Genomic DNA, 72,089 nt, shown 5'->3' with positions numbered 1-72,089 from the left:
CTTGGTCCTGTGGAGGCTCTTCTCCCCAGGATAGGGAGAAACTAGAGGAGTGAGGTGAAGTAGGAGTGGGTGAGTAGGTGAGGAAGCACCCTCTTAGAAGCAAAGGGGAGAGGGAATGGGATGTGAGGTTTGTGGAGGGGAGAACAAGAAGGGAGACAACATTTGAAATGTAAATAAATAAAATAATCAATTAATAAAATAAAATAATTGAAAAGAAAAGGTTCTTTGGAGCAACTCCAGTCTGTGTTGTCTAGAAATCAGCTGCTCAGTTCATAGGAGTTAGCAGCAGCAGCTTGATCCGTTTGCAAACACTCCACAGAAATATTAGTAGTCCAGTTCAGTTCAGTAGTGTCAGATTAGCAGCAGTGGTGACACAACCTAGCAGAGACAGCCAGGCCTCAGTCAAATCAGAACAAAACAGCAGGAGGAACCAACAGGAAGTCCAGGAGAAGTTCTCTCTCTGTGCTTCTCAGAGAATCAAATTCAGTGAAGACACCAGATCAACAAGCATCATGTATCCTCCACCACGTGTCTTTTCTCAGAATGTGTCGTGTCTTAGAATGTGCATATGTCTTTGCTGACATCACTCTGCCCATCAGCACAAGTTTGAGAAAGCTGCAAGAAACTAAAGCACACCACCACAAGTTTTTTTGGTGAGCTTCTCTCTATGGAATCCTAACAAATGGAGCTCAACTATGCAATCAATGTAAGGAAAACCAATACACGCCATTATTGAAGAAATCCTTCATCATGTGTCCTTTCATATAGCTGCTTTAGCAGAACATAATTTCACTTGTGTTTGTTTCAGTAAAATGTTCATTCATGAATCTGCCTTAGCCTTTCACCTGTGTCCTCTTCAGAAAACACTCCTTTACCTGTTTGCTCTAGCAAAACTCTATCCAACACAACTGACTTTCCAAAGAACCTTTAAGTTTCCACTTCAGTTGAGTAATACTCAATTGTATAAATACACCATATTTCTTTATCCATTCTTTGTGTAAGGGACATGCATGTTGTTTCCAATTTCTGGTTATTATGAATAGATCAGTAAAGAACATGGTTGGGTAAGTGTCATTGTGGAAGAATCGAACATCCTTTGGGTATGTGCCTAAGAGTGGTATAATTGGATCTTGAGGTAGACTGATTCCCATCTTTCTAGTGAACCACCATACTGATTTTCATGACTGTACAAATTTGTACTCCTACCAACAATGGATGAACATTCCCCTTGACCCACATTCTCTCAAGCATGGGCTGTCACTGGATTTATTGATCTTGGCCACTCTGACAATTTGATGCTATGAGTATTCAAAGTACTCAAAGTAGTTTGGATTCAGATTTGCCTAGTGACTAGTGATGGTGAAAATGTCTTTGCTTCTCAATTTACTCCACTAAGAATTTTGTTTATATATGTACTCAATTTTAATAGGATTATTTGTTTTATAGTATCTAGTTTGTAGAGTTCTTTATCTATTTTGGAAATTAGCCTTCCATCATTTGTATAGTCAAGATTTTTTTTTCTCATTTTGTAAGGCAGATTCCGTTGACAAAATGAAGAAGCTTCTCAATTTTATGAGGTTCCACTTATTAACTGTTGATTTAAAGGTGTTCTGTTCAGAAAGTCTTCTCCTAAGCCACCAATGATGTTCAAGACTGTTCTTTACTTTCTCTCCTATCAGGATCAGTGTATGTGGTTTTTTTTTTTCTGTATTCTTTGTTTACATTCCAAATGATTTCTCCCTTTCTCAGATCCTTCCTCCCCATAAGTCATATAACCCTCTTCCCTCCTCCCATTCCCTAATCAACAACCTCCCTCTTCTCTGTCCTGGTAATTTCCTACAAAGCTGCATCAAGCCTTTACAGGACCAGGGCCCTCTCCTTCCTTCTTCTTAGGAATGATTTGATATGTGAGTTGTGTCTTGGGTATTCAGAGCTTCTAGGCTAATATCCACTTATCAGTGACTGCATTTCATGTGTGTTCTTTTGTGAATTAGTTACATCACCTAGGATGATATTTTCGAGTTCCAACCATTTGCCTAGGAATTTCATGAATTCATTGTTTTTTATTGCTGAGTAGTATTCCACTGTGTAAATATACCACATTTTCTATATCCATTTCCTCCCCTGAGGGACATCTGTGTTCTTTCCAGCTTCTGGCTATTATAAATAAGGCTGTCAGCCGGGCATGGTGGTGCACGCCTGTAATCCCAGCACTTTGGAGGCAGAGGCAGGCGGATTTCTGAGTTCGAGGCCAGCCTAGTCTACAGAGTGAGTTCCAGGACAGCCAGGACCACATAGAGAAACCCTATCTCGAAAAAACAAATAAAATAAAATAAATAAGGCTGTAATGAACATAGTGGAGCATGTCGTTATTGCAAGCCAGGGAATCCTCTGGGTATATTCCCAGGAGTGCTATAGCAGGGTCCTCCGGAAGTGTCATGCCCAGTTTTCTGAGGAACCTCCAGACTGATTTCCAGAGTGGGTGTACCAACTTGCATTCCCACCAGCAGGGGAGGAGTGTTCCTCTTTCTCTACTTCCTTGGGAACACATACTGTCTCCTGATATTTTAATCTTAGCCATTCTAACTGGTGTAAGGTGAAATCTCATGGTTGTTTTGATTTGCATTTCTCTAATGACTAATGATGTTAAACATTTCTTAAGGTGCTTCTCAGCTATTCAAAGTTCTTCATGTGATAATTCTTTGTTTAGCTCTGTGCCCCATTTTTAATAGGGTTACTTGGTTCTCTGGAGTCTAAGTTCTTGAGTTCTTTGTATATATTGGATAATAGTCTTCTGTTGGATATAGGGTTGGTGAAGATCTTTTTCCAATTTGTTGGTTGCCCGTTTGTCCTTTTGATGGTGTCCTTTGCCTTACAGAAACTTTGTAATTTTATGAGGTTCCATTTGTCAATTCTTGATCTTAGCGCATAAGCTACTGGTGTTCTATTCAGGAACTTTTCCCCTGTGCGCATGTCCTCAAGTGTTTTCCCCAGTTTCTTTTCTATTAGCTTCAGAGTGTCTGGGTTTATGTGGAGGTCCTTGATCCACTTGGATTTGAGCTTAGTACAAGGAGATAAGAATAGATCAATTCGCATTCTTCTGCATGCTCACTTCCACTTGAACCAGCACCATTTGGTGAAAAGTCTACCTTTTTTTCACTGGATGTTTTCCACTCCTTTGTAAAAGATCATAGGTGTGTGGGTTCATTTCTGAGTCTTCAATTCTATTCCATTGATCTACCTGCCTGTCACTGTACCAACACCATGCAGTTTTTAACACTATTGCTCTGTAGTTCTGCTTGAGGTCCAGGATACTGATTCCCCCAGAAGTTCTTTTACTTTTGAGAATAGTTTTAGGCCTGGTGGTGGTGGCACACGCCTTTAATCCCAGCACTTGGGAGGCAGAGTCAGGTGCAGGAGGATTTCTGAGTTTGAGGCCAGCCTGGTCTACAGAGTGAGTTCCAGGATAGGCCAGGGCTACACAGAAAAACCATATCTCGTAAAAACCAGTGTATGTGTTTTTATGTTGAGGTTTTGATCTACTTGGACTTCAGTTTTGTGCAGGGTGATATAGATATGTATCTATTTGCATTATTCTACATGCAGGCATTTAGTTAGAGTAGCATCATCGAAGATGTTTTATTTGTTTCTGTGTGTTTCTGGCATTTTTATCAAAAATCAGATGTCTATAGGTGTGTAGATTTTTGTGTGGAACTTCACTTCAATTACATTGATAAACCTGTCTATTTTTGTGCTGAAACCATGCTATTTTATTAATATAGCTTTACAGCATTACTTGAAATTGGAGATATGATAACTTCAGCCATTCTTTTACAATTCAGGATTGTGTTACCTAGCCTGTTTTTTTATATGAAGCTGATAAATGCCCTTTCAAAAATCTGTGAATTGTGTTGGAATTTTGGTGGGGTTGCATTAAATCTATAATTGCTTTTGGTAGGATAGCAATTTTCTGTATGTTAATACTACCAATCCATGAGCTTCGAAGAACTTTGCAACTTCTGATAGCTTCTTCAATTTATTTCTTCAATGACTTAGTATTTTATATTATTTGAGGTTATTGTGAAAGGAGTTGTTTCCCTAATTTCCTTCTCAGTGATTTTATCATTTGTAAATAGGAAGGCTCCTTACTTTTGTGAGTTAATTTTGTATCCAGCTATCTTGCTGAAAGTGTTTATCAGTTGTAGGAGTTTCCTGATGGAATTTTTAAAGCCACTTATGTATACTATCAACTATCTACAACTAAAGATACTTTGACTTCATCTTCTCCATATTTTATCCCCTTGATCTCCTTTAGTTGTCTTATTGCTTATTGCATTAGGAAAGACTTTAAACACTATATTGAATAGATATGGCAAGAGTGGACAACTTTGTCTTGTGGAAATGCTTTGAGTTTCTCTCCATTTAATTTGATGTTGTCAAACTGCAAACTGATTTTACTGTGTTGAGGTATGTCCCTTGTATCCCTAATCTCTCCATGACTTTTATCATAAAGGGGTGTTGAGTTTTGTAAAAGGCTTTTTCAGCATCTAATGAGATGGTGATATGGTTTTTGTCTTTCACATTGTTTATAAAATGGATCATATTTACTGATTGATGAATGTTGAACATCTCTAGCATTTCTGAAATGAAGCTTATGTGATCACAGTGGAAGATTTTTGGATGTGTTCTTGGGTTCTGCTTGCAAGCATTTTATGGAGTATTTTTGCATGTATGTTCACAAGGGAAGTTGCTCTGTAATTCTCTTTATATCTTGGGCCTTTATGTGGTTTGGGTATCCATGTAACTATGGCCTTGTAAAATGTATTTGGCAATGTTCTTTCTGTATCTATTTTGCTGAATAATTCAAAAAAAAGTATTGTCATAAATTGTTCTTTGAAATTCTGGTAGAATTCTACACTAAAACTATTTGATGCTAGGCTTTATGATTATTTTTTAATGAAAAAAAACAAGTATGAGATGACTCATACTTGTGAAGTATGAAGTGTGAAGGGTCCTTCACCAAGAAGAACTCTGTACAAATCCTTGAGCTGAATGAAATTTCTATTCACAATTAACTGATGCCTAAAGTGTTAACGCATATAAAATTCACAAATAAATTAAATGTGTGTTATGTTTCTGTACATCCAAATGTTGTGTGTTAATCATGTATACTAATGGAATACAGAACATATGTACATTGGAAAATATCAAAGTAAATCAAATTAATTTTACATTTATTTTTACTTAAATTATAAAGAGTTTTTAAATTGAAATGTAATCTTACATAAAAGGGATCATGAAAGGTGACTAGGTTCCTTCACAAATAAGAGGTGCATTTACACCCTTGAGTTCCATAAGATTACTGTTTATAACAAATTCTTCCTTTTTCTTTTACCTAATTGTGTTTTCTGTTGATCTCCAACAGAACAACTGAACTTTTTCCAATGTCTTACCCCTTCTACCAATAAACTTGTGAAATTGATTCTCCCAACCTTCACCACTGACTCTTATCTTGATTTTCCTTATAAACGTCTTTACCATGAGCAGGTCTTCCTACAGTCTACATGTGCCAAGCTTCTGGATATATATTTTGAGAGCATTCTTCCATGATATTTTCTGTGTTCTGGCATATATACAGGAGCTAAAGTGAAAAACAGGGGTCCATGTGTATGCTTCAGATTCTGAGAAAAAAATAATAGAGCCAAAGGAATAGACCTTACCAGAAGGAAAGAAAGAAAGAAAGAAAGAAAGAAAGAAAGAAAGAAAGAAAGAAAGAAAGAAAGAAAGAAAGAAAGAAAGAAAGAAAGGAGGAAGGAGAGAGAGAAAGAAAGAGAGAAAGAAGAAGAAGAAGAAAAAGAAGAAGAAGAAGGAAGAAGAAGAAGGAGGAGGAGGAGGAGGAGGAGGAGGAGGAGGAGGAGGAGGAGGAGGAGGGAAAGAAAGAATCTCCAAGGAAATACAATGACAGCTGTGTGGTAGAAGCAAGTTGTTGACAAAATGAGGGATTAAGTTTTAAAAAAAGAAAAAAATAATCTCTTGACAAGTGTACACAGTACAACCTCAGAGAACACAGTATTCAGATCAAGTTGGCAGGCAGCAAAAGGAAAAGCGCAGTAGCTAATAACAAATCTTCAGTGTTAAGAATGTAGCCCAAGATAACCAGACAAGGATAGTACAGAGTGGCCATCCCCTCTGATGCTGAACTTACACATAAGAATAATTTTAGAGACAATTTAGAAACACAGTCACATGAGCCTGGTAATAAGTATGAAGGGGGGAACTAGAATCAAATATCCTTTTCATTAAATCCCTGTAGCTTGTGTTGTAGCACCACTCATTCGTCCTGAATTAGAAGAAATATGTGCGATTCAGTTGACAGGAGATGGAAAGGAAAGAATTCAAGTATGAAGTTACACATGAATTGCATACTTGATGCAAAGAAGAGCTTATAACATGTGATCATTGACTGATCTGTCTCTTCAAAAACTGCTCTCCTTGGAAAAGGTCAGAAGTTTTAGATGTAGGACTATTGTTTAACAACTCAAGTGAGGCAAGAATATCACTTCTCTGAGGCACTAAACATTTTCCATTTGATAATGTCTTTGGTTACCAGTCATGGAAACTAATGCCTCCATAGAAAGGCAATAAAAGGGCATGTGTGCACAGGAAGTCAAGCAGGTCACTGGACACATTGCTGGCCAAACTGCTAATGTGTAATAAAATAGTTCAGAGTAACATCACTGAGAAATTGCATTTTTATGTTCCTATCTTTTCCAACTAAAGAGACTATGGGTATACTAAAACCAATATATGCCCTCAAACTAAAAGTAAAGGCAGATGTTAGCTTTCAAAGACACAAAATAATGTTTATACTAACCTCTTCTCAAAGTTCTGTTGCTTCAGTCAAGCAAGAAAAGCTACTCCTGGTATTAGTAGAGCTTTACAGCTTAAGATTAGAAGATAAATGTATGTTTAAAATGCATGAGTCACTAAGGTTTAGGACCAAGGGAAATCATTTTATTTTTTAGAAAATACAATGCTTCCCTTGATCTTTAGGAAAAGGACTAAAATTTATGTAAAATGTTGATTTGGTTTTTTATTACACCTAATCTGAAATCACTGGAATATATGTGTATGTATACATGTGTGTGTGTGTGTGTGTGTGTGTGTGTGTGTGTGTGTGTGTGTGTGTGTGTGTGAAGGAAAGACAAATGGAGACAGAAATAGAGAGACAGCAAAAGAGAGAAAGAAAATGCATACATCATTGACATCCTCCATTTCCCTACAATTGCGGACATTTGGCACAGAAAGACTGAAAGCACAAAGTAGACTTGAAAGGCTGAATGGCAAATGTTTGCTTCATGATTGCTGCAGAAATGTGAAAACTCTTTCTTTTGATCCTAGGGTCAGTGATTTCAAAGATTCATTGCTTATTGGCTCTTTCTTGAAAAGGCTCATTAAGCATATAAAGGCAGCTTCCTTGACTTCAGCAATGTATTTCTTTCTCACTTGCTCTGAAAACACCAGTAAATTGATACTGAAGGCTTCTAGACAGATGACACACAGCAATATAAATTCATTCCCATCCACACTCATGAACACTGTTAGGAAATCCTATTACCTGCTTCAATTTCTATTCCCCTGAGGCATTCCAAACCTTACCTTTTCTCTTCAGAATGCCTAATCAGGGCCAGCTACATTGCAGAGCCCAAGACAAAATCTAAACTCAAGAGCCACTGTTTTTAAGGGGAGAATTTTCTCTTTCAAGTCTCTGACTCATCTTACAACAATTTTCTTCATTTTTATCTGTACTTATTCTAGCTAACAATTAAAATGGTATGTTGTCATGACATACAAGGTTGTATTTTACTGTACCTATACAGTGTAGAATGGCTAAATAAGCCCATTAATACATTCATGACTTTATATATTTATTGAGTGTTGAGAACACTAAAATCTATTCTCATAGCGATCACTGAGAATATATCAATAAGTAGACTCACCATGTGTGGTGTTATAGATCTTCTGAACTCATTCCTCATGTTTAAGTGAAATATGTCTGTTTTGTCTAACTTCTCAACAAATCTCAGTCCGTCTGGTTCCTGGAAAACAGCATTCTATTTTCTACTTCTATTTCAAATTCCACATACAAAGAAGATCAGGCTATATCTCTCTTCTAATGCCTATGTTATTTCACTATGCATAATTTACTTCAGCTCCATCCACACTGTTGCAAATTAAAGAATCCTTTTAAGTCCAAAAAGCAATGCACTGTATAAATAGACATATTTTACTCATCCATTCAAGCAACCATTGATAGACACTGATGGATTTTTTTCCATTTTCATTAAGTTCCTTCTTTTCTTGTTTCTCTGTTTCATTTATTAAATGTTATCAAAATTAACACTTCATTAGGCATTCATTTGCAAATATTTCTCCTACTGACTAGATGTTTTCCTTTGTTAAATAGAAACTTTTAAGTTTGATATAGTTCCCACTGTCAGATGAAAACTTGCAAGCATTATCTTTCTCCTTTGATCATGTTGTTCCTATGCACATAGCACATCAAAAACTAAAATGCAGCTCTCACCTTTAAAAGAATAAGAGTTAGTTTATTTTGGAGCCAAATTTTAATGACCATGTACCAGGCACATAGATTTAGGTTACTGCAAATTCCATGTTCCGTAGTGGAAACTGTTTTGTTTAGTTTTTATAGTTTTACAGAACAAAGAAAGTCATAAATTAATGCAAGTTTAAAATGTATTGTGAGCACATCAGAAAGGCAGGTATAGCCAAAGGGGGAAGCTAATTCTATAGCCTTCAAATGTCAGCTAATAACATTCTTAGTTTGGGGGGTGGTAGGAGCTTGTGGTCTGCTAAGTTCTTACATGTTAGTTCTGATACAGAGGACAAGGAATGGCTATTCAGGAGGATAAAGTTAGCTCAGAAGAGGTAATCAGCCTCAACACTTGCAACATTCCAACATTTCCACATCACTGCAGTTCTAATCCATCAGTCTCTATAAGCAAGTTTCTATTTTTAATTTTATTTTACTTTACTTTACTTTATTTTTATTTTCTATATTCTTTGTTTGCATTTCAAATGATTATCAATTTCCCAGTTCCCCCCTCCCCATAAGTCCCATAAGCCTTCTTCCATCCTCCCATTCCCCAATCAACAACCTCCCACTCCTCTGTCCTGGTAATCCCCTACAATGCTGCATCAAGCCTTTACAGGACCAGGGCCGTCTCCTTCCTTCTTCTTGGGAATGATTTGATACGTGAGTTGTGTCTTGGGTATTCAGAACTTCTGGGCTAATATCCAATTATCAGTGACTGCATTCCATGTGTGTTCTTTTGTGAATGAGTTACCTCACTTAGGATGATATTTTCCAGTTCCAACTATTTGCCTAAGAATTTCATGAAGTCATTGTTTCTAATTGCTTAGTAGTATTCCATTGTGTAAATATACCACATTTTCTGTATCCATTCTGCCATTGAGGAACATCTGGGTTCTTTCCAGCTTCTGGCTATTATAAATAAGGCTGCTTTGAACATAGAGGAGCATGTGTCCTTATTGCATGCTGGGGAATCCTCTGGGTATATGGCCAGGAGTGCTATAGCAGGGTCCTCCAAAAGTGTCATGCCCAGTTTTCTGAGGAAGCTCCAGACTGATTTCCAGAGTGGTTGTACCAGTTTGCAATCCCACCAGCAGTGGAGGAGTGTTCCTCTTTCTCCACATCCCTGCCAACAACTACTGTCTCCTGAGGTTTTAATCTTAGCCATTCTGACTAGTGTGATCAGGGACTAGACAAGGCTGCCTCCTCTCTCAATATCTTTTCAATATAGTACTTGAAGTTTTAGCTAGAGCAATTATACAACATAAGGAGGTCAAAGGGATACAAATTGGAATGGAAGAAGTCAAACTATCACTATTTGCAGATGATATGATAGTATACTTAAGTGACCCAAAAAACTCCACCAGAGAACTCCTACAGCTGATAAACAACTTCAGCAAAGTGGCCAGTTATAAAATCAACTCAAGCAAATCAGTAGCTTTCCTATACTCAAAGGATGAGCAGGCTGAGAAAGAAATTAGGGAAATGACACCCTTCACAATAGCTACAAACAATATAAAGAATCTTGGTGTTACTCTAACCAAACAAGTGAAAGATCTGTATGACAAGAACTTCAGATCTCTAAAGAAGGAAATCGAAGAAGACCCCAGAAGATGGAAAAATCTTCCATGCTCGTGGATTGGCAGAATTAATGTAGTAAAAATGACCATCTTGCCAAAAGCAATATACGGATTCAATGCAATCGCCATTAAAATCCCAACTCAATTCTTTATAGAGTTAGAAAGAGCAATTCTCAAATTTATGTGGAATAACAAAACACCCAGGATAGCTAAAACTATTCTCTACAGTAAAAGAACTTCTGGGGGAATCAGTATCACTGACCTCAAGCAATACTACAGAGCAATAGTGTTTAAAAATGCATGGTATTGGTACAGTGACAGGCAGGTAGCTCAATGGAACAGAATTGAAGACCCAGAAATGAACCCCCACACCTATTTGTCACTTTATCTTTGACAAATGAGCTACAACCATCCAGTAGAAAAGAGATAGCCTTTTCAACAAATGGTGCTGGTTCAACTGGAGGTCAGCATGCAGAAGAATGCAAATCAATCCATTCTTATCTCCTTGTACTAAGCTCAAGTCCACGCTCAACTCCAAGTGGATCAAGGACCTCCACATAACGCTACACACACTGAAACTAATAGAAAAGAAGCTGGGGAAGAGCATTGAGCTCATGGGCACAGGGGGGAACATTCCTGAACAGAACACCAATAGCTTATGCTCTAAGATCAAGAATTGACAAATGGGATCTCATAAAATTACAAAGTTTCTGTAAGGCAAAGAACAAAAGGACAAAACAGCAACCAACAAATTGGGAAGAGATCTTCACCAACCCTACATCACACAGAGGGAAAATATCCAATATATACAAAGAACTCAAGAAGTTAGACTCCAGAGAGCCAGATAACCCTATTGAAAAATGGGGTACAGAGCTAGACAATTTTCACCGGAGAAGCACCATAAGAAATGTTCAACATTATTAGTCATTAGGGAAATGCAAATCAAAGCAAGTTTCTTTCCAGGAATTCTCAATAATAATTGCAATGATCAAACTCAGACCATCAGGTTTGAGGGCAGGTGCCATTCTCTTCAGTCTTTAAGTAACCTTACATAGTATTCAAAAAGTGCAATTCATTATTTTGCATATATGTATATATGCATAGATTTCCCCTGTGTGCTGTGTTGAAGAATGTTCCACTTCCTTGTTACATGTATTTAGGATCCCTGTTGAAATGAAGGTCAGTTGTTATGCGTGCGTTTATTTTGGGGTATTTTTTCTATTACATTTTTTGACATGCCTCTTTTAGGCCACCATTATACTGTTTTGAGTACTATCGCTTTGCAATAGGTTTTGAGATAAGGAAATTTGGGCCCTTTAGCTTGGTCCTTTTTTCTTAGATTCTTTTGGTTATTTAGGGTTATTTGAGGTTACATGTTGTAGTAGTTTGAATGAGAATGGTCCTCATAGTTCCTATGTTGGAATATTTCATCCCCAATTGGTGGAACTGTTAGGGAAGGATTGAGTGGCATGGCTGTATTGTACAAAATATATCACTGAGGGTGGGGTTTGATGTTCCAAGCATTCCTGTCATCCCAGTGCTTTTTCTGTTAAGATGTAATCTCTCAGATATTCTTGCTGCCATGGCTTTCTACCACCATAATGAACTTTAAGCCTCTGAAATGATAAGCCCAATTAAATGCTTTCTTTTATAAATTGCCTTGGTCATGTAATTTTCATAACAATTGAAATATAACCAAGATATTTAATTTTCTAATAATATTTCCTATATCTGAAAAATCACCAATGAGACTTTACAGAGAGGTTATTGAATTTGATGATTATGTTGAGGGAAATGAATGTTAATTTTAACAACATTAAGACAGCCAACCTATGACAAGATATGTTTTAATTTTTGTGTATTCATATTCTTCCTTATTAAATTCCTTCAGTAATATATTATAGTTGCTAGTGTGCTAATGTTCTTTTTTTCTTTTTTATTCGATATATTTTTTATTTACATTTCAAATGATTTCACCTTTTCCGTCCCCCCACTCCCCAAAAGTCCCATAATCCCTCTTCCCTCCCCCTGTTCCCCCATCCACCCATTACTACTTCCCTGTTCTGGTATTTCCCTATACTGCTACACTTTCCATAACCAGGGGCCACTCCTCGATTCTTTTTGGACATCATTTAATATGTGAATTATGTCTTGGGTATTCCAATTTTCTAGGCTAATATCCACTTATTAGTGAGTGCATACTATGATTGATCTTTTGAGACTAGGTTACCTCACTTAGTATGATGTTCTCCAGCTCCATCCATTTGTCTAAGAATTTCATGAATACATTGTTTCTAATGGCTGAATAGTACTCCATTGTATATATATACTACATTTTTTGTATCCATTCCTCTGTTGAGGGATACCTGGGTTCTTTCCAGCTTCTGGCTATTATAAATAGGGCTCCTATGAACATAGTGGAACACGTATCCTTATTACCTGCTGGGGGATCCTCTGGGTATATGCCCAGGAGTGGTATAGCAGGATCTTTCGGAAGTGACGTGCTCAGTTTTCTGAGGAACCACCAGACTGATTTCCATAGAGGTTGTACCAATTTCCAAACCCACCAGCAGTGGAGGAGTGTTCCTCTTTCTCCACATCCTCGCCAACACCTGCTGTCTCCTGAATTTTTAATCTTAGCTATTCTGACTGGTGTAAGGTGAAATCTCAGGGTTGTTTTGATTTGTATTTCCCTAATGACTAATGATGTTGAGCATTTTTAAGATGCTTCTCAGCCATCCAAAGTTCTTCAGGTGAAAATTCTTTGTTTAGCTCTGTATCCCATTTTTTAATAGGGTTATTTGCTTTTCTGGGGTCTAACTTCTTGAGTTCTTTGTATATATTGGATATTAGCCCTCTGTCAGATGTAGGGTTGGTGAAGATCTTTTCCCAATTTGTTGGTTGCCAATTTGTTCTTTTGATGGTGTCAGTTCTTTTTGCTTATTTGGTTCATTTTATTCCTAAGGTTTTTTTTTTCTTTGTAATGATCTTAGTAAAACAAGTTGTTTTCTGCATTTCCTATTTAGATTGTTCCTTATTAGCTTCAAGTAACAATACTAATTTTAAATGGTTTAAAATCCTCTAAGCTTGAGAATCTGTTTATTAGTAATAATATTTTTATGAAGTCTTTAGAGTTTTCAATATATAAAACAACGTTATATTCAAAACCTGATAATTTTATTCCTTACTTTCCCATTTGAACATCTTTTATTTTTGATATCTTTTTGTTGTGGAATTATGTTGATTATTAGCATTATTCCAGCACTATGTCGAATGCACACAGCAAACATTTTATCTGTGTCTTGTACCTGATCTTCGAAGAAAATTTTTCAATTTTTCAGCTATAAACTTTTTATAAACAAGTTTTTATGTTTATGTGTTTCTCATGGTGAAATATTGTTGAGTTTTGTCGATTTTGTTCTGCTGCTCTCAAAATGTTCATATGTTTTCCCTGATCGTTACTCTGCTACATTGATTTATATCCATGGGATACAAACCATTGCAATGCTGGGTAAAATGTGATTACATGCTACATTCCTTTTAATGTGCTAGTTACTGGCAGCTAGTAAATTAAGATTGCTTGTCTTAGGCTAAGGACTCCCCAGGAATCAGCACTCCCCAGGAATATTGGTGTATGGATTACTTCTATTAATATCTTTGTCTGGCCTTGCTATCCGTGTAACATATGCTTTGTATAATGAGATTTCAAATAATCTCTCCATTTCCATTGTGGTGGTTTTATGAGAATGCCTGTCATTTGAATGTTTGATTCCCGAATGTTTGGGAAGGATTGGGGGAAGTGTGTCACTGGGAGTGAGGTTTGGGTTTTGAAAGCTTATGCCAGGCCAGCTCTCTTTTCCTGCTCCCTGAAGAACAAGATGCAAAGCTCTCAGCCTCATGTCTGCCTGCATGCCACCATGGTTCTTGCCATGATGATGGTGATGAACTAAGCCTCTGAAACTGTAGGCAAGGCCCCAATCAAATATTTCTTTTATAAGCATGATCTTGGTCATGTTGTCTCTTCACAACAATAGAACAGTAACTATGACACCACAGTTTATAAAACTTTTGAAGAGGGGCTGGAGAAATGGCTCAGGAATTAAGATCATTTACTCTTTTGCAGAGGATATGAGTTCTGGTCCCAGCTTCACAACCACATGTAAATACAACCCCAGAAGGACTCTAGACCTTCTTCTGGACTCCTTCATAAACATGCCATTAGGCCATCCTAATCTAGAGCATTCCTTACTGAAAGTCCATTCTGAGTTATTCTACAACATATCAAGCTGAAAAATCAAAACTAATCATCAGAATTTGTTAACCAATAATTCTTTGTTTAGCTCTGTACCCCTGTACAAATGGACACATCTTGTGTGATCAACTTGTAGTGTGGCACACAGAGTCTACAGTTAAGACTATGCTTTCTCAGTCATCTGTATAGTACTTTCAAGTACTACAAGTTCTAGGCAATAGGAAGAAAGCATCTAACCCAATTCTTGCAACCAGAGCAGCTGATATCTTCATCAGTAGACTTAGCATCTAATTTTGGTAGGCATCTATAAACATAGGCAATAGATATATCCAAGAAATATCTAGAACTAAAACCTTTGTTGTCTGTCCTATTGCATTGTTCTTCTCTCTTTTAGTTGTGAAATACTGAAAGAATTTACATCTTAACCTAACTTCTTTTTAATATTTGGTTATTGTTCCTTTATTTTTATTGGGTCAAGGCTTCCTATTACACAGACAGGCCCTGAACTGCCAATATTCCAATATTACATCCAACCTCCCCTGCGCTGTATTGCAGGGATGCACTATACTCAGCTCTATCCTAATTTATAGGTGTCTTTTATGGGGTAATGCAATGAGCTTTATTGATGGTATTCAAGAGAGTAGGGAGGGCTTCCTAGGCCTCTCTTGTTATTATGGGGGTCTGGGATGGAAATTATGAGGGAGATGCTCACTGTTGGGTGCTGAGTTGGGACAGGAACTCCTCAGTAACTGAGGGCATCTCTCTTACTCTCAGTGTCCTTTCTGCTGTGGATGGTCCAGAGTTTCTTACTCCCTGGAAGCCATGTAAGCCATGAGGTCGACCATCCTGTTGCTGTAGCTGTATTCATTATCATACCAGGAAATTAACTTTACAAAGTTGTCAATGAGAGCAATGCCAGCCCCAGTATCAAAGGTGGAAGAATTGGAGTTGCTGTTGAAGTCACAGGAAACAACCTGGTCCTCAGTGTAGCCCAGGATGTCCTTTGGTGGGCCCTGGGATGCCTGCATCACCACCTTCTTGGTATCACTATTCTTGGTAGGTTTCGCCATGCAACATGTCAGATCCACATTAGGGGTAGAAACACGAAAGGCCATGCCATTAAGCTTCCTGTTCAGCTTTTGGATGACCTTGCCCACAGTCTTGGCAGCACCAGTGGATGCAGGTATAATGTTCTAAGCAGCCCCATGGCCATCACACCACAGCTTTCCACAGGGACCATGGATGTTGTTCATGAGCCCTTCCATGATGCCAAAGTTGTCATGAAGACCTTGGCCAGGGGAGCTAAGCAGTTGGTATAGGATGCATTGCTGACAATCTTGAGTCATATTTCTTGTGGTTCACACACATCACAAACATGGGGGCATTGGAAGAAGGGGCAGACATGATGACCCTTTGTTTCCACTCTTCAAGAGGTGGTGAAGACACCAATAGAGTCTATGTCATACTCAGCACCAGCATTACCTCATTTGATGGTAGTGTGATCTCACTCCTGAAAGATGATGGGCTTCCCATTAATAACAAGTTTCCAATTCTCAGCCTTGACTATACCATTAAATTTGCCATGTATAGATTCATACTGGAACATGTAGGCCATGTAATTGAGGTCAAGTGCAGGGCAGAAGGCAGCCCTGGTAACCAGGCACCCACATCAACTTTCACCACCTTGTCGAGCTGCACAAGATGCAGCTGTCCCTGGAACAGGGAGAAGCAGATGGCCTTTGAGTATCTTGTATCATATATTTGCAAATGCAATTTTCAGAACAGTACATTTATAAAATAGATTTTGTGCATGGCAACCAATATTTCAGCTGAATAGAATTGAATTATAAAAATTACATTGTATCCCATGTAACAAGAATGTTTTTCTTAAAACTTGTTTTTCATAAGTATTTGAGTATGGTTTGTCCATCTGACTATCTCTGTATATGCCTTATGAAAATGTCCTATGCTGAATCACTACCATCGTGGGTTTTTAAACATTGGATTAATCAGTAAAGTTTGAAAATGGAGTTTATTGTCCATGGTAGGAATCAGCAGCAGCAACTGGTTGAACAATATCTGTTAAAAAGCATTGTCTAGGGATGACAGGATGACTTAGTATATAAAGATGCTTACCATCAACCCTGATGGCCTATATTACAGTTTCATCTATAAGACCCAATGGTGGAAGTAAGTAACCAACAAGTTCTTCTTTAACCTCCCGCACATGCTATCGCACATTTGTACACACACACACACACACACACAAATACACAAAACATTTTAGAATACTTTCTGATCTTTTTACTAGAAAAACACGAATTTGGAAAATAGAGTAAGTCGAAGCCTGGATTATAGATATTTTCTAAATGTTTTCAATTTGTAAATTTTTAGCAACATGCTCCTGAACTTTTTTATCTGAGTGGACATTCGTATATTCTTTCCAGAAAACATTATAGCAACTCAAGAAATCCCTTTGGCTAGGACATTTTACATTATAACAAAAAGTGAAGGACAATTAATTTCATTCCACATTCTTGCCAGTACCTAATGTTACATTGTTTTGGATTTTGCTATTCTAGTCTGTGTGAAGTGGTCTTTCACTTCAATTTACACTTATCTAATGGCATAATATTGAACATTTTTATGTGCTCTCTGAACATCTTTTCTGGTAAAGTATCCCCAACATTAGCCCATTTTTATAGCTTTCTAATTAGAAGTGGCCTTAAGTGTTTGAGAAGTATTTGTTTACATTGTTTGTTTAATTACTAATGGGATTACTTGGATTTTTCATTGTTAGGTGATCTTTCAGTTGTGAGTGAGTGTGTGTGTGTGTGTGTGTGTGTATGTGTGTGTGTGTATGTGTGTGTGTGTGCATGTGTATATGTAATGAATAATGCATGTCTCACAGACCATGTATGGAAGTCAGAGGACGACTTTCCAGAGGCAGTTCTTTCCTTCCACCTTTACTTAAGTTTTGGAGATCAAATTCAGATCAGTAGGTTTATGCTACAAGCACCTTTACCTGGTGAGCCATCTTATTCACATATATTTTTATATAGTCATCATCTATGTTTTCTCTTACCTTGTTCATTTTCTTGGCTACTCCCATTGCTGTAAAGAAGCATTTTAGTTTGAAGTAATCCTATTTTATCCAATTATTGTGGTATTTTTTTAATCAATGACACTTTTATTTCTTACAGAAGTACAAGGCCAAGCTTCCAGAAGATTCACTGTTTAGTGGTAGGTAGATAAATACCTCCTTGTTTTTGCAATCATCTAAAAGTAGAATTATTTATATTATCCCGCCTTGCTTCAACCCCTTCCATGTCATCCCTATCTCCCTCTCAAATTTGTGGCCCTTTTGTCATTCTTATTGTGTGTGAGATTTCTCTCTGCTACATTACCATGTTTATTAGTATGACATTGTTCAGGTCTTATTTATATAGCAATATTGTTGAGGCAATTTTTTTTATTTTTAAAAACAGATTTTTGGAGCACTTCTCAGAAATGTCTTGACTATGCCACACATTGAAATATTTCCTATATGCTTCCTTTAGTGCTTTCAGAGTTGTGGGTGTTACATTAAGGCCTTTGAGTCATCTTCAGTTTATTTTATACAGTGAAAGATCAGGCTAACTTTCATTCTTCTATATGTACCTATCATGTTTTACCAACATCATTTAAGTCTATCCTTGCTCTGTTATATGATGTGACACCTATTGGCTGCAAAGGTGTGTGTTTATTACTGCTTTAATCCCAGTTCCCTACTATCAAGCAGAACTCAATCAATGGAATTTTCATGTTCTTAGTGTTGACTCTTAGACTTTCTTTTATACTCTATAGCAGTCCTTTATCCAAAATATCTTTTGCCAGTATTTTCTTTATGTCTGTAGTTTTTCTTATTGCCTTGCTAGTGTACACTATACGATATTTGTTTTTAAAGCAAAATCATGACATGTCTATAAGATAAAATATAATATAAGAGAATGTGAACACTAACTCGGGTAGTGATGGGGCATGCCTTTAATCCCAGCACTCAGGTGACAGAGGCAGGTGAGCCTTTGTGAGTTCTACGCCATCCTGATATACTAAGTGAGTTCCTGGACAGCCATAGCCACAGAGAGAAAACTTGTATTGAAAAACACAAAAGGCAAACAAATGCCCTAGAGGGGTTGCTGGTGTGACTGCTGTATCACATGTGTGTCAGTAGGTGGCAGAGGAGAAGCTGTGTCTATGCTCAGTGCTCTGACCTGTGGACATCTGAATGATTGATGAGTAGCCTAACATTCACTGAAAAAAAAAAAAAGGAGCCTGAGAAAACCACTGGTCTGGTGCCCAGGGGCCTGGACAGGAAGCTAAGCTGAGATGACCACCAGTCCAATTCCACACAGACTTGTGGGGACAAACCATTCTGAAGATGATCCCTTCCCAGTGTCCCAATGCATGAGTAGGTCTTAGTATTCCTTAGACCACTCCTGAGGTGACCCCAAACACTCAGGGACCCTTGGCAACACAAAGAGGAACAAGTAAGTGGTGAAGAAATTGAAGAGAAACTGAAGGATCTGGGCACAGAGAGAGACAGAACAGGGGACAGTAGGGTAGTGAGGAACAGACTCATGTGCATAGCTAGCAATGCCACTTGGGACTATGATGGGGTCCTAGCCTGTGTTGTCTCTGGGTGCCAAGTCTGGGTCCATGGTCCTACAACAACAAAGGTATGTTTTTACCAGAGGCCAAGAGGACAGTCCCTCATCTGGCTGCTGCCCAGGAACATGTTGATATCTGAAGACTGTCCGAACTACCTGTACTCCCTCACCTGAACATCATGGGAGAGCTGGTGAGTAGGTCTTAGTATTGCCACCTATAGCAGGCAAGATCTGGCTACCAGGTCCTCAGTGCAGGAGAGCTGGCTCCGCCCCTCTCTTACTATAGCACTCAGAAAAGCAGTGCTATAGGGGCATGAGAGCAGGAGAGCTGACCCTGCCTCTAGCCAGCTGAAAGACTCAGGAGAGTGGCCCAACACATTGAGGGAGTTGTGGGTGAGCCTGCCTTGAGAGTATAAACATGGGCAAGCTGGCCCTTCTACTCATGCCCTGTGCAGTGGGATGAATGAGGGATAAATAGACTCTTTGCCCCTCTTTGCCCCTCACCCCTCGCCACTTGCCACTTGCCATTCACCCTTCACTACCTACCTGTGTCAGGAGGAAGACTTGGCCCTAGGGTTATGAGAGCAGGAAAATTGATCCTGCTGCTCACCAGTTGTAATACCCAAGAGAGCGGGCCCTGTACCATGCCTGGGCAGCACAGTTGAGCTGACCCTGGTGGTGGGGACACAGACAGCCAGCTCTAAGGGTATGAGTGTGGGAGAGTTTATCTCTAGTGCCTTGACTTCAGCAAGGAAGTGATGTCCCCCTCCGTTTGCCACCTATAGCAGGCAGGATCTGGCCACCAGTTCCTCAGAGCAGGAGAGCTGGCTCTGCCCCTCTCTTATTATAGCACTCAGAAAAGCAGCCTCTGCACTTCTCTTGGCCAGCATATTATAGCTGGCCCTGCATGTGGCTGCTTCAGGTGAACTGAACGTGAGCATGAAAGAGCTAGCTCTGCCTCTTGTCTGTTGTCTGGTAGTATTGGTGAGGAGAAGTCTCCTCCCTTCCTTTTTGCCCTTGCCAATGACATTCTGAGAGCAGATCTGTCCCTACCCCTCACCTGCTGCAGCACTCAGGTGAGCAGGCCCTGCACTAGGCCTCATTAGGGTGTGGGTGAGTCAGAATCAAGGATATGAGCATGGGAGAGCTGGATCCACAACTTGTCTGCGTGCAGACAAACAGAGAAACACCCTCTCCTACCCTTGATCCTCACCACTTGCAACAGACAGAAAAGTGGGTCCTGGGATCACAAGAGCAGGAGAGTTGGCATCAGCTATGACACTCAGAAGAGAGGGCCTTGAACATCATCTGGGCAGCACAGTAGAGCTAGCCCTGGTCATGGGGATGGGTAATGGCATGAGTGCAGGAGCGCTGGCCCTGCCGCTTGTCTGCTCTTCGGAGTAGCAGAAGCCTGAGGCTTCATACCAGACCAACCAGTCATGGCAATGAACATTTATAAGCAAAGAAGTATGGAGAAATGTGTATACTGTGGGACTCTCTATAACACACTACAACTTTCACAACAAGATTTTTTTCTCTGTTTTGTGCTGGGGGTACGGGGGAGTTGCAAGGATGGAGGGCACGTATGAGGGGAGGAGTACATGCTGGATTGGGATGCTTGATATGAAAGTCAAAAAGAACCAATAAAAAGGTGAAAAAAGCAAGCAAGCAAGCAAGCAAGCAAGCAAGCAAGAAAGAAAGAAAGAAAGAAAGAAAGAAAGAAAGAAAGAAAGAAAGAAAGAAAGAAAGAAAGCATAATGTATAGTGTATATTTGTTGTATTTATTGGGTTAATGCATAGATAAGGCTATAGTTACACACAGCACTTATATAGATGGATAATGTGTTTTTCAGGGCTTTCCAGAGAAATAAATTTGTAAAATGATTAATATATCCCTGAGAGACAGTGAAAGTGTATTGCTGGATGTGTTAGCTGAAAGCAAACTGCTTCTGGTGAGGCTTACTTACAGTGATAGAGGAAAACATTTGCAAAATCATTAGCTTCATACCACACAACAGAGGACGTGCTTAATTTTCTCAAACAATAAAACCACATCTTTTATAGTACCACAATTAGAGTCATCCTGTGGTTAATTTACAATAACTGACTCATATTGTCCAAGATCCATTTGTCTTTGGCACATATACTGAAATAAAAGTTACATTAGAATGTGGCAGGAATCAGCTCCCTTGCACATTTCATATTCTTCATGGTGGCACTAATCTCTGCAATCACCGTAGGAATGCAGTGGCTCCCATACATAGTCTTTACATTGTGGCCACCTTTATTCCATGGATCAGAGAGCCAATGTGAAAACTCTACCAGCAGCTGAGTATATCTTCTCCAATGATGCATTCTGAATTCATAACCACAGCATGAGTTCAGGGACTCATGAGTCCACTGTGAGAACTTGACCTCCATAAACTTTAATTTGGATGGTAGATTACACTGAGACTTAAGGGCTTATGAAATTAGTTTCAGTTCAGAGCCAGCATTCAATAGTTTCCAAAAGGTCTGGTTATTTCCCTTTCCTCGATGCAGTTACCCTGGTAAAAGGCCATAGGTCACTTTAGAGAAGGCTAGGGAAAGAAGGCACAAAGTTTTGTCATTCTATTTTATCATTCCTGTAAGGGATTCATCCTTTCCTTCATTAAAATATTAGATCTAAATTGGTTCCCTTCTAAACTGCTTGTGGTTTGAAGCTGTTTTTAATGCATCCAATAAAATGAGAATTTGGGAAGACCATCTTGATCATTGCCACAGATTACCTGAGCCCAATTACTTTTATTTTTGCTTTGACTACACTCTTCACCATAGGTAATCATGCATGCTCACCTCAATTTTGGCACTTACAAGCTACCATTTGGTCAAAGTGTTTCTAGGATGTAACTATTTCCATTGAATTTGGATTTCCTGAGTCAGTGACTTCTGTCTCTATTCAAAGGTCTAGACTGTTCAGAACAGTGACTACAAACTTCTAGAAGCATCTCACGGCCTTTTTCCCATTATGAAACTCTAGCATTCTTTCTGAGCCCTCTTTCACAATGTTCCTTGAGTCTTGGAAGGGGTGATAGATTTGTCCTATTGAGGGATTAACTCTCAACAGTTGATTATTATTAAGCCATTGGTCATCAGTGAGCCTTTACATTGAACACTACTCACTGCAATCACAAGCTTCTGAGACAGAGGCTGAAAAGAGCATCAATAGGTAGACATAGATGCGGCAATTTAGAACTCAGTTTGAATAGATATCCATTTAGAAAGACAATAGTAGTAGGTTTCCCCCTCAAATTTACGATACCTATAGCCTCAAAATCTTGTCTAGGTTTACATAACCAGCCATGAGTTCCCTCCTGTAAATCAAATCTTTAATTAGAAAGTGATTGGTTATGCCTGTAATAGTCATGTAACTAAAGGCAAGTCTTGCCTGACCAGTCATTATTGTAGCTTGAAGGATTCCCAGTTGTGTCAGACTTCTAATGACTTGTCTCTCCCATCAGCCTGCATAGCACCTTTTGGCAATATGAAAACTAAGCAATGAGGAGGAAGCACCTAGTTCAGTTCAAGCTTGATTTCTCCATGTCCTGTGATCAAAGTATATGGAGTCCTTAGCAATAAAGTGTTATAATCAAGTTACAATAGACAAGCAAGAGCAACATCAGTGGCCTGTACTGTCTGAGGAAGCCTCTGGGATCTTTTTATTAACAATTCACGTTATGTAATTACTGATAGGAGGATATTGGCCCAGAAGCTCTAAATATCCAAGCTACAATTCACAGACCACATGAAGCTCAAGAAGAAGGAAGACCAAAGTGTCAGTACTTCAGTCCTTCTTAGAAAGGGTAACAAAATACTCACAAGAGCAAATATGGAGACAATGTGTAGAGCAGAGAATGAAGAAAAGACCATCCAGAGACTGCCCCACTTGGGGATCCATTCCGTATACAGTCACCAAACTCCAGCACTATTGTGGATGTCAAGAACTGCTTGTTGAAAGGAGCCTGATATACTTGTCTCCTTAGAGATTCTGCCAGTGCCTTACAAATACAGGGGTGGATGCTCTCAACCAACCATTGTACTGAGTGCAGGGTCCACAATGGAGGTCTTAGAAAAAGGACTGAAGGAGCTGAAGGGGTTTACAACTCCATAGGAAGAACAACAATATCAACCACCCAGACCCTTCAGAGCTCCCAGGGACTAAGCCACCACCCAAGGAGTACACATGAAGGGTCCCATAGCCGCAGTCCCATATGTTGTAGAGGATGGCCTATTTGGGCATCAATGGGAGGAGAGGCCCTTGGTCTTGTGAAGGCCTGATGGATGCCCCAGTATAGGGGAATTAGAGGGTGGGGAGATGGAAGTGCATGGGTGAGTGGGTGGGAGCACCCTCATGGAAGCAGGGCGAGGGTGTATGGGATAGGGAATTTTGAGGGAGGACTGGGAAAGGAAATAACATTTGAAATGGCAATGAAGAAAATATCCAATAAAAAATAATTCCTAGGGAGACTTTGCCCGCACTTAATACTGGGATTTTCAAATAATAACCTTTAACTTCTGGGATTCACATTTCCCACCTATGCAGGGCACCTCTGTTCATACACTTTTACTATTTTTTTATTCTTTTTTTTATTTGATTTATTCTTTATTTACATTACAAATGATTTCCCCTTTCCTGGCTCTCCACTCCCCAAAAGTCCCATAAGCCCTCTTCCTGCTCCCTGTTCCCACATCCACCCCTTCCCACTTCCCTGTTCTGGTATTGCCTTACACTGCTGCACTCAGCCTTCCCAGAACCAGGGGCCTCTCCTTCTTTCTTCTTGGACATCATTTGATATGTGGATTATGTTTTGGGTATTCCAAGTTTCTAGGTTAATATCCACTTATCAGTGAATGCATACCATGAGTGATCTTTTGAGACTGGGTTACCTCACTTAGGATGATGTTCTCCAGCTCCATCCATTTGTCTAAGAATTTCCTGAATTCATTGTTTCTAATGGCTGAATAGTACTCCATTGTGTGTGTGTGTGTGTGTATATATATATATATATATATATATATATATATCAATTTTTTTATCCATTCCTCTGTTGAGGGATATCTGGGTTCTTTCCAGCTTCTGGTTATCATAAGTAGGGCTGCTATGAACATAGTGGAGCATGTGTCCTTATTACATGCTCAGGAATACTCTGGGTATATGCCCAGGAGTAGTGTAGCAGGGTGCTCTGGAAGTGCCATCCCCATTTTTCTGAGGAACCTCCAAACTGCTTTTCAGAGTGGTTGTACCAGCTTGCAACCCCACCAGCAGTGGAGGAGTGTTCCTCTTTCTCCACATCTGTGCCAACACCTGCTGTCTCCTGAGTTTTTAATCTTAGCCATTCTGACTGGTGTGAGGTGAAATCTCTGGGTTGTTTTGTTTTGAATTTCCCTAATGACTAATGATGTTGAACATTTTTTAAGCTGCTTCTCAGCCATCCAAAGTTCTTCAGGTGGAAAATCTTTGTTTAGCTCTGTACTCCATTTTTAATAGGGTTATTTGGTTTTTTGGGCTCTAACTTCTTGATTTCTTTGTATATATAGGATATTAGCCCTCTGTCTGATGTAGGGTTGGTGAAGATCTTTTCCCAATTTGTTGGTGGCCTATTTGTCCTTTTGATGGTGTCCTTTGCTTTACAGAAATTTTGTAATTTTATGAGGTCTTATTTGTCAATTCTTGATGTTAGAGAATAAGCTATTGGTGTTCTGTTCAGGAACTTTCCCCCATACCAATGTCCTCAAGGGTCTTCCCCAGTTTCTTTTCTATTAGTTTCAGTGTGTGTAGCTTTATGTGGAGGTCCTTGATCCACTTGGAGTTGAGCTTAGTACAAGGAGATAATAATGGATCAATTCGCATTCTTCTACATGCTGACCTCCAATTGAATCAGCAACATTTGTTGAAAAGACTATCTTTTTTCCACTGGATGTTTTCAACTCCTTTGTCAAAGATCAAGTGGCCATAGGTTTTTGGATTCATTTCTGGATCTTCAGTCCTATTCCATTGATCCACCTGCCTGTCCCACTAAAATCAGGGACTAGACAAGGCTGCCCCCTCTTTCAATATCTTTTCAATATTGTACTTGATGTACTAGCTAGAGCAATTAGACCACATATGGAGGTCAAAGGGATACAAACTGGAAAGGAAGAAGTAAAATTATCACTATTTGCAGATGATATGATAGTATACTTAAGTGACAAAAAAAAAAAACTGCACCAGAGAACTCCTACAGCTGATAAACAACTTCAGCAAAGTGGCAGGTTATAAAATCAACTCAAGCAAATCAGTAGCCTTCCTATACTCAAAGGATAAGCAGGCTGAGAAAGAAATTGGGGAAATGACACCCTTCACAATAGCCACAAATAATATAAAGTATCTTGGTGTTACTCTAACCAAACAAGTGAAAGATCTGTATGACAAAAACTTCAAGTCTCTGAAGAAGGAAATGGAAGAAGACCTCAGAAAATGGAAAAAATCTTCCATGCTCGTGGATTGGCAGGATTAATATAGTTAAAATGGCCATCTTGCCAAAAGCAATCTACAGATTCAATGCAATCCCCATCAAAATCCCAACTCAGTTCTTTATAGAGTTAGAAAGAGCAATTCTCAAATTCATCTGGAATAACAAAAAACCCAGGATAACTAAAACTATTCTCAACAGTAAAAGAACTTCTGGGGGAATCAGTATCCTGGACCTCAAGCAATACTACAGAACAATAGTCTTTACTAATATAATTTCTTTATAAAATAGTAAGTTTCTACATGGCTTCTTCACATCTTTAGTTTTGATTATGCCCTACTCTTTACTTCCTCCTCTTCCCAATCCCTGATGTGCATTCCATCTTCCTCACCATGGGCTACTTTTCATCACACCAACAAGACAAACTACTACATTGTGCTCCAAGATAGATTATACAGGGTCTGAAAAACAAAAAATTAAAATTATTCAATTAAAAATAAACTCCCCAAGCTGCAGCAAATAATAAAGTTTCCGGTTACTGAGCCACATCAGTAAATTTTGCCTAATAGAATTTATATTCCTTCTACTATTATCTTAAACCCATAATGTCTATTTCTATATGCTTCTATATTACTGCTTGTAGAGACTGTAAAACCCAAGTTATATAGTTGTTTTAAGGGGTGGTGCAACTTCACAAGAGTTGTACTTTATACCTAACCTTAAGAGGGCTGGTGAGACATGTTTGGTTATACATAGTTCTAGAAACAACCTGGGTAAGGGGGTTCCTGAAAAGCCTAAGTATTATTTTACATGGCATCTGGATGGCAAAGGGTTTTTGTAGTGTCCCTAAAACATGCAAGTTGTATTTTCTGAGATGAGCAGAAGGGGTGTATACCACTAGAGATGAGGAATTTCCTATGGCTTGGGAATAAGGAGACCACCTTCTCTAATGCTGAAGAGGCCCTTCCACCGGCAATAAATAAATAAATAAATAAATAAATAAATAAATAAATAAATATCATTAACATTTCAGGGCTTGACACCACACTTTCTTTATGGTCTTCCCAAACATCTCCATCACAACTAACAAGATTCCATCATTTCCCAAGCAGTGTCCTTCCTCTAGTAGCTGTTACATTGTATGGATAGTAGCTCAGCTTGAATGGTTGTCTGTAATGGCATGCCAAGAGATAATGCATGAGAATCTTTGGTAATCTTAGCCCTCAAGCTATAAGAAACTATAAACTCTTAGAGGGCATATGTATATATTTGTAGACATTTTTTGGCCTTGGAATCTAAATAACTAAACATCCCTTTTACCACTTTTGTCTACATACAGTAGAAGACATAAGCCCTACTTGTTATATTCATTAGTTTACCAGCAATGTTCAAAACATACATAGTCACAGAGCTCCTTGCTTACTTTTGTTTGATCAGGATTATCCATAGCAGCATATCATGGACTGTTAGACCTCTCCTTGCTCCTAGAAATTATCATTAGCATCTTAAAATGGAATTTGCTCAGAATGCCAGATTTCTAACCATTAAACCAATCAGAAAACACAACTTTGAAATTCTTTTCCTCCAGTAACATCTTTAGTACTAATGTCATTAGTTTGCCTTAATGAAATTAATAAAATATCATAGATAAAGCAACTTAAACAACTGAAAATTATTTTCTAACACTTTTGGAGGCCGGAATCACAAGATCTTTGTGATCACCATATTGTGAACAATCACCATATTGTTCTGATGAAGATTTTCTTTCTAGCCTGCAGAACAGATGCCAACATTCTCACTATTTCCTTACATGACCATCTCTTGGTGCAAGTGGAGATAAATGGTAGTGGTGGGTAGGAGGTACCTTTTCTCTTTTAATGCTACCAAACAGACTATTGGGACCCCAAATTTATTTTATCCTTAGTTACTTCCAGATATCTAAATAAAGTTGCATTGCATGAGCACTAATGAATCAACATGAATTTGGGTTAGGGACCTAGATAATAGCATACCACCATGGGTGACAATTTTTTTCTTTTTCAGAGAAAGAGGAGGGGATTATAATTTCAAAGTTGTTATTTACAAACATTTCAAGCTGTTACAACATCAAAAATGTATCATAGTAAAGGTTTTTATTGTGGGAATTATCACTCCAGTGGAGTCCTTTGATAAACAGGGATTCAGTGTTTTTAAGGGAAGGCTTATGACTGACTCTTAGCTTCACGGGAGGTTTAAAATGGTTTCAATTTTCAGAAAAATGGCAGTACACACATAATTTCCTCTACACATTAAAATGTTGATTTTGGGTTCAGGGGAGTGTGAGATTCCCAAAAGGAAGGGAATCAACAACTAGGCCTTCCCCTAAGAAAATCCAAGTTCTTATTATGTAGCTTTTGTGTTAATATGGCCCCTACTTCTGTCATCAAGAAGATACAACAGGGGCTATAGAGAGGACTCAGCAGCAAAGAACACTGGCTATTCTCCCAGGGAACTGGGTTTCAATCTCTAGCACCTACATGGTGGTTCATAACTGTCTGTAACTCCAGTCAGTCCAACAACATCTTCTGTCTTCTCTGGGGACCAGTCATACAAGTGGTGTACAGATATCATTAAGGCAAGACATCAGTGCACATTTTTATAGGGCAACAGTATCCAAGTTACCCTTAATTTGGCATACTTCTGTATTTTTAGGATAAATTTAAAATTTACTCGGGTTGCTTAGAAGCAGTTTCTTAAAGAAAGTAGTAAACTATAGAGCCATATAATTTTCTGTGGACTGATTGCTAAAGAATGTAGCAGCAACAACTATATAGACCTAACCAATTAAATAATTGTATTTCAAAAAACTTTCCATCATTGAGCAATGGTAATCTGGTGTTATATCATAGATTTATTAAAGCCCTGATGATTTAGGACCTTATAGAAGAGAAGAACTGAATGGGGGAAGAAAATTGTCCAGTAAAACAGATAGAAGTACAGGGTCAAATTATTTAAAATATTAAATCACTATTACACAGGTTGAAGAATGTCATACTTGATATATAATAGATTAAAAGAAAAATGTCCATATATGTAATATCTTATCTACAATAATTTTCATCATGTTGTTAGTGGAGATTAGATATGTGGCTCATTTTGAATAGTTAAAATTTTCAACAATTACTGACTGTATAATAAGGAAAATATGTCAATTTGTTCTCATCTTAGAAAGAATTCTCTCGACTTATGGGACTTTCGGGGAGTGGGGGGCTAGAAAAGGGGAAATCATTTGAAATGTAAATAAAAAATTATATCGAATAAAAAAAGAGAAAGAATTCTCTCATCCTGGAGTGTAGAAATTTCAAAAAGAAAAATATCTCTTCCCAAAGATGCTCTAATAGGTATGGTTTTGCAAGCAAGCTTGTCAATTCAGCTCCAAGGTACTGATGAGGTTTCAATGATGACTAATGAATGCATTTCTCTTATGTTGCCTAAATTATCAGTGCTAATAAAGTTTATCTGGAAATCATCAAAATAACTAAATATATTTTAGTTTTCCTTCCAATCTTTTCTTCCTCCATTCCCTCTGTGTGCTCTCTCATCTTGTCAAGCTTGTGGCTTCCTTTTGTTGAGAAATGAGGTCACCAGATAGTTAAGTACCCATGTTCCCATCCCCTTGACAGAGTCAGATTAGAATAGGCTTATCTTCACACTTCACATTGTCTTCTTTAAAAGCAGGACTCAGACAGATCATGATGCTGTTTAATTAATTTGATTTAGGCCAACATGATGTGGAATTAATATTTCTTTCTCATAAAAAAATGTATTTTCAGAAAACTGCAAGAAAGAAACATCTCTGATAACCCCAAGTAATCTATTGTCAGAGAAAAACTTCAGATCAACCTATTTGTTCCTCAAAAGAAATGTTTGAGACTTCTGTCTTGCTTTATTTATGGCACACCGGTTATTCCATGTGACTTTGTGAAGCCTAGGACAAAAGATGGAAGCACTGGAGAACTAGAGAGGGGGCCTTATCAAACGACCTCCTCAATTTCCTTCTAAGCACAAGCACAACACCTGCCTAGAAACTTTTGACTCAGTTAAGTTTGCAGTGAAGGTTTAAAGACTGCATGAGTATCTTTCAAATACTTGTTTGGTAACTTAGAACTGATATTTAAGATACTAAATATTTCTCTGGGCTTTCTTATTGATCTGTTTTAGAGACTAGTTAGGACAGTACTAAACCTCTCCTTTTTTAAAATTACTTTTAGTTTTTACAGTCTAGCCATTGCCCTCCTCCTGGTCCCCCCCCTCCACAGTTCCTCAGCCTATTCCTCTCCCTCCCCCTCCTGTCTGCAAGAGGATGTCGCCTTCCACATGCCTCCCCGCTTCTCGGGGGCTCAAGTCTTTCAAGGGTTGGGTGCATCTTCTCTCACTGAGGCCAGACCAGGCAATCCTCTGCTGTGTATATGTCAGGGGGACCTTGAACCAGGTCATGTATGCTGCCTGGTTGATGTGAACCTCACTATTTTATTTGTGTCATGATGGAAAATACCTGAGTTTTGGGGAGAATAAAATGGGATAATTCACCTGTCACAGCACCTGTTACACAATGGTCATTTTTTAGAGGAAATCTTGATAAATAGCCAAATGCAAAGAATAAAATTTTTCATATCATCTCAAAAGGTCACCTGACATTTACATTTTCAAGGAGGAAAGGGCATTTGTACCCTGAATTCACATAGTTCAGTTCACTATTCTCAGAATAACTAGGAAAACAATGGCCCTCAGGGTTCACCACTGACCTCCTATGGACGCAGAAGCCAGTCTTTATTATTATTATTATTATTATTACCATCATTATCATTATTATTACTATTATTATTGTTGTTGTTACTCTATTTCATTTGTGTAAGTGAAGTATTCATCCTGCATGTATATCTGTGCACCACATGCACAACTGGTGCCTATGGAAGCTGGAAGAGGGTGTTAGTCCCCTGGAACTGGAGTTACAGACTCCAGTGAGCTGCCATATGTGTGCTGGTCATTGAACCTGGATCCTCTGGAAGAGCAGTGCTCTTAACTATGGAGCAATGCATCTCTCCAGCCCCTAAAAGCAGTCTTTAAAAATCCCAAACAGAATTAAGAGAGGCCCCACGGGGTGGGAAGGATTTACAAGTTGTGATTGTGGTAGAGAAAATAATATGAACTGAATGTTGACAAGAAATATTCTACATGTGAAAGCCCACATTCCACTGCTGTGCCTGACAGCTTGGTTGATTGACACTGAGTTTTGTCATTTGAACCCCCAGGAGGTATCAGAATTCATTTCCGACATATGCTTTTCATAGGCCTGTTTTGTACTGACCCGAATGAGTAATCATGTAGCCTGAAACTGAGAAGTATGAATGGGGATTTGCGGGAGGAGACTGACTAAGACAAAGCAGCAGTCTAAACCTGGAGACATTTAAAAAAATAAGAAACACACATAGTCTCCCAGTAATGATTTTATTTTTACGAGATGTGTAAAATTGCTTAAAACACAAAGTCATAACTGATTACATATTTAGCTATTTGTTTTTACTAAAAGATAACATCAATACATGAAATCAGGGTTTTCCAAGGAAAGGATATGAGAGGATTCTTCAACCTAAAAAGCCTGGGATCTGACAGTAATGTTAAGTCCCTAGAACTTTGAATCTACCTCATAAGTCAGCATCGGTCCAGGAAGGTATTATGTGACCTGGTATAACATGGGACAGGTAGACAATGGCATTTTGAACTTCTTAGTTAATATTTATTGTGAAGTTTGAGTAAACTTTAGGTAACTCAGCTTCAAGTACTATATTCCTCTAATGTAAGAGATATACTCAAGCTGAGAATAAGCTCTGCAGAAGTGGGCTTCATTTAAATCACCTTCACAGACTCTTATACACTCTGGAACTGTGCCCAGAAGTGCAGATATTCCCCAGGGAGTCTTTGTTCTGACAAGTTCTTTGTTGGACATCAAACTTGCCATTTTTTGGGTCTGTTTGCCCCCAAGAAGGCATCACACTTCCATTCTGACATAACCTTTTCCTATGCCAGTTTGCAGTTTATTATAAAGTTAAAGAATTAAAGAATCCTCTCTTTTTCAGGGTCAAAGAGATATTTTGGGACGCAGCCCAGAACAAAAGCATGAATAATTAAACTCAAGTCACCATTGAATATATCAAAGCACCATGTTCAAAAGGTTAAAATGTAAAAAGGTGACCTTTACGTGGTGTAATAATACAGTGTTTTGTTGCTGTATTCAAAAATCATCAGAAGAAAAGAGAATAAGCAATAGTCAAAATGGATGAAAAGTTTTCAAAGTGTATGTTCAGTTTTGTGGATAAGATACTTTTCATTGCAGTTCTGTTTTACTGAACAGTGTACTTTCTATAACTGCAAGAATAAGCTGATACAGATGTGTGATTTAATCTACATTCTAGATCTACTCAGCGTGTAGCTGTATAGTAAGTAAAAAAGCTACACTCAAGTGAAATGGAAAAGGAACACAACTTACAATTTCTTTAAAAGGAGAAACTATATACCTAGACACTGAATAAGCCACTACCAACCTATGGCATATATAGAAGAGTATAACATGCTAAACTTGATCCCCTCTGATGCTATATCATATGATTGGATAGTGTAAGAACTTAAAATTGGCCCTTATTCAAGAGAAAAAAATCTGATGAAAATGGACATAAAACTCCACTAAGAAATGCCAGCATTTTCCAGGGAGAAATCTGAGATGTCAAATCACCACTCATAATTTGTTGCTTATTCTAAGTTGAGATAATTCCCCCCAAATATTTCTAGATTATAGATGTAGCTCACATATGACAATCTCATGCCAAAGGACCAGCAAAAGAAGGCACTATCACTGAAAGCTGGTGGAGTATAAAGATCTATAGTTCTACTTGATTTCCTGTTCTGGGGGAGTAAATAAAGATTAGATAAAGCCAAGAATTGTATTATACTGATGCCACTTAAACATCACTTGTGTGGGCCTCCAAACCAATGGTTAGGCTGATTACATGCATCCCACTAACAGATTTAAGACACAAAGGTGTCCATTTCTCTAAGAGAACTGCCTTTTCGGCAAGACATAGTCTCTCTCTTGCCTTGGAGCCAAGTAATGGGAACTCTAAGCACACTGCGGAGCTTCTGTTGGAAGCGGTTTCCAACAAAACAATACAGGAAGGGATTAACACAGCTGTTGGTGAATCCCAGGAGGATGGCAAAAGGAAGTGCCAGGTCAATGACTGCTATAACTTCACAGCTATTAATGATACCCATCCAGGACAGAGCATCCAAGAAGGTCAGAACATGGAAGGGAAGCCAGCAAATGATGAATGCCAACACAACAGCAGCTGCCATCTTCAGGACTTGGTCACGGGTAATTCTGTTCTTCCCATAGCTATTGGTCTTCAGCAGATGTTTTCTGATCCCAAAGTAACATGTTGCTATGAATATTAAAGGAATAATAAAGCCAAGAATATTTTTCATTAAGGCAATTCCAGCAGACCACTGAGCATATTTCTCAGGTGGGAAAGCCATAATACAAGCATTTACACCTAAGTATTCAATGGTTCTGACATCTCGGAAATAAAATGTTGGCAATGAGGACAGACAAGCCATACACCAAACAAGGGGAACTACATAAGATGCTTGCCAGGGATTCCTTCTTTGAGACAGAAAAGGGTAGATAACTGATTGGTACCTATCAACACTCATGCAGGTAATGAAAAAAATGCTTGCAAACATGTTCAGGGTCAGGAAAGAACCAAAGACTTTGCACATCACAGGTCCAAAGAGCCAGTCATATCTGTAAGAGTAATAGGTTGCCCAGAGTGGGAGGGTAGCCAAAAGCAGTAAGTCAGCCAAGGCCAGATTGAAGATGTAAATGCTGGACACCTTTTTAGGGCCCTTTTGACAACAAAACAGTGAGACCACAACAATATTAACAGCAAAACCAATCACAAAAATCATGTAGTAGAGAACAGGAATTGCTTCCAAATGCTTATCTGATGGTTTGTGTGAGCAGTTAAAGGCAGACTCATTGGTGCCAGTTGCGTTGGGATTGTCAAAAGGAAGACTGCTGGTGATGTTTCTGCTGGTGGCAGCAAAACTGAAGTTGTCCTTCATATTGAACTATCAGCAACTCCCAATTCTTACACCTTTTCTGGGGGAGAAAAAGAAAAGGCTTAATGCACACCCAAAGCCTAAGGGATATTTGAGTCATAAGCATTTTGAAAATTTGTCAAAGGCCAAAATAATGTAAGTGGTTGTAGAAAACAAAACATCACCATGGCTGGCTGGCATTACTGGCTAGAATTAACTAATACATCTTGAGAGGAAAAAAACCAACATTTCCTCAGTAGCATTAGACTGAAAATTCTGAACAAACTATTTTGTGTATTTTTTTCTCTCATGTCTTTGAAAAGTCAAGAGAAAAGTTAATAGTTTAAAAGCTAATGAGGGTAGGAGTCATGAGAAAAATAAAGAGCCCAAAGACAACGTGATAGTTCAAAAAACAAGGCTAGTTTTCCATCTGTGTGCTTTCTAGAAATCTTACTGCTGCATGCTTCTTAATAGAGAAATGCTTTCTTGAAGTAAATTATTATATATAAATTGCTACAGCTATGGAAAATATAAGTAACATATGCCATAGGGAAAAGTAGGTAAGTATACTGAGAGCCGAAAAAAATATGTGGAAAGCACATATTAGGATAGAGAGTCGGGGTTGGGTTTTGCTAATTAAAAATAGCCTATTTATTTTCCCTTTGCTTTAACAATAATAAGGAGAAATTACAGATATGGATGAATTTCTAAAAGCCTTTACCTAAAAATTTTAATAGTCAGTGCCAATTTTCAATATGGATATTTAAATCTAATCTGTTTCATTAAGAAACAAATCCATTTTCAGTTTAAATAGAAGATAAAAAAATAAAACACCAAACCCGAGTCAGGGGCAGGCAGACAAGGTTTTAGAGGCTCAATTAAATCAGAATTAGACATTAGTGACTAATTATGATAAAGTCTTACTGCTTTTTCTTTGCTATCTTTTCAGTTTAACAGAACCAAATAGTCATTACTTTCCAGCATTAACAACAGCATTAAGGTGGGAAGGCTGTTGTTTTCTTTAAACTAGCAACATTACTTTGAAACAAAGGAAAGCTAAAGATAAACACACAGAGAGCAAAACTATTACATCAGATCATTTCAAAGTACATGCAAGCACATATTCAATTTAAAATGTAACCTCCAGAGAACTTCCTCAGAAACGGCAAACTACCATTTCTGTCAAAGGCCCATTCTTTTCTATGACCTTCCAAATTAACATGCAAAAATCAAAAATAAATCCCACTAAAAACTTACTACTTGCCAGTGTTTAAAGCAGTTATCATAAATCAGCTTACTCAGCTCCCGCACGCACTCCTGCAAGAGAAATAGCAGTTAAAAGAATTAAGGCATTCTGCAAAATGCAGTGTTAAAATACAGGGAAAAGAAAACATTCGTACACGAACACACACAAACATTTTTATTGCTGTATGTTTCCCTTCCTGAGTCAAGCATATATAAATTGTTCTGACTTACCTTAAAATGCAGGCTGAAGAAAGCTTTCAGTTCTGAGCTCCCTCCATCGCCAGACTCTGGGATGTAACTGCACCAGATCTCTGGTTTCCTTCTTATATATTCGCTCTGTCCACTGGGGAGCCTTCAACCTACATAATTCTGGAGCTGACTTATGAACACTTGCCAGCTTTCCAGAGGGCTTTTTTTCTGGCTGCAAAACATTAATCTGAAATTCTCATGTCTCCAATCATAACAGTTCATTCAAATAAATCTCAAACAAAAAAAAAATAAAGTTTCCACAAATGTGTTAGAGAATTTTAAACTCAGTGGCTTTCTTTAAGAGAAGAATAAAATTTTTAGCAGAATTTCCTCTTTCTATTTTTCTGATCCTGACACTCTAAAATAAGTTAAGGACTAGGAAGTCTAGAGAATTGATTCTAGTAGCAGTCTTTGTTCGCAAGCATCTTTTACAGCCTTCAGTACATTTTGAATTTTTACCCCTGTTTATTAAAGAATGGTTACAATTCTACTTGATGTCTACACCTTTTAAGTTTTTACCTTGTTTTTGGTTGCTTGCCCTGCTGCTGGAAGGTTTTGTTGTGACAAAAAGAAGTTTCAACATCTAGTGCCTTTTTTTCATGTGACTCTGTCACAACTGTAGCTCAGATATATAGCAAACAAGGTAGCGAATGATTAGGGTGCTATTGTAGATTGTTGTTGTTGCTGCTGCTGCTGCTGCTATTGTTATTTTCTGTGGAAGAATGATCACCTTCATACCAGCAGCAAGAAAAAAATGGATATAGTTCATAAGAGATGATGGTATTATACAGGACCAACTGATTGCAAATGCTTCGTGCCTAACACTGTGCTACATTACTATGTGCTCCATAGATCAACAGAGAGCGCCATAGCGCAAGGTAAGCAATGGTCTCCGATGGGCTTCACAAGCTAAGTTCTGCCACATCTCAGTTCTATGAGTGGAGTCACATGACTTTCCTTCTTCTTGTCTCTGCTATCTCATCTGAGAAATGGGGATATTAATTACTCATATCATGAAGTTACTAAAAGTAAATTAATCATTATATTTAGAGTACTTAAAATGATGCCTAACACACAGCACATGCCCTTCAAAAGTATTAATATTATTGCCGACTTACAAATCCGGAAACAAAGGATGACAGAATTTAAATAAATTTCCTAAGGCCCCACGGCTATGATTAGGACACGTGAATTTCAACAAAAGTAAACTCTTGCCAGGGCTCATATTTTTTAATCTCTACCCTGCTAACTGATCCTTTTGTTTCACCTTTCTCTCAGCAAAGGGGATACATACAGCCTTTACAGACAATACTCATTGCTGACAGTAAATAAGCTATTGCAAAATTGTCAAAAAAGAAAGTTTGAAGGATCGCTAGGGAAGGAAATGTGTTCTTCTTAAATGCGTTAGCAAAATGGAGATCAGAGAAGAGAAATAAGGAATTGTGAAATTTTCTGCAGTTAATTCCAATACCCAGGTAACTCACAACACCAAGAAGAGATGTGAAATTATAATGATTCCCATGTATCCTATTCTTCAAGGAAGCAGGGCAAGGTGCGTTGGTAGTGAGCATTAATGCCTCCCAAGCTGCAAGCAGAGGAATTATATGTCTTTTTCCTTAGTATCTAGGTATATAAGTATGAAGTTCAGTAGAATAAGGAAAGAGAAGTGATATGTAACAGATGACAAAGTTACAAATGTCTCAAGAAGCAGCAGACAGCTTGTAATATCTGTCCCTCCACTGATACTAATGCAAATCCTACAACACATGAGCATATAGAACCAGAAAATGTTGCTTCACATTGCTTGAAAATTGCAGTAAGCTCCAAAGACTTGAGGACACCCTTATAGTGCTTCTTTTGATTAAATGAACTTGAACACTGGCAAAATGGACCTAATATACATATACACGTTTGTAAAATCTCAAACTATTTCTGCCTCATGCTCTAGACAGAGCCAGGTAGAAGCTCTGTTTAAATAATGGAAACCTGATGTCTGGGAAACAAAAGACTGGGCACATATGTTTATCGGCAGGAGATTTGAAAGGAGAATGACTTTCATTCTTTAGCTAAGCCTGGTTTCTGACTTCATTTCACATGTTTGTTTTTGCCACATACAGGGAATTTTCCAGGCCAGAGCTCATGAGTGGTCACAATGGGTCAGGTTCCTTTCCTGGTCTAGTTCAAGCTCCTCTTTGTGCCCACTTGCAAAGAAATGATCATGCAGTGAGCTATAAACTTTAGACTGGGAAAAAAAGGCCTGCAGGCTGCCCTCCAGGAGAACCAGCTTGAACACTCCTTGGAAGCAGGGGACCTTGTCTAGAGTTTTCATTCTTGACTACAGTAAGTTCTGACGTAAATAAACTTTAAAGAGCCACACACTTCCTGTAAGATTAAAAAGACCTTTACTTTGTTTCTTCATAATTTTAAAATAAAAATATTCACAGGCCAAAGAGAAAATTTTAACTGAAAGGAATTAGGGGGATAGAAGAAAAAGGAAATAGCAATAATATTGACACCGCTCAAAGCAAAAAAGAAAAACTACAGCACATTATTGATTCTGCAATGAACTCCCAGTTACGCCAACAATGTAAATACACTTGAGAGTCAAATAAATGTCAGTCATGGGAAGCAATACAACACAAGAGAAAAACCACTCTCCTGGGGGATTGGATAAAGTATTTTTTTATTTTTAACTTGAAGATTGACTTTAAAAGCTTTGGGTCATTTGAATAAATTATGTAGCTCTTAAGAACAAATTAATCTAAGCTAGCAAATTTAATACTAAATCACATTAATTTTTCTGAGAACCTATTCTTTCCTGTAAGATTACTTAACAGTAAATTCGAAGAGACCAAAGGTTTTTGTTTTTAAATTTATTTATTTTTACTTTATATGTTCGAGTGTGTTGCCTTCCTAGATACAAGTGCACAAGTGCAATGCCTGCAAAGGTCAGAAGAGGGCATCAGATCCCCTAGAGCCAGAGTTAACAAATATTTATGAGCCTCCATGTGTATGCTGAGAACCAAATCTGGGTCCTCTGCAAGAGCAGCAAGTGCTCCTAACCACTAAACCATATCTCTAGTCCAAACACCAGGGTTTAAAAATTTCTTGGGAGTTTTTCCTCCAATGAAGAAAGATACAAAATTCATGAGAAAAATTAATTCCCCTTCTCTACCTTCCTCCCTATACAGAGTAAGTTTCTAAGAAGTAAAAAAAAAAAAAAAAAAAAAAAATGAATGTATAAAATGTGCTCAGTATAGAGGTAAGGATATTTTCCACTATCCCAGGCATCTCTGAGTTCCCATACAGACTAATATTCCTTCTACTTCTGCCAGACTTAACATACTCTCTCACTCTTACACATATCCTAAGAAACATATTTCATACTAGTCTTCCTTCAGTTCATTTGTTCATACTCTAACTGCCACTTTCCAGATCTGAATGGGCCTGAAAGCAATGGAGTTAACATAGTGCTTATAATCAGCACGTTCTTCCTCACATATTATTTTTGTGCCTCTCTTTGGTTTCAAACACAATGGGAACAGGGATGTTACAATGAAATCAAGGGAAAACAGAAGATCCTCTATTCAAAACTAGATAATGGGAACAAAGATTGGTGTCTCATGACCGTAATCCCAATATTCAGAAGTCTGAGGCAGGAGGACTGCTGTGAGCCTGATGTGGAGTTGAGTCGCACTATGAGTTTTGGATCAGACAAAACAGCTTTAAAAAGCTATCACATATGTTATTTGTATCTGGTTTGCATTTATTTTGGATGCCTTATCCATCAAAACTGACTATCTCCTCTTGTTCTTCATGTTTATATTATTCTCTTGTAAGTATATACCAGAGTTTAGTAATTCCCTTCCTTACAGAGGTTCATTTTATTGTGCTTACACACATATTTTTGAGGAGCTTGTTTCTCTGTGTGAAAATGATAGATCACATAGGGGATTTAGAATGTTAGCAGTTGTTACAGGTGGCCTTCTGTAGAGAGAGGTATGGCCTCACTCATCACATCTGCTAACCCACCAACCATCAACTTTCCTCCCCAGATCTTTTTCTAGTTTGCATTTATTTCCGTATGAAGGCTAGGTATCATTTCATACACATTTACTTGTTAATTGTTTTGCCATAGGGCTATATGCATTAGAGCTTTTATTCTATTGTTCTTCTCAACGTGTTGAAAGTATTTTCCCTTCAGCTGTTACAGTTTCATGTTTTTATACGCAATGTGCAATTTTTTATCTTTATGTAGGCTAACCTGGTTTTTAAATATATCCACATGTCAATAATTATAAACTATACACTCTTTAAGAACTCATAGTTAAATTCACCATTTTGTAAAAATGCAGACTAAAGGTGAATTGACAAACATGAGATATTACTTGTTCTGAATCTGCCTAGGCCTCACAAAAAGATTGAGTGAGGGGCTATTAAAGCAGTTATCAAGGTAGAGACTACGTGATGAGGCGAATGGATGTCTGGCTTAATGTATCCCTGAGACCAGATGCTTCCAGCTGAATTTAGTGTCAAAATCAGAGGGAAAAGCTCAATTTATCTTCTCCTGAAAAGCACCTGCAGGCCTAAGTGTTAGATTCCAATCAAGATTGCACAGAAGGCACCCTATTTCCATCAAATGACATCTCAGATGCTATATAATTATACTGGTGGTAAAGTAAACTAATTAATTAAAACTGTCTATCTTCCTTGCTTACATCAGCTGAGTTGACATTTTCCATAATCCATTTAGGATAGGGCTAAATTGATTAGCTTAACTATAGTACCCAAATGGTCAATTGATTGAGTTAGCCAAACCAACCAGTTGTTTTGACAATATTTTAACAGAACTGTCAAGTTGTAGGGATGATTAAATTTTGTCAGACAGGATCCCTCAAAGTGTAGTAGAACAACAAATCATTACATTTAGTTTGGTCCTTGGGTTTAAGGCCCAGAAAACTAACTTTCTCAGTATACTGAGACACTTGGTTTGTCAAATTCTGTTAAAGTTCTCACAGAACTGGTATCTTACAGCTAATTTATTATTTTACAATTGAGATATCCCACTCTCTCAGTAACCCTAAGGTCATCCTGCCAGCCACAAATGGACAAATGAATAATGTCCTGTTTCCAAATGTGCCTCATTTTTAGAACCGGCATGTGCGGTATTAAATCCTGGAGTTTAAAATAATAGTTTCCATATTCAGTGTTTAGTGTTCAGACTATGTGGTTTGAGAAAACTAGCTACAAATACAGGCATTCATTGATGAATGAAGTCATACTTTACACAGACACACACACATACACACACACACACACACACACCTAACTGAAACAGCTAGGAATGGTAAGCCCAAAATTCTAACATGTAGTAGGCTGAAGCAAGAGGATCTCAAATTCAAAGCCTGTCTTACCTACAGAACATTACATTGAAGCACCTTTTCTATATTTTTCTCATTTTCAAGAAATAAGGGAAATCTAATATCTCAGTTTACTTTCTGTTGCTGTCATAAATGCCACCACAAAAAACCCAAAGTGTAGATAAAAAGGGATTGTTTCATTGTACACTTCACAGTTCTTCACCAATAGAAGTCAAGGTAGGAACCTGGAAAGAGGAACCAAAGCAGAGACCATCGAGGAACTGGAGGAACGCTACATACTGGCTTGCAGGCCGTGGTTTACTCAGTTACTTTTCTTATACAGTCCAACTGCCCAGAGATGACACCACCCACAGTAGACTAGGCCATTTGCAATTAAACAGTGTTCCACTGTATGTCCACAGACAATCTGATAAAGCAATTCTTCAGTTCAAGACTCACTCTTGCAGATGAGTCCAGGTTTCAGTCAAGTTGAAGCTAACTTTAGAATCTGCTTTGGTGACTACAAAAATCACACCAGACAATATGGTAACCAGCTTCATATCTCACCTGAGCTCTGGGAAATTTTGCATCAAATATCTTCCCATGAATAACAACAATGAGCACCCCAAGGCATTATATCAACCAGTTTTGCCTCCTCCAGCTCTGTTTGGCAGCCATCTCATTGTGTTTAACCATTATTTTAAGTAGTATTGTTAATGATAAAGTTTACTGATATAGTCAAGATCCTGCTCTATGATAGCTACCAGTCATTTGATCTCTATCTGATTGGACTTTTTTCAACTAGGCAAATTCACAAATTTAGAGAGAGGAGAGAGCAAGCTCTCACCAAAAAGAGAGAAAAGGCAGCAAAATAATGTTCTCTCCAAGATAGACCATCAAACCATATAAAATACTGTCAAAGAGAAGATGATTAACATCTTTAAGGAGTTTGTTGAAGGCTTTAAGGAGTTTGTTTGCCCCACCTCTCCTTTAGACCATTTAGAGATAGAGCTGCACATCACTGAAAGTGTTTGGTTTAAGGAAACACAAAACAATTTAGGATTAGATGGGAAACAACAATGAGAACCATTTGTGGGTCCTAAGATTTTTACTCCAAAGAAATGCAAATAGGAGGCTTATCAAGAGGAATTTTGTTTATGTAAGAGAAATGTGGATTCAATAAAATCTGTAAAATCTATGAGCAAAAGCAAAATTTATAATGCATATAATATGCAACCTAACCATGAATAAAATAGCACATATTTATATATTTACAAATTGATGGTATTATTTACAATGATCTTGTAACATATTGCTATATATTAACACCCCTGTTTTATACTGGTTTATTGTATACTGACTACATAATTTAAATTGTTCTCTTCAGTTGTTATTTAGTTTTAACTTGGCACTTAATTCACATTACATGTTCACCTATTAAAAATGTATGGTTCAAAGTGGCTAGCAATCTGATTCAATGGTTAAAGGCACTGGATTCCAAGCCTGATAACCTGGGTTTTATCCTCAGAATATATGCAAGTAGATCTATTCTCTAACCTCCACACGTGGTTTTTACTTACCCCCTGCAGCACAGCACAACGCACACACACACACACACACACAAATGTAATAAAATTTCAATTTAAAATCTACAATTTTGAGTTCCACCTCTGTGTAGGATCTCTATTCTCATGCTACCCACAGGTGCAGAACTAACCTCAGGGTGCAGCATACAGAATTGCCAGCTTAAGAAAGTCTTGAGACACCATGAGGAATTGCTGAACCTAGAGAAACATCCAATTCTTTGATAAGCTTCTGCTGGAAAGGCAGTAGCTGATGCTCCTGCAGACTATTAGCAATGATCATGTCATGTAGGTTATTTGTGAGGATCATGAGGAGAATGCTTTGGCTGTGTTGTCATGAGGTGTAAATGTTGTCCTCTCAAGGGAAAGGGTTACTTTCAAATTAGCTGCTTCCAATCTTGTCTCACCAATGTGAGTGACTCTGGGCAGGAGAGCCCCCAGACTGGATCTAGATTTTAGGATTCTGCTACTGCAAACAAACTAACAACAACAAAAATGGACCAAACAGCGAGTCAATAGTAGACTGAAGCACCTGACCCAATATTCTGCCTTTCCAGAAAGTGTACAGAGTCTTAAGTTAAATGAAGACTACCAAAGTAGTTCCTAGTAAATCATTTGAGAGACTTTGGAAGCTCCAAGAAGTCTTACATCCCTCCTTTAATAAGGTGAGACCCAGTTTCAAGGCATCTAAGATACACTCACAATCACAGCAGTGGTCACTTGAATGAGCAAGAGCTAGATATGGCTTCTTGGGTATTAGACACTGTGGCCGGAGGAAAGAAGAATTTGAGACCAACTCAACAAACAGAATCAAGATAGAGATACCTGGGTGAGTCTTGCAGAGTTTTACTTCAGCCTATTCATTCATGAGCAAATTTGTTTTTTAATAAGTCAGACTTTGGTCTTATTACTAGGCCCCACAGGAAAATAGGTGCTATATGACCACCACACCAGTTCCCTGTACTTAGGTCTGTGCCTCTTTAAATCTACTGAAGACATTAGAAGCTTCGCCTTATTAAAGCAGATTACTGTTGCATGGACCTAGGAGTATATATACAATGCAGGGACCTTTTCAGCAGACCTGGACTCTTACAAAAAAATCTGACAAAGAATATCTTCTGGAAACAGAAGAAACTGGTGTACATACAAATTCATAGAGGCTGTGACAAAATGCACAATTTTATTCAAACAAAATCCCAGCATTGAGAAGGGAAAGTAGGCAGAAAGTCCTACCCCTTAACCAAGAAGCTATTCACAATTGATAACCACTTGGAAAGGGAATATCATTGAACTCCAGTGAAGTGTCACTGTATATATAAACCACACTCAACTCCCCTAATCAGTAGAAAGTAGTCTAAGGCTAACATCGCTCCGTTCCTTACCACTGACTTTATTCAGGGATCTCTTTCCTTCCCTTTCTATTCTTTTTTCTCTCTTGTCTACTGTTAGGATGTTGAAAGAATGTAAAAAAAAAATGGTAGAGAAGGGTGGAAGAAAGAAGAAGCCACAAAGTAGCCCAAAGACAAGCTACAGGCATCTAAAGGATAATGATGATGATGATGATGATGATGATGGTGATGGTGATGGTGATGATGATGATGATGATGATAATGATAATAATAATAATAATAATAATAATAATAATAATAATGTCATAAGCCATAAGATAAAAGCAAGAAAATTGGAATAGGAAAAAAAAGAAAGAAAAAAGTCCAAAAAAAAAAAGGCTCAAGAAACAGACATAGATTCAGAGACACACTCATTCACACATTCAGGAATCTCATAAAATACAAAACTGGAATCCATAAAATATGCATATGTATATATATATATATATATATATATATATACCTGTGTGATAAAAATACATAACATCATATGTATAGAATATATATTTATATACAGTAAAAATAAGCCCTGAGAGGGCATTGTAAGACAGGAAACCTGCAAAAATACCATTGAGTTCCTTTTCTGTTTCTTAAAAATAGTTTGTGAGACTCCCTTGGAGAAAACTAAATTTTCATTTCTAAATGATTATGAATAAGATGGTTTCTGGAATACGGAGAGAGGCAAGTGCTGACTTTTCCTTTCAGCTCTAGGATTCCATCTGGCGATGACCCATGCAGGCCCTGTGTTTGCTGGATCAGTCTCTGTGCCTTCCTATGAGCTTTGCACATGTTGATTTAGAGAGCTTTCTTTCCTTGGTGTCCTCCATCCCTTCTGGCTCTTACACTCTTCCTGCCTCCTCTTCCACAGGATTCCCTGAGCCTTGAGGGGAATGATTTAATGAAGACATCTGTTTAGGTCTGAGTGTTCATAAAAGATATCTCTTACTCTTTGTATAAGTCTGGCTATGGGTCTCTATATTTGTGTGGGGAGGATCTGGGAGAATTTGCAAGATAGGAAAAAACATGATAAAAAATATATTGTATGAAAAATATACTGCCAGAAACTGAACTAGAGGCAGGGACTAGAGAAATTTACACTGCAGACTGCAATCCTATCTCTTTGCTCCAGGTACTTGACTTCTTTACCACAAGTTGTTTCATGACCAAGTGGAAGTTATTAATCCCTTCCCCAAGATGGTTAATTTGAGTTACTGAGGCTCTTGGAAAAGTTGAGATCTTAGACTAAGACTAAGGGACTTGAAAAATTTCAAGGTGAATTAAAATGTACAGTTCAGTGAGCTTTTGTATTTACAGACTTGTACAACAATCAGTAAAGAATAATTCTAGAACAGTTTAATCACTTCTAAAAGAAAGTTGATATCCATTAGCAGTAACTCTTACCCAACCTTCTCTGAGTTCTATTCTTTTGTTTTAAGCTTTAAGTAGTGAGCTATAACCTGTAAATTTCAAAGGAGATTGCCTAATAGGAAAGGAAAGAAATCAATACAAATGAACGATTTCCAAGACACAATGTGGTGTTACTGTATACAACACAGCTTTCTCAACCTTCAGTTCCAGGAATCTGTGGCCCCACACATTGCAATAAACTAAGCTACTCATTCAGTTAACATTTCCTACTGCTGGCATGAAAATTACTCCCCCTAATGGTATACATTTCTGTTATTTACTAAACACTCAGTCAGGTTTCTTTGTCATGAATGCAAAAAGTAAACCTCATGTAAACTATCTTTAGAGTTGGTTGTATCTTAACATTCTCCCAGCGTTTTTGTAAAGAAGGGTCACTTTTCATTTCCATAAACATGAAATCCACAGGGTAATGTTTGGGTTTGCTGATGCTGAAGAATGTGAACAAAACGTAGAAGACATTAAACTCCAAGTTGGGAGCTTGGATATACTTTACAGATACTTTGCAGCAACCATGAATGATGTCTGTCATCTCTATCTTTTAAGTAAGGAGAAATGCAATAATCGAAGCAGAAAGAGGTTTTAAAGTTCCCTTGGTCTAGAGAGATGGCTCAGTGATTAAGAGCACTAGCTGCTCTTGCAGAGAACCTGGGTTCAATTCCCAGCACCGACCTGACAGCTTACAACCATTTGTAACTCTAGTCCTAGGGGATCAGATGCCTTCTTCTGGCCTTTGTGGACACTGAATGTACATGGTTCACAGACATGCATTCAGGCACTCAGATATATGAACTAAAAATAAGTAAATAAAATCTCAAAAAAAATGTTGCTCAATGATGCGTAATGCAGAAACCAGTAAGTGGCCAAAATGCCAAGAATATGTGATGGCAGAGTGCTCATCTCCAAATAGGACAGGACAGATATATCATGTCTCCCACATACCAGGAAACACAGAATATAATATATTATGTTCAGCCAAAAAACAATCTACACAGGGTCCAACTGTTGAACCCATGAACTCGCTGAAGTTGTAGTTATCAACACAAGACTTGGGCCTATCAATATTTCATCACAAATAATGGAGGGACCTATGTGGTCTCTCCCTTCCCTGAGGTACTACTGGCAGTGAACAGTTGATTGGAAAGGGGGTGCCATTTCCGTAAGTTGCTCTTGCTCCAATCAATAACTTCTACCCAAGCTAGGAGAAGAAAGTCTAAATTCATTACCTCACTTGCACATTCAAACCTTATGAATGAAGGGTTCCAACAGGAGAGGAGAAGGCATGGGAAGAAGTGAGATGGGGGATGGGAAAGTGACTAAAATTCACTATACACATGTAGAAAACTTTCAAACACTAAAGTTTTACGTTGCCAAGGTTCAAGCAGCTAGTAAGTTATAGAAAAGAGGCTAAAAACCTCTTGAAAATATCTAGGCATAAGAATTGTTGATGCAAGAGGTATTTCAAAGCATTCTAGATCTGTCTGGGTAAAATCCAATCAGAAAAATTATATCAGAAAATGTGAGTAATTTGTAAATGCAGTAGGTTGAAAGCAAATGTTAGTCAGGCAAGGTGATGCAAGCCTTTGATCTCCACAATTGGGAGGCAGAAGCAGGTGATGGTTTGAGGTCAGCCAATACTACACAGCAAGTTCTAGGACAGATATGTAGAGAAACTCTGTCTCAAAAAGTGGGGGCATGGAGAAAAGACAGACAGAAAGAAAGAAAGAAAGAAAGAAAGAAAGAAAGAAAGAAAGAAAGAAAGAAAGAAAGAAAGAAAGAAAGAAAGAAAGAATGAATGAGGAAAGGAAAGGAAAGGAAAGGAAAGGAAAGAAAAGAAAAGAAAAGAAAAGAAAAGAAAAGAAAAGAAAAGAAAAGAAAAGAAAGCAAATGCCATAAGTAAAATGTCATTAAATATAAAATGTTTCTATTGGATCTCAAGGGTAAATGCCCATAACTAAAATGAAATCAATAAGTTACAAAAACAAGCTTGAATTAGAGTGGCTTCTATATTTATTACAAATTTTAATTCTGTACAAATCCCTTTGGAGTACTAGGACAGTCTTTTAAAGAAATATCAAATGGTCCAATCATAAAATAAGACAATATGCATATACAACTTAATTTATACACTCAAAATAAGTTCACTTTTAAGTTTCAGGATTCCTAAAATGTTGGTTATTCCCTTGAATTATTTTCAGTCCTAGGGTTTCAATCCAAGGATTTGTGTGTTGCTGCTCAGTTGTATCCCCAACCTCCTCTTGGAGTTTTTTTCAGTTGCTCTGAGAATTTTGAGGCAACTCTATATAAGGATAAGGAATAGCACCAATGTGACATGTGAACTCCACTGTGTATACAGCTAGGCAATTGAGTGATACTGCCTATAGTGCAAGACAGCAACATTAGAAGGAAGAACACTATAGGAAAGAGAGAAAGAAATTTTAAACTCATTGCTACAATGGTTACAAAATAAATTGTCACTATGTACACACACTGATTTTAACAATATAATTAATGCATTCATACATGCTTGTGTTATAATGCAATTCATTCTTTAAAAAAATATGTGAGGCTGGAGAAATTGTTCAACACTTAAGAGTGCTTACTGCTTCTCGGAGGATCTCAGTCCAGTTCCCAGCACCTATATGGCCACTCAGGACCATATAGATTCTCAGGAACCTCCAGTTCCAGGAAGTCTTATGCCCTTCTCTGGTCTCTGCAAGCATCAGATGTGCATGCAATTTACTTACTTCCATGAAAGTAAAATACTACACACAGAAAACAATTTAAATCTTTGAATTTATATATGTATATTGTCAGTATATCCATACAGAAAATAACAGGAGAAAATGAACCAAAGTAATAAGCTACCATATGTCTCTGAACAAGTTCTGCTTTTTCTTTGGAGTTCTATTTTTCTTTTTTCTCTTTTCCTTCTCCTTTCCAATGGATTCTTCTTACTTATAAAGTAAATCTTCTGACAAGCTAATTGATTGGTCAATAACTTATCACTATTCTGAGTTTGTGTTCATGTTCAAGCAAAAGAAAATGAAGTAAAAGTGTTCTCTCTCTCTCTCTCTCTCTCTCTCTCTCTCTCTCTCTCTCTCTCAAGCACACTATATTAAGAGAAAAATTCAGCTTCATGAAAGAAAAGCATAAAGAAACATTGAAGGAATTACTGACTTTGCCAGTCATCTGAGCCAAATATGGTCAATACTGGACAAGCCTTCATTGCGCCCACGTGGGATGCTGTTGACATTATCCACGTCTTTGAAGCCTGAGGTTTGTTCAAGCATGTGTTCTTTCAACAATCTTATTCCCAAGGCCTACCACATACTAGGTCTTGAATCAAGTGCTGACAAAGTAGAGATAAAATTTTCCCTTTAATATCTATGAGCTTAGAGGGCAATATATTTCAAAGAACAAAATTTTCATAGCAATTTCCCTCTCATTTTGGCATCATAAATATGAGGTCTTAGGGGTGTTATTAGGATAAGAAAGTTAATGGAGAGGAGGCAATTCAGGGTTCACCTCTGGAGTGTTTTTAACTAGTAAAGGAAAGGAGACTGAAAGCAGACTCGTTCTGAGTCTGCAGTAGACTCCTAAATATTGAGAGGCTTGTGCTGAGAAAATATTCTACTTTATCACTACAGAGTCTCTCTCTCTCTCTCTCCCACTTGCTTACTGTTTCTCTTTCTCTCCCTCTCTCTATTTCATCTTTCAGCAAGCCTTTGTAACATTTGTCCTTGTTAATATTTTTGTAGATCTTATGGGACAGACTGAAATAACAAATGTGTTTTCCACATATTCAAAGTGCGGGTATACCATGGTCATCATTGGTCTCAAGGACCAAGAACCAGACAGTTAAAATGATTAGATAAACAGCACATGGATCATGTGGACAGATCAAGGAAATAATGTGGCCAATTGTCTTAAGGATATCCTAGAGTGAAGAAGTAAGAACACAAGTGAATTGTGGTTTACAGAAACTTAGAGTTTATTACTACTACAAATGGACCTATGGACCCAACTCCTCATGTTCTCACAGAGTAAAAATAAAATGAATAAAGTGTGTTTTGAAATATATAAAATTTATATTAAAAATCTGAATGCATCTATCTATATATTTTCTTCTACATTATTTAATCATACACCACAGTGATTTAAAACATAAGTCCTCATCTAACTTATGGTAAATATTGTGATGAAACATCATGACCAAAAAAACTTAGGAATGAAAGTGGTTGTTTATGGACTGAATCATGGTCAGTTGAGGGAAGCCAAGGTTTATACAGGGCAGGAACCTGGAAGCAATAAATATTGTGGAGCTCATGGCAGAGTGTTGCTTACTGGCTTGCTTATCTGTCTGCTTTCTTCTAGAACCCAGGATCACCAGCCCAGAGGTGTCCCTGTTAACATTGGGTTATGCCTTTCCTCATCAACCACTGATTAAGAAAATGCCCTACAGGCTTGCCAGTGGAAGACAATCCAGAGACCAAGTACCCAAGCGTCTACAATCAACAGACTGTCAACAAAGATGTTAAGAACACACACTGCTACGAACATAGTGTGCATAGGAATATGTGTCCTTATTATATGTTGTAGCATCTTTCAGATATATGCCCAGGAGTGGTATAGCTGTGTCCTCAGGTAATATGTCCAATTTTCTGAGGAACCACAGACTGATGTCCAGAATAGTTGTACTAGCTTGCAATCCCACCAACAATGGAGGAGTGTTCCTCTTTCTCCACATCCCAGCAGCATCTACTGTCACCTGAGTTTTTAATCTTAGCCATTCTGACTGGTGTGAGGTAGAATATCAGGATTGTTTTGATTTGCATTTCCCTGATGATTAAGGAGGTTTAACATGGCATTAGGTGCTTCTCAACTCTAGCATGTAATAAGAACACATGTTCCATTATGTTCATAGCAGCCTTATTTGTAATAGCCAGAAGCTAGAAACAACCCAGTTCTCCCTAAACAGAGGAATGGATACAGAAAATGTGGTACATTTACACAATGGATATTACAAAAGGTACATTTACTCAACTATTAAAAACAATGACTTCATGAAATTCACAGGCAAATGGATGGAACTAGAAAATATCATCCTGAGTGAGGTAACCTAGTCACAAAAGAACACACAGGGTATCTACTTACTGATAAGTGGATATTAGACAAAAAGCTCAGTATACCCATGATACAACTCACAGACCATATGAAGCTTAACAAAAAGGAGGAAGAACAAAATGTGGATGCTTCAGTCCTACTCAGAAGGCAGAAGAAAATACTCATGGGAAGTAGAGGGAGGGAGGGATGTTGAAGGGAGATTGGAGGGGGAGGAAAAATTGGGGGTTAGGACTGGGTGTGGGAAGAGATGGGGAAGGGAAGTGCAGAGTCAGGAAATTAATGGAAGTATGTAGCATTGGCGGATGGAGGACTGGGAGTAGCCACTAGAATGTCCCAGAGAGCAGGGACCCAAGAGGTTCCAAGGACCTAACAGGAATGACATTATCCAAAATACCCAACAAAGGAGAGCGAGAACCTGCAGAGACTATATCCAGAGGTTAGGCCCCTGGCTGAAGGAAGAAAGAATTTTTGTGCATGTAAAAAGTGAGAGTCATGAAATCCCTGGTGAGGTAGAGGTTAAAACCCAATGATTTAACAGTAAATGTGCAAAACTACAAGTAGCTATCTTTTTAAAATAGCAATTAGAAAGTGAAATTAAATGAGAAAAACATTTGGGGAAAGAACAAAAGAAAAGGCACAATGGTAAACGAAATAGAACCAAGACTTACGTCCTAGCCATCATACAGAGATCATAAGCCAGAAGTTGAGGGATCTCTCAAAGATTTCTAGAGCTTCAAATAAGTCAGGTTCAGTCCTGGAGAGAATTGCTGTGGATTTCCCTGGGAGGTGCTTGAGTTGAACCTAGGCTTGGTGATACCACCCTGAGCCATGAGCCCAGTTTTGCAGGCACTGATCTCACTGGGTGAGAGGCCAGGCTAGAGCCTCATGCGCTGACTTCATGAGATGAGGGGAAGGACTGAAGCATCTCATATTAGGGATCAAATTTTAAAGGTCGACATTATAGTTGCTTTATTGCAATTGTATGGACAAATTCAACTGTGTTACTTGAGATATTAGTAACACTACTAATGACTGTGTTCATAAGAGGAACAATTTCATGGATATGGCCTATTAGAGATAAAAGGTATGGCATATGCATCATTGTGTATCATTTATGCTCTATAGTACGCATTTGAGGTACAAATTTGAATGAGTATCACTTTATAGAAAATTGTTAATTAGACCCAAATCATTCAATCAGGTCTGCTTGTCTCAAGGAGTGACATCCTTAGTGTCCATGTTTCACCATCTTGGATGAGTTCAGCCATACTTCTCCTTTATGGATATTTTGCTGTGATAATTATGCATTACCATGTGCTTTCCATTTCTTTGTTTTAAGACATCAAAGGCTCCTGTGATCTTGACTTGCAAAGATCCCAGAACTACAGATTTCTCTTCAGGCTGCTTTAGCCCATTATTTGATTTTCCATGAATACAGGCACACTTTTATTTCCTGTGTCTTAAAATGGTTTTTTGTATGTGTTTTTTTCTTGAGAAATATTCTATGTTAAAATTACAAATCTGTTTTCCTCCTTCTTTGGCAATCATCCATGACACAGAGATTTCTCTTCGGAAACCACAGTAAACACTGAATATTAAGAAAAGGAATAGGAGGCTTATGGATGAGCAATCCACTTTTCTTCATCATAACAGCAACAGTACAAATATTTTATATTAATATTTTAAGTGCTGTTAAATTTTCTAACCCAGTCCTTACAAAAACAAAGTAATGGGCATAGAAACATCTTGATTTTTATGTGGAAACTGAAACTCAAAAATAATTGAGTGAGTTGGTCAAGGTCTGAGGCCCAATAAACATAATAATTTGTGCAGTAAGCATTTTACCCACTGAGCCATCTCTTCTCTCCCACTTCCCCCTCCCAACCTTAATTTAAACATTTTGTACACCATATGTAAAAATCTGAAAGACGAAGGTAGACTAGATAATGCGTATCAGGGCTAGAATTTGCAGACAGATTTGTATGGACATAAAAATCATTGTCTTTTCAATAAATGAAAAGGATAAGTGAAAACATACTGTCTAATAATCAAATAACGATCCATTAAAGCTGGGTTTCTTTTTTAGTTTTCAACTACATAGTTGAAAGTTACAGACCAAACTGATGGTAATTTACTCATCGGCGATGGGATAAATAATTGATACACCTTAGAAAAACAGCATAACTGTGCTTAACTCAGTTACTCTACTGGTAATAATTGATACTAGAATGATAATTCAACAGAAGCAAACAAACAAAAGCATGAGGAAAGCTACTGTAGCATTACATATAATAGCAAAAACTGGAAAATCTGGTCCTGGAGAAATGGCTTGGCAGTTAAAAGCATTTGCTATTCTTGGAGAAGAACCAAGTTTAGTCCCAAGCACCATAACCAGCTGTCACACAGATCCATATGTAGTCACATGCTTACATACAGGCCAAACATGGATACATATAAATAAATATTTAAAATTAGTTAGAAAATTACTAATTGTCAATATTACACTATAAAGTCAATAAAATATTATTCCTGATAAACTGTCAGAATTGATAGAAATGTTTAAATACTTAGCTAAAATAGCATCAATAAAAGTTGGGCCTACTAACCAACCATTTGAAAAGATTAGAGTAAATCAAATTGGACTACTAATTTAAAATTGGTAAGAAAAGACATCCTAGATGAATCAAAAACTAAAATATTAATAGGAAAACACTAAGCAAACACCTTCTTAAGTATAAAGCAAAATAAATGTTATCATTCAAAAGACTTAATTTTTTGATATTCTGCATAGCAATAAAATACTTAAAGGAAAATAAATAACAGGCTGGATGATAGTAGAGGCATGTGGATTTAATTTCAGCACTCAGGAGGTAAACAGATGGATCATCATGAATTCAAGGCCATCCTTGGCTACACAGTGAGTTACAGGTCAAACAAGATTAGATAGGCCCTGTCTCAAAAACAGAAAGAAAGAGAGAGATTAAAATAAAAAATAATAGTAGTAATAGTAATAATAATAATAATAATATTTAATAAAAGAACAGTTTGGGGAAATGAACATAGCTAATACATATGAGAGTTTTCTCCAAGAATAATTATGTATAAGAATGCCATAATGAAATCTATTGCTTATAAGGAGCTGGAAGGAGACCCCAGGCACATATGCAGCACATGTGTAGCTCAGTCTCCATGTCTGCCTGTCTGGCTTCATTGGAAGAGGGTGGGCCTAAACCTACAGAGACTTGATGTGCCAGTGTTGTGACATATACATGGAGGGGGTCTACCCTCCCAGAGAATAAGGGGAGAGAGGAGGAGACAAGGCACTCCAAGATGGGACCAGGAGAGAAGCATAATTTAAAAATAGGTAAACATAATTTAAATCATAAAAGCAAAAAAATCTATTCCTTTGTAAACAAGTTTTAAACTTAGTAAATAATTTGAAAATTCAATTAGAAAATATCAATAACAGAATACAAGAGATAGAAGAAAGAATCCCAGATGCTGAAGATACCATAGAAACCATGGACTCAACAGTTAAAGAAAATGCAAAATACAAAAAGCTTGTAACCCAAAATATCCAGGAAATCCAGGACAAAATGAGAAGACCAAACCTAAGGATTAAGACATAGATGAGAGTGAAGATATACAACTGAAAGGGCCAGCAAATATCTTCAATAAAATTATGGAAGAAAACTTCCCTAACCTAAAGAGAGAGATGCCCATGAATATACAAGAAGCCTACAGAATGCGAAACAGACTGGACCAGAACAGAAATACCTCCCGTCACATCATAATCAAAACCCTAAATGTACTAAACAAAGAAAGAATATTAAAGGCAGTAAGAGAAAAAGGCCAAGTAAAATATAAAGGAAGACCTATCAGAATCACACCAGACTTCTCACCTGAGACCATGAAAGCTAGAAGATCCTGGGTAGATCTCATGCAGACCCTAAGAGAACACAAATGTCAGCCAAGACCACTATACCCAGCAAAACTCTCAATCACCATAGATGGAGAAACCAAGATATTCCATGACAAAACCAAGTTTACCCAATATCTATCCACAAGCCCAGCTCTACAAAGGATAATAGGAGGAAAACACCAATACAAGGAGGGAAACTTCACCCTGGAAAAAGCAAGATAGTAACCTTCTTTCATCAAACCCAAAAGAAGATAACCAATCAAATTTTAAAAATAACATAAAAAATGACAGGAAGTAATAATCAATATTCCTTAATATCTCTGAACATCAATGGGATCAATGCCCCAATAAAAAGACATAGACTAACCGACTGGATATGTAAACAGGACCCTACATTTTGCTACATACAGGAAACACACCTCAGGGTCAAAGACAAACACTACCTTAGAGTAAAAGGCTGGAAGACAAATTTACAAGCAAATGGTCTCAGGAAACAAGCTAGAGTAGCCATTCTAATATCAGATAAAATTGACTTTCAACCCAAGGACATCAAGAGACTCTGAGGGACAATTCTTGCTGGTCAAAGGAAAAATACAACAAGAAGAACTCTCATTCCTGAACATCTATGCTCCAAATGAAAGGGCACCCTCATTCATAAAAGAAACTTTACTAAAGCTCAAAGCACACATTGCACCTGACACAATAATTGTGGGTGACTTCAACATTGCACATTCCTCAATGGACCGATCAGGAATACAGAAACTGAACAGGGACACAGTGAAACTAATTGAAGCTTTGGACTAATTAGATTTAAGAGATATATATAGAACATTTTATCCTAAAGCAAAAGAATATACCTTTTTCTCAGCACCTCATGGTACCTTCTCCAAAATCGACCAATGTTGAGGTCACAAGACAGACCTCAACAAATATAAGAAGATCGAACTAATCCCATGCCTCCTATCAGATCACTATGGAGTAAAAGTGGTCTTCAATAGCAACAAAAACAACAGAAAACCCACATACACATGGAAACTGAACAATATTCTACTCAATGATAACTTGGTCAAGGAAGAAATAAAGAAAGAAATTAAAGACTTTTTAGAACAGAATGAAAATGAAGACACTATGTTTAGGTATGGGCCTTGAATTCCTGTTCTCTCCAAGACTTTAAGCATGAAGGGATGCTGAATTTTGTCAAATGCTTTTTCAGCATCCAATGAAATGACCATGTGGTTTTGTTCTTTGAGTTTGTTTATGTAGTGGATTGTATTGATGGATTTCCGTATATTGAACCAACCCTGCATTCCCGGGATAAAGCCTACTTGATCATGGTGGATGATCGTTTTGATGTGTTCTTGGATTCGGTTGGCAAGAATTTTATTGAGTATTTTTGCATTGATGTTCATAAGGGAAATTGGTCTGAAGTTCTCTTTCTTTGTTGGATCTTTGTGTGGCTTTGGTATCAGCGTAATCGTGGCTTCGTAGAAGGAATTGGGTAGTGTTCCTTCTGTTTCTATTTTGTGGAATAGTTTGAAGAGTATTGGTGTTAACTCTTCTTTGAAGGTCTGGTAGAATTCTGCACTAAAACCATCTGGTCCTGTGCTTTTTTTTTGGTTGGAAGAATTTCTATGACTCCTTCTATTTCTTTAGGCATTATGGGACTGTTTAGATGGTCTAGTTGGTCCTGATTTAATTTTGGTATTTGGTATCTGTCAAGGAAATTTTCCATTTGCTGCAGATTCTCCAGTTGTGTTGAGTATAGGCTCTTGTAGTAGGATCTGATGATTTTTTGGATTTCCTCAGTTTCCGTTGTTATATCTCCCTTTTCATCTTCAGTTGAGCATCTTAAAAAATGCTCAACTTCATTAATCATTAGGGAAATGCAAATCAAAACAACCCTAAGATTTCATCTTACACCAGTCAGAATGGCTAAGATTAAAAATTCAGGAGACAGCAGGTGTTGGAGAGGGTGTGGAGAAAGAGGAACACTCCTCCACTGCTGGTGGGGTTGCAAATTGGTACAACCACTCTGGAAATCAGTCTGGCGGTTCCTCCGAAAACTGGGCACCTCACTTCCAGAAGATCCTGCTATACCACTCCTGGGCATATACCCAGAGGATTCCCCACCATGTAATAAGGATACATGCTCTACTATGTTCATAGCAGCCCTATTTATAATTGCCAGATGCTGGAAAAAACCCAGGTATCCCTCAACAGAAGAGTGGATGCAAAAAATGTGGTATATCTACACAATGGAGTACTATTCAGCCATTAGAAACAATGAATTCATGAAATTCTTAGGCAAATGGATGGAGCTAGAGAATATCATACTCAGTGAGGTAACCCAGACTCAAAAGGTGAATCATGGTATGCACTCACTAATAAGTGGATATTAACCTAGAAAACTGGAATACCCAAAACATAATCCACACATCAAATGAGGTACAAGAAGAAAGGAGGAGTGGCCCCTGGTTCTGGAAAGACTCAGTGAAACAGTATTCAGCAAAACCAGAACGGGGAAGTGGGAAGGGGTGGATGGGAGGACAGGGGAAGAGAAGGGGGCTTACGGGACTTTCGGGGAGTGGGGGTGCTAGAAAAGGGGAAATCATTTGAAATGTAAATAAATTATATCGAATAAAAAAAATTTAAAAAAAAAGAAAGAAAAAAGAAAATGAAGACACAACATACCCAAATCTATGGGACACAATGAAAGCAGTGCTAAGAGGACAACTCATAGCCCTGAGTGCCTCCAAAAAAAAAAAAAGAGAGAGAGAGAGAGAGCATACACTAACAGCTTAATGACACACGGGAAAGCCCTGGAACAAAAAGAAGCTATTTCACCCAGGAGGAGTAGAAGGCAGGAAATCATCAAACTCAGGGCCGAAATCAATCAAGTAGAAACAAAGAGAACCATACAAAGAATCAACAAGACCAGGAGCTGGTTCTTTGAGAAAATCAACAAGATAGATAAACCAGAGTAACCAAAGGGCACAGAGACAGTATCCAGATTAACAAACCTAGAAATGAAAAGGGAGATATAACAACAGAAACTGAGGAAATTCAAAAAATCATTAGATCCTACTATAAAAGCCTATACTCAACACAACTGGAGAATCTGGAGGAAATGGACAGTTTCCTAGACAGATATCCGACACCAAAACTAAATCAGGATCAAATAGATCATCTAAACAGTCCCATAACACCTGAAGAAATGAAAAGGGTCATAGAAAGTCTCCCAACCAAAAAAAGCACAGGACCAGATGGCTTCAGTGCAGAATTCTATCAGACATTCATAGAAGACCTAACACCAATACTCTTCAAACTATTCCACAAAATAGAAACAGAAGGAACTCTACCCAACTCGTTCTATGAAGCCACAATTACACTGATACCAAAACCACACAAAGATCCAACAAAGAAAGAGAACTTAAAGCCAATTTCCCTGATGGATATTGATGCAAAAATACTTAATAAAATTCTTGCCAACTGAATCCAAGAACACATCAAAACGATCATCCACCATGATCAAGTAGGCTTCATCCCATGGATGCAGGGATGGTTCAATATAAAAAAAAATCCATCAATGCAATCCACTACATAAACAAACTCAAAGAAAAAAACCATATGATCATCTCATTAGATGCAGAAAAAGTATTTGACAAAATCCAGCATCCTTTCATGCTAAAAGTCTTGGGAAGAACAGGAATTCAAGGCCCATACCTAAACATAGTTAAAGCAATATACAGCAATCTGGTAGCCAACATCAAACTAAATGGAGAGAAACTTGAAGCAATCCCACTAAAATCAGGGACTAGACAAGGCTGTCCTCTCTCTCCATATCTTTTCAATATAGTACTTGAAGTTCTAGCTAGAGCAATTAGACAACATAAGGAGGTCAAGGGGATACAAATTAGAAAGGAAGAAGTCAAATTATCACTATTTGCAGATGACATGATAGTCTACTTAAGTGACCCGAAAACCTCCACCAGAGAACTCCTACAGCTGATAAACAACTTCAGCAAAGTGACTGGTTATAAAATCAACTGAAGCAAATCATTTGCCTTCCTATACTCAAAGGATAAGCAGGCTGAGAAAGAAGTTAGGGAAATGACACCCTTCACAATAGCCACAAACAATAAAAAGTATCTTCGTGTGACTCTAACCAAACAAGTGAAAGATCTATATGACAAGAACTTCAGGTCTATGAAGAAGGAAATCGAAGAAGACCTCAGAAAATGGAAAAATCTGCCATGCTCATGGATCGGCAGGATTAATATAGTTAAAATGGCCATCTTGCCAAAAGCGATCTACAGATTCAACTCAATCCCCATCAAAATCCCAACCTAGTTCTTCACAGAGTTAGAAATAGCAATTCTCAAATTCATCTGGAATAACAAAAAACTTAGGATAGCTAAAACTATTCTCAACAACAAAAGAAATTCTGGGGGAATCAATATCCCTGACTTCAAGCAATACTACAGAGCAATAGTGTTAAAAACTGCATGGTATTGGCACAGTGACAGACAAGTGGACCAATAGAATAGAATTGAAGATCCAGAAATGAACCCACACACCTATGGTCACTTGATCTTCGACAAAGGAGCCAAAAACATCCAGTGGAAAAAAGATAGCCTTTTCAACAAATGGTGCTGGTTCAATTAAAGGTCAGCATGCAGAAGAATGCGAATTGATCTATTCTTATCTCCATGTACTAAACTCCACTGCAAGTGGATCAAGGACCTCCGTGTAAAACCAGACACACTGAAACTAATATAAAAGAAACTGGGGAAAACCCTTGAGGACATGGGTATAGGGGGAAAGCTCCTGAACAGAACACCAATAGCTTGTGCTCTAAGATTAAGAATTGACAAATGGGACCTCATAAAATCACAAAGTTTATGTAAGGCAAAGGACACTTTTAAAAGAAAAAATCAGCAACCAACAAACTGGGAAAGGATATTCACCAACCCTACATCTGATAGTGGGCTAATATCCAATATATACAAAGAACTCAAGAAGTTAGACCCCAGAGAACCAAATAACCCTATTAAAAAATGGGGTACAGATCTAAACAAAGAATTTTCACCTGAAGAAATTCCGATGGCCAAGAGACACCTTAAGAAGTGCTCAACATCATTAGTCATTAGGGAAATGCAAATCAAAACAACCCTGAGATTTCACCTTACACCAGTCAGAATGGCTAAGGTCAAAAACTCAGGAGACAGCAGATGTTCGCGAGGATGTGGAGAAAGAGGAACACTCCTCCACTGCTGGTGGGGCTGTAAGATGGTACAACCACTTTGGAAATCAATCTGGAGGTTCCTCAGAAACCTGGACATGACACTTCCGGATGATCCTGCTATACCTCTCCTGGGCATATACCCAAAGGATTCCCCGGCATGCAGTAGAGACACATGCTCCATTATGTTCATAGCAGCCTTATTTATAATAGCCAGAAGCTGGAAAGAACCCAGATGTCCCTCAAAGGTGGAATGGCTACAGAAAATATGGTATATTTACACAATGGAATACTACTCAGCAATTAGAAACAATGAATTCACAAAATTTTAGGCAAATGGTTTGATCTGGAAAATATCATCCTAAGTGAGGTAACCCAATCACAAAAGAATACACATGGAATGCAATTTCTGATAAGTAGATATTAATTAGCCCAGAAGTTCCGAATACCCAAGGCACAAATCACATAACAAATGACTCCCATGAAGAAGTATGGAGAGGGTCCTGATCCTGGAAAGGATTGATCTAGCATTGGAGGGGAATATAAGGACAGAGGAAAAGGAGGGAGGTGATTGGAGAATGGGTGGAGAGAAGAAGGTTTATGGGACATATGGGGAGGTGGGATCTGGGAAAGGGGAAATCATTTGAAATGTAAACAAAGAATATAGAAAATAAAAATGTTTAAAAAAAGAAAATACAATTAGAAAAATTAAGTCCTTAATGCAAAAATATACGATAATCAACAATAATAACAACAATAATAATAACAACAACAACATAAAGGAAATGTTAAGAATAATGTTAAAACCAAATGTGTGGATAATATGATAATAAAATTCAAAGAAAAAATTTTAAAGTCAATTAAATATAAAATCAAACTCACTTCTTAGTGGCATACAAAACAAAACTATAATAAGGTACCATTTCTCAGTCACCACATTGAAAGGGGTCATTTAAATGTTTAATAATATAATTCGCTGTTTAAAAATATTTGCAAAAATACTTAGAAATGGGCAGTGAAAAATATTTTCTGTGAGAAGGTAAATTGATGAAAACTGGTTTAATTACAGAAGCTTTGCTGGGCCATGGTGGTATGCACCTTTAATCACAGCATTCAGGAGGCAGAGGCAGGCATATCTCTGGATTTGAGGCTATTCTGGTCTACAGAATGAGTTCCAGGATAGCCATGGCTACAGAAGCTTTAGCAATGATTTCTATAAAACTTTTCTCTAATCATTTGTCAAGTTCCCTCAGCGAATATTTAAGAATATACTTCTAGAAAGGACAAGGGGTAAAATCATATAGGAACACAGCACAGGTTTCTGTTCTTCTTAAAAACTAAATTCACATACTGTGACCTAGGGTTTTAACATACAACCTAACTTGCAGAAGGGGTCATAGACAACAAGGGCTCCTTCTAGTCACACAGTTTCATTATCAAACGATGGATAAAATTGAGAACCACTTATATAGCCTACAAAGTGGCAAATGGTCAATAAAAGATTAAGAACTGATTATAGAGATATAGGCACATTTTCTTATAATCCCAGTCCTGAGGATGCAGATGCAGGAGTATTCTTAAGTATACATTATATGTCAGCATCTCCACATTTGTGAGCATCTCATTAAAGGACTATTATCACAGTTCCTTTAACCCACCATAGTATACCTGCCTTTCCATAGACAAAAGTAGAAAATACATTAAAGAGAGTGTGTAAACATCAGAATCAAATTGATATGTGCCAGTTAGATTGACAAGGTCTGACCAGGAATTTGTACAGTGGTTAATATGGTAAGGACTTAGTACACGAAGTGCAAGAACAGATGGTCAAGGTAAACATAAAAGAATTTCGGAGAACCGAGAGAGAGAGAGAGAGAGAGAGAGAGAGATCACAATAGACAAGGAAAAAGACCAAAACCAGGAGGGATGAAGGTGGGGGATAGGAAATAGTGAGACAGAGAGGAGATGGAACTTTTTCCAGGGTTATTAGAAAACTGGACATAGCTGAGGAAAGAATCTTTGAAACTTCCAAGACTGAGAAGTAATAACAAACAGCCAAGGAACAAAGGAACAAAACCAAAAAGGAAATGGAAAAGAGAAACAGAAGAGCTGGAGAGATGGGGTAGCTCAGTAGTTAAGAGTATTTGCTGCTATCACACAGAATCCAAGTTTGGTTACCAGGTCCCACATCAGGTGTCCCACAATTGCCTGTAGGTTCAGCTCCAGATGAATCCAGATGAACCCTACTTCTGGCTTCCATGACCACTATATGCATGTGGTATGCTTGCATAGATACACAAAGAAACATATGAATAAATAAGACAGTAATTTTTTTAAAAAAAGAGAAACACAATAAAGTACAAGAATTTTCCTAAATTAATGTCAGATCCACAAAACTCATAGAACATTAAACAGACTACATGGCTCCAAACAGTACTACAATGACATTCTACAAAATTCAAAAGATAAAATAATAATAAAGGAAAATTCGTGAAAAACACAGTAAAATGGAAAACATGCTGCATATAGAAGAGTTAAAATGAGAACTCTTATCATTTAATCCAAGCACTCAAGCAGCAGGACTGTGACTCCATGACAGCCTGTGCCACATAGTGAGACCCTGTCTCAAAAACAAACAAAAGACATTTTGTCAATAGCTCAGCAAATATGTAACAACACAAAAGTATTGAAGAATTAAGACAGAACAAAAAGGTCATCTAAAATTCTGTATCTTGCAATACCATCTTCAAAACGAATGAGTCTGAGAAAATGACTTAATTGGCAAAGTACTTGGCACATAAGCAAACTGAGTGTGACACCCTAGGGTCCATGTAAAAGTTAGAGATATAGGCACACTTTCTTATAATCCCAGTCATGGGGATGAAGAAGCAGGAGTATTTCTAAGGGTTCCTGTCAAGATTATCTAGTCAATCAGTAAGCCCTGGGTTCCATGAGGTATGGTGCCTCAACTAATAAAGTGGAGAACAGTGAAGGGAGCTACACAACATCAATGTCTGCCCACCACATGTACATGCATCCACACATGTGCATCTCCACATACTCTCAAAAGCAAAGACAATATAAAGACTTTAAACATAGATGCAAATGTGGAAGGAATTGTTGTGGCAAAAGGTTTGCCATGAGAGAAATGTAGTATTTCAGATAAAAAGAAAATGGTGATGCTTATATCTACAGAAAGAAAGTAAGAATTGTAGGAAAGGACTAAATGAAAGATAGAGTGGATTATTATTATTATTATTATTATTATTAACATATTCAAAGCTTTGTAAAAATAAAATAAATATATTTGATTGTTTGTCTATGTATACATACATGAATGTGAAATGAATAACAACAGTAATAGGAGAGGGATTCTAAGAGTTTGTTACTACAGGAAGCCTGCATTAGTCAAAAGTGGTATAGTGTTCTGTGTAACTGGACCTGGACAGCTAAAAATAATGACACATACTTGAAATTCTAGCTTTTGGAAGGCTGAGGCAGTTGGGTCATGAATTCAAGATGAGCCTGAAATATATATCAAGACCCTGTCTCAAAACAAAAATGAATATGGGTGAATTGACCACACATATTTTAAAAATTCTGGAGCAATCACTAAAACCTGGTTGGTTTGTATTTATTTAATTTTTAAAAGCAATGGCAAATACACTAAGAATGTTGAGCATGTAACAATTGTATAAAATAAGTGAAACTACAAAATCAAAATAGGAGTGGAATACCCAAATAATGCTGTGAGAGAGCTAGCCTCCCAGGAGTGTGGACTGGCCTGTGACCACAGGCAAAACCACCACTTCTGCTCAGAGGAACCCACCCAGAACCATCAGGACACAGGAGCAGAGGAGCAGCCTGGGATAGGAGGCTTCCAATTTCCCTCTGGCCCACAGGAGCTGGTCCTCTGCAACAGGGTTCCATACTCAGGTGGCTCGGGAGATAACTAGCCTCCTCGGAGTGCTGACAAGCCTGTGAATGCAAGTAAAACCACCACTGCTGCTCAGAGGGACTCTACTGGAATCCTCAGGACACAGGAAACTAGGAGTGGCCTAGGACAGGAGTCTTCTGGTTTCCTTCTGCACCCAGAGCAAATCTGGTGCCACAGAGCTACACCAACAAGAAAGAGATGGTATCCCAAGAAAGCCAACACACCTGCTAGCATAAGTAAGACCACCAATTCTATTCAAATTCCTGGCCAAAAAGGGAATCTTCCAGAGCCATCAGGGCACAGGAACCAAGGAAAAGCTGGGGACAAGAACCTTCTGGTTTCCATCTGCATCCCAGAGCTGACCCTATACCACAGCTCTTCATCCCCAAGTTCCCCCCCCCCCCCAGATGGCTGGTCTCCCAGGAGTACTGAAACACAGGCTTGCAGGAGGGAGAAGCCAAAGTCAAAGACAGCAACAACACTTAACACCAAAGATAAAGAGATGGCAAAATGTAAGGGCAAGAACATAAGCAACAGAAACCAAGGCTGCTTGGCATCATCAGAACCTTGTTCACCCACCACAGCAAATCCTAGATACCACAACACACCAGAAAAACAAGACTCTAATTTTAAATCACATCTCATGATGATGATAAGGGACTTTAAGGAGAACATAAATAATTCCCTTAAAGAAATACAGGAGAATACAGGTAAACAGATAGAAGCCCTTAAAGAGGAAACACAAAAATCCCTTAAGGAATTACAGCAAAACGCAACCAAACAGGTGAAGTAATTGAACAAAACCATTCAGGATCTAAAAATGGAAATAGAAACAATAAAGAAATTGCAAAGGTAGACAAACCTGGACATAGAAAACCTAGGAAAGAGATCAGGAATCATGGATGCAAACATCAACAACAGAATACAAGAGATAGAAGAGAGAATCTCAGGTGCAGAAGATACCATAGAAAACATTGACAAAACAGCCAAAGAAAATGCAAAATGCAAAAATCTCCTAACCCAAAATAGCCAGGAAATCCAGGACACAATGGGAAGACCAAACCAAAGAATAATAAGTATAGAAGAGAGTGATGATTCCCAACTTAAAGGGCCAGTGAATATCTTCAACAAAATTGCAGAAGAAAACTTCCCTAATCTAAAGAGAGAGATGCACACAAACATACAAGAATCCTATAGAACTCGAAATTAATTGGACCAGAAAAGAAATTCCTCCCTCACATAATAACCAAAACACCAAATTCACAAAACAAAGAAAGAATACTAAAACCAGGAGGGGAAAAAGGTCAAGTAACATATAAAGGCAGACCTATCAGAATTACACCAGACTTCTCACCACAGAAGATAAAAGCTAGAAGATCCTGGGTAGATCTCATACAGACCCTCAGAAAACACAAATTCCAGGCCAGAGAACAATACCGAGCAAATCTCTCAATTGCCATAGATGGAGAAACCAAGATATTCAATAACAAAACCAAATTTACGCATTATCTTTCCACAAATCCAGCACTTCAAAGGAAAATACATGGAAAATGCCAACACAAGAAGGGAAACTACACCCTAGAAAAAGCAAAAAGGTAATTTTTTCAACAAATCCAAAAGAAAATAGCCACACAAATATAAAAGTAACATCAAAAATAACAGGAAGCAACAATCACTATTTCTTAATATCTCTTAACATCAATGAACTCAATTAACCAATAAAAAGACATTGACTAACAGACTGGATACGTAAACAGGACGCAGAATTTTGCTGCATACAGGAAACCCAACTCAGTGTCAAAGACAAACACTACCTCAGAGTAAAAGGCTGGAAAACAATTTTCCAAGCAAATGGTTGCAGGAAACAAGCTGGCGTAGCCATTCTAATATCAGATAATACCGATGTTCAAGCAAAAGTCATCAAAAAAGATAAGGAAGGACACTTCATATTCATCAAAGGAAAAAAATTCTACAAAGAAGAACTCTCAATTCTGAACATCTATGCTCCACATGCAAGGGCACCCATATTTGTAAAAAAAACAAAAAACAAAAGCAAAAACAAAAAAACTTTACTAAAGCTCAAAGCACACATTGTACCTCACACAATAATAGTGGGAGATTTCATCACCCCACTCAGAGACAGAGTAAGATTAACAGAAGTTATGGACCAAATGGATTTAACAGATATCTATAGAACATTTCATCCTAAATCAAAAGAATATACCTTCTCAGCACCCCATGGTACTTTCTACAAAATTGGCCATATAATCGGTCACAAATCAGACCTCAACAGATATGAGATTGAAATAATCCCATGCCTCCTAAGAGATCACTATGGAATAAGGCTAGTCTTGAATAGCTACAAAAAAAAAAAGAGAGAGAGAGAGAGAGAAAGTTCCACATACACATGCAAGCTGAACAACACTCTACTCAATGATAACTTGGTCCATGAAGAAATGAAGAAATAAAAGAGTTATTAGAATTTAATGAAAATGAAGCCAAAACATACCCAAATTTATGGGACACAATGAAAGCAGTGCCGAGAGGAAAACTCAAAGCTCTGAGTGCCTCCAAAAAGAAACTAGAGAGAGCATACAAAGAATCAACCAAACCAGGAGCTGGTTCTTTGAGAAAATCAACAAGATATATAAACCCTTAGCCAGACTGGCCAGAGGGCACAGAGACAATACCAAAATTAACAAAACCAGAAATGAAATGGGAGATATAACAACAGAAACACAATGGAATACTACTAAGCAATTAAAAACAATGAATTCATGAAATTCTTAGGCAAATGTGTGGAACTGGAAAATATCATCCTAAGTGAGGTAACCCAATCACAAAAGAACACACATGGAATGCAGTCACTGATAAGTGGATATTAGCCCAGAAGCTCTGAATACTCAAGATATAATTCACATATCAAATGATTCCCAAGAAGAAGGAAGGAGAGGGCCTTGGTCCTGGAAAGGCTTGATGCAGCAATGTAGGGGATTGCCAGGACAGAGAGGTGGGAGGGGGTTGATTTGGGAATGGACAGATGGAAGAGGACTTAAGGGACTTATGGGGAGGGGGGAGCCAGGCAAGGGGAAATCATTTGGAATATAAACAAAGAATATAGAAAATTTTTTAAAAAGAGGAAAAAAAAGAAAATGAGGAAATTAAAAAAATCACCAGATCATAATACAAAACCCCATATACAACAAAACTGGAAAATCTGGATGAAATGGACAATTTTCTAGACAGAAACCAAATACCAAAGTCAAATCAGGATCAGATAAACCATCTAAAAAGTTCTAAAACCGCTAAAGAAAAATAAGCAGTCATTAAAAGTCTCCCAACCAAAAAAAGTCCAGGCGCAGATGGGTTTACTCAAGAATTCTATCAGACCTTCTAAGAATTCCTAATACCAATACCCTTCAACCTATTCCACAAAATAGAAACAGAAGGAACACTACCCAAATTTTTCTATGGGGCCACAGTTATACTGTTACCAAAACCTCACAAAGACCCAACAAAGAAAATGAACTTCAGACCAATTTCCCTTATGAACATCAGTGGAAAAATAGTCAATAAAATTCTTGCCAACTGAATCCAAGAACACATCAAAACAATCATTCAACATGATCAAATAGGCTTCATTCCAGGGATGCAGGGATGGTTCAATATAGGGAGATCCATCAATGTAATCTACTACATAAACAAACTCACAAAAAGCAACCTGATCATTTCACTAGATGCTGAAAAAAGCATTTGACAAAATTCAACATCCCTTCATGTTAAAAGACTTAGAACGATCAGGAATTCAATGCCCATAACTAACCATAGTAAAAGCAATATACAGCAAACCAGTAGCTAGCATCAAATTAAATGGGGAGTTAGTTGAAGCAATCCCACTAAAATCAGGGACTAGAAAAAGACTGCACTCTCTCTCCCTACATATTCAATATAGTACTTAAAGTTCTAGCTAGAGCAATTAGACAACAAAAGGTAGTCAAAGGGATACAAATTGGGAAGGAAACAGTAAAAATATCATTATTTGCAGATGATATGATAGTATACTTAAATGACCCCTAAATCACCACCAGAGAACTCCTACAGCTGATAAACAACTTCAGCAAAGTGGCTGGCTATAAACTCAACTCAAGCAAATCAGTTGCCTTCCTATACTCAAAGGATAAGCAGGCTGAGAAAGAAGTTAGGGAAATGACACCCTTCACAATAGCCACAAACAATTTAAAGTATCTTGGTGTGACTCTAACCAAATAAGTAAAAGATCTTTAAGACAAGAACTTCAAATCTATGAAGATGGAAACATCTCAAATGCTTGTGGATTGGCAGGATTAATATAGTAAAAATGACCATCTTGCCAAAAGCAATCTGCAGATTCAATGCAATCCCCATTAAAATTCCAACTCAATTCTACATTGAGTTAGAAAGAGCAATTCTCAAATGTATCTGGAATAACAAAAAACCCAGGATAGCAAAAACTATTCTCAACAATAAAAGAACTCCTGGCAGAATAAGCATTCCTGATCTTAGGCTGTACTACAGAGAAATTGTGTTAAAAACTGCATGGTATTGGTACAGTGACAAGCAGGTAGATCAGTGGAATAGAATTGAAGATCCAGAAATGTGCCCACACACCTAAGGTCACTTTATCTTTGACAAAGGAGCTAAAAACCATCCAGTGGAGAAAAAGAACATTTTCAACAAATGTTGCTGGTTCAATTGGTGGTCAACAGGTAGAAGAATGAAAATTGATCCATCCTTATCTCCCTGTACAAAGCTCAAATACAAGTGGATCAAGGACTTCCACATAAATCCAGACACACAGAAACTAATAGAAGAGAAACTGGGGAAAATCTCAAGCACATGGGCACAGGGGAAAATTTACTGAACAGAACACCAATGGCTTATGCTCTAAAATCAAGAATCGACAAATGGTACCTCACAGTCCATAGGACAAAACAGCAACCAACAGACTGGGATAAAATCTTTACCAATCCTACATCTGATAGAGGGCTAATAGCCAATATACACAAAGAACTCAAGAAGGTAACTCCAGAGAACCAAATAACCATATTAAAAATGGGGTACAGAATTAGCCGGGCATGGTGGCACACACCTGTAATCCCAGCACTTGGGAGGCAGAGGCAGGCAAATTTCTGAGTTCAGGGCCAGCCTGGTCTACAGAGTGAGTTCCTGGACAGCCAGGCCTATACAGAGAAACCCTGTCTCGAAAAACTAAAAAAAAAAAGGGGGGGTGGTACAGAGCTAAACAGAGAATTCTCAACTGAGGAAACTCAAAGGGCTGAGAAGCCCCTTCGCCCTCCTTAGTCATCAGGGAAATGCAAATCAAAACAACCCTGAGATTCCACCTCACACCAGTCAGAATGACTAAGATCAAAAACTCAGGTGACTGCAGATGCTGGCAAAAAATGTAGAGAAAGAGGAATACTCCATTGTTAGTGGAATTGCAGCCAGTAGAACCACTCTGGAAATTAGTCTGGTGGTTCCTCAGAAAATTGGACATAGTACTACCTGAGGACCTAGCTATACCACTCTTTTGGGTATATGAGGACATATACCCAAAAGATTCTCCAGTATATAACAAATACAAACGCTCCACTATGTTCATAGCAGCCTTATTTATAAGAGCCAGAAGCTGGAAAGAACCCAGGTGTCCCTCAACAGAGGAATGGATACAGAAAATATCACTTACACAATGTACCAAGATGTGGTACATTTATACAATGTACCAAAAGCTCCCAATATCTAAGATACAATACACAGACCACATGAAACTCAAGAAGAAGGAAGACCAAAGTGTGGGTGCTTCTGTCCACCTTAGAAACGGGAGCAAAATACTCACAGTAGCAAATACAGAAATAAAGTATAGAGCAGAGACTGAAGGAAAGGCCATCCAGAGACTGTCACACATGGGAATTCATCCCAGATAGTCACCAAACTCCGACACTATTGTGGATGCTAAGAAAGGCTTGCTGAAAGGAGCCTGATATAGCTGTCTCCTGGGAGACCCTGCCAGAGCCTAACAAATACAGAGATGGATACTCACAGGCAACCATAGGACTGAGCACAGGGTCCCCAACGGAGGAGCTAGAGAAAGAACTGAAAGAGCCGAAGGGGTCTGCAGCCCCATAGGAAGAACAGCAATATCAACCAACTAGAACCCCCAGAGCTCCTAGGGACTAAGCCACCAACCAAAGAGTATACATGGCTCTGGCTACATATGTAGCACAGGACCACCTTGTCAGGCATCAATGAGAGGAGAGTTCCTTGGCCATATAAAGGTTCAACAGATGTCTTAGTGTAGAGGAATCAAGGGTGGGGAGGTGGGAATTGGTATGTGTTTGGAGGAACATCCTCATAGAAGCAGGGGGAGGGGGGATGGGATAGCGGGTTTCCTGGAGTGAGGAAAACCAGGTAGACGATAACGCTTGAAATGTAAATAAATTAAAATAAATAAATAAGTAAAATTTAAAAAGGAGTGGAAAACAAATATGACAGGGGCAAAGAATATCTTTAAAATATGGTAGATATTCATTCAACACTGTCAGTATTCATGTGTCATAATAATACACCCATTTAAATATATAAATCTATAGTCCAGGTATATCACATTAATTTATATTATTTACTTGTTTATTTATTTGCTATTGTGGTGTGTGTGTGTGTGTGTGTGTGAGAGAGAGAGAGAGAGAGAGAGAGAGAGAGAGAGAGAGAGAGAGAGAGATGCATAATGAGTGTATGTGGCCACAACGTGTGGCACAGTGAGCTCATGTTGGTCAGAGAACAACTTTGTGAAGTTGTTTTTCTTCTTCAATTTTGCCAAGAGTTCTTGGGGTCATCATCAGGCTTACATCCTCTAAGGATACAACCACTTTTGCCTGAAGAGCCATCTCACTGGCTCCACAATAATTATTTTAATTGCAACAAAATACATTTAAAATAAACTTTACCACTTGAAGCAATGCATGATGCTGACAAATCCGTGTATTATATATATTATGCTGCAAATCTTCATACAGAAATGCCTTCCAAAGAATTAGCACTCCTCTGAAGGAAACTTGCAACAATAACAAACTCTAAGGGTTAGCAGTCCCGGATAGAATTAAAATGCAAGAGAAAGTGTTCTAAAGATTGTTTTTCAGCCTCATTATGATGATTTGTTATGTTGACATGTAAGACACTGCACGAACATGGAAACAATTAATTTTTAATCATGTTTAAGACATGACATTCCCTACCATTCTCTCCTTTTCACATTAACACTCCAAATCACCAGTGCCAGGATAGTTATCCTGATGAAACCAGCAAAATCCTCAATCTACACTCCAAAATTTTGTGACTACTGAACTCCAGCAATTCCCAATAGACAACATAATTGCAATTATGTAAAGAGTTCCTTGTAGAGAAAATGCATTACAATTAGAGAACTGTCTTATGCAAGATTTTCCAGGCAACTTGGCCAGTACATTAAACAATGTACCTTTTAAATGGCACTTTCCCAGGAAAGAAAATTAAAACAAAGATGAACAAATATGCAAGCTCTGCACTATGTTACTATAATTTTTGATTGTGTGTTTAGAATATACACACATCCCTGGCAGATTAAGGACAAGAAAAACAGCACTGAGGGTCTTACATACTTACCCATGTGTGGAATATTCCAAACTATGTATCATTTCAACATATTCTGGCAGGTTATCTAACAAGACTGCAACGTTTTTAAAGCAGTCAAACTGCCAAGTCTCACAGTGTGGGATCCAGATGTGGAAGGTATTTGGAAGTGTGTGTTTTCTTCTAAGCAAATCCAGGATATGTCCACGTTAAAGAATTCCAGCCTCCCAGGCCCTAAAATATACATTAGTAACTGCGACAGCTATGCATTGTTGGTGGCTCTGAAACAAAAATGATCCTATCTCCCACTTGCAATATGCCAAAACTTTCTTGGCAGAAAGTAATTTTTAAATACAAGTTAAAAGTCCATGGCATTTCTCTATAAAAAGTAGTGGTGTTTAAACTTTTACATTCTTCAACATGTATGCTACACACACACACACACACACACACACACACACACGAGAGAGAGAGAGAGAGAGAGAGAGAGAGAGAGAGAGAGAGGGAGAGAGAGAGAGAGAGAGAATTGTTTCCTCTAACCTCATTTTCCCCTTATGAGAAGCAGAGAGAAACACACTCAGATTTCATGGCTAGAAGTAAAAGTTCCCTTAACATGGTTTTTAAATTTTTTTTTATTTTCTATATTCTATGTTTACATTCCAAATGATTTTCACTTTCCCGGTTTCCCCCTCCCCATAAGTTCCCTCAGTCCTCTTCCCTCTACCCATTCGCCTATCAACCCCCTCCTACTTTTCTGTCCTTAACATGCTTTTTACTTTACTCTCCGTGTTATACTGGAAGGTAACACTCCAGAGTACAAATCACAAGTTATTCCCTTACTTTGGGCTTTAGTTTCCACACAAATAAGATCCTATAAACTCACTGGGAAGATTATTGGATCCTGTCTTGTTTGCGCATAGTTAAATAATAGTAATCACAGAAATGTATTTTTACATGAGGGATAGAGATATTGAAAGGCCCATTAACAATTCATGTGTCTTAAAGACTTTAGAAGAGGTTCTTTTGCCCTCTTGCATTTGTTAAGGTGTCTTTCAGGCCTGAGATTCTTCTTGGAGTCTACACATTAGTTTAGTAAACTCATAAATACAGCAGGACATTTTTGAAACTCTGAGAAAGAGTAGCACACTGGGTAAACATTTTATTCCTTCAATTATGCTACAAATTTTAGATGAAAAACTAAAACTTTTAGATTTTAAACTTTTTGATTTAAACCATTTACTAACAAGAGTG

General features: G+C 37.9%; 1 protein-coding gene and 1 non-coding gene across 2 annotated transcripts; one reads left to right on the top strand and one right to left on the bottom strand.

Annotated features, from left to right (window-relative positions):
- Positions 1–18,606: 18,606 nt before the first annotated feature.
- LOC127675933 (small nucleolar RNA SNORA17) lies at positions 18,607–18,737 on the top strand. The gene has a single exon (XR_007975608.1). It is a non-coding gene; the product is annotated as a small nucleolar RNA SNORA17 (small nucleolar RNA).
- Positions 18,738–32,648: 13,911 nt separating this feature from the next.
- Positions 32,649–35,021, bottom strand: Agtr2 (angiotensin II receptor type 2). The gene is made up of 2 exons (XM_052171931.1): positions 34,974–35,021; positions 32,649–33,777 (listed from the first exon to the last, which is right to left on the bottom strand). Exon 2 carries the CDS (start codon positions 33,738–33,740, stop codon positions 32,649–32,651), a length of 1,092 nt encoding a protein of 363 aa, XP_052027891.1. The 5' UTR covers positions 33,741–33,777; positions 34,974–35,021.
- Between the last annotated feature and the right edge of the window lie 37,068 nt (positions 35,022–72,089).

The sequence above is a fragment of the Apodemus sylvaticus genome, chromosome X, assembly GCF_947179515.1.
Source record: "Apodemus sylvaticus chromosome X, mApoSyl1.1, whole genome shotgun sequence".
NCBI lineage: Eukaryota > Metazoa > Chordata > Mammalia > Rodentia > Muridae > Apodemus > Apodemus sylvaticus.
Note: the sequence above shows the minus strand (reverse complement) of the source record. Positions and strands in the feature narration are given on the sequence as shown.

Bases quoted from the DNA above. Each gene is read 5' to 3' on its own strand.
- Agtr2 (XM_052171931.1), bottom strand. From the start codon at position 33,740: ATGAAGGACAACTTCAGTTTTGCTGCCACCAGCAGAAACATCACCAGC.